At 38.0% G+C, this 51,560-nt stretch overlaps 1 protein-coding gene across 2 annotated transcripts; it reads right to left on the minus strand.

The window, feature by feature from the left end:
- Positions 1 to 15,129: 15,129 nt before the first annotated feature.
- On the minus strand, positions 15,130 to 44,260 carry CD274 (CD274 molecule). 2 transcript variants are annotated; one of them, XM_069090776.1, is made up of 7 exons: positions 43,866 to 44,249; positions 39,121 to 39,186; positions 37,050 to 37,385; positions 25,944 to 26,225; positions 22,724 to 22,831; positions 20,566 to 20,644; positions 15,130 to 18,918 (listed from the first exon to the last, which is right to left on the minus strand). In XM_069090776.1, coding segments are annotated over exons 1-7 (882 nt in total). In that variant the 5' UTR covers positions 43,876 to 44,249; the 3' UTR covers positions 15,130 to 18,917. The 2 variants fall into 2 exon arrangements, with proteins under 2 accessions (XP_068946877.1, XP_068946878.1); XM_069090777.1 differs by lacking the exons at positions 15,130 to 18,918; positions 20,566 to 20,644; positions 22,724 to 22,831 and adding an exon at positions 23,211 to 23,270 and having other exon boundaries at positions 43,866 to 44,260.
- Between the last annotated feature and the right edge of the window lie 7,300 nt (positions 44,261 to 51,560).

The following is a 51,560-nucleotide window of genomic DNA, read 5'->3' on the forward strand; positions in this document are numbered from 1 at the left end:
AGGAAGGAAGGAAGGAAGGAAGGAAGGAAGGAAGGAAGGAAGGAAAGAAGGAAGGTAGGTAGGTAGGTAGGTTACTGACCAACAAGGTAAAGAAAGACCAGTAAGGGCCCGGTAAACTAAAAAAAAAAAAAGTGGATAGATTGCAATCTGTGTGGTGGGAGAGAATGCCCACATTGATGACATCATAGATGTACCAAGTTAAAGAACTCATTAAAAAAAAAGTCACCCAGGTCTTTATTACCCTTTGTACTCCTAGAGAAATGTAAAAAGTACCAGACAAACACCTTCCATCTGAACTGTCATCTTTCTGTCCCCACAGCAGTTTTCTATGAAATCACTGACTTCCTGTAAATGCTCTCAAGACAAACACATTTCTTGAAAGGGTTGTTAACTCAGCTGATCTGAGAGAGCCCAAATAAAGTTTGCTAAATCTAGAAATTTCAAGGTAACCTGTAATGAATCGAAACAATCCGCTCCCATACTGTTTTATGTGACGACAGGAGAAATGAAAATCATCTTGCAAGCTTTGTGCAAGGTAAATTTGAGTTTAAATTGTTCTGAATGTAAAACACTCATTGAGAGAGAGCAAGTAATCCCTTCCTTCTCCCTTAAGTTTGTGATAGATGCAGGATCATAGAGAAGAGCTCTCTTGTCCAGCCCCCTCCTTTCACAGACATTTGTCCCAGGAGAACCATGTGTGCACTGCAAACGATAAGAGAAAGGGCCCTTGCCTCAGGGTATATCCCACAGAGTGATCAAGTCCGACCATGTCACTCTTTGTTCAAGAAACTCCTGTCTCACTGTTGTTTCTTGTATCAAATGCAAATCCCTTTCTTTGGCCTCGAAAGGCCCCCTCTATCGGACTCGGAACCGTCTTTCCAGTTTTATTACACATTAGTCTTTCTTGTGTACTTTACAGGTTGTATTTTAAAGAGACCATTCTCTACCTCATTTCTCAGTTGTCTTAATCACTAATTGGGTGTTGCCTCAGTCCAAGTAAAACCTGTTAAAGACCTTAGTTTGGAAAGGCCAAGATCTCACATTGCATCCTGGGCCATCTCTGGGCTTCCTGATTGATATCTGGCCTTTGGACCCAGATGGCTATGGAGGAGAAAGTGAGGCTGGTGACAAACAGCAGCAGCAGGAACAGTAGCAGTAGCAGTAGCAACTTTACAGGTTAGTTTAGCTGGCCAAATTGATTCCCCTCACATATGACATTCCTTCTCCTGTTCCCATTCCTGGAATCCTCTCTCCCCTCACTTCTTCCTTGTAGAATTCCTTGCCTCCTTCATAGCTCAGTTCAAGTCATCTACATGAAACCCTTCTTGGCCTTCCTCCCCTCCCCCCAAGTTCCTACTACCTTCTCCATCCAGAATATATTTACTTTGAATATATTTCATGTCTCTTGTTACACATACATGGCATTTCCCCTGACAGAATGTAAGCTTCTTGAGAGCAGGAACCAATTCATTTTTGTCTTCATATTCCTAGAAATTAGCATAGTGCCTGCCATGTGGTGGGTGCTTTATTAATGTTTGCTGGTTAATTTATAGATTGATATTACCAATAATAACTTGAACGTGAGCAGGGATAAAAGACTTTGCCAAGTATACAAAGCAGTTAGGTGGCACAGTGGATAGAGCACTGGGCCTGGAGACAAGAAGACCCGAGTTCAAACCCATCATCAGAAACTTACTAACCCCAGCTTTAAGTAACCTCAGTTTCCTCATTTGTAAAATAGGGACAAAAAAATGCATTGTTGCAAGAAGCAAATGTGGGCGGCTAGGTGGTGCAGTGAATAGAGCACCAGCCCAGGAGTCAGGAGGACCTAAATTCAAATCTGGCCTCAGACACTTCACACACTTACTAGCTGTGTGACTTTGGGCAACTTATAACCCCAACTGCTCTCCAAAAAAAAAAAAAAAGCAAAAAAAAAAAAGAGAGAGAGAGAGAGAAAGAAGCAAATGCAATAATATAAATAATATATCTAAATGCTTTGCAAACCTTAAATCACTTTATAAATGTTATCATTTATTATTAAGTATTTGACATGGACCTTAAGGGTCCTATACAGATTCAGGTATTTTTTAAAAATTCAGGCAGAAAAATACCATAATACCCACTGGGGTTTTCTAAACCTGAATAATCAGTATAGATAAATGTGAGTAATGCAGGAAATAGTAGATATTTGTTTGGTTTTGGTTTTGGGTTTTGTTTTGCTTTGTTTTGAAGCAACTAAAGCCCTCAAGTCAACAGGTCAAGGCAAGCAACTTCACCAAGGTACGGAAAGGACTAGCTGGGGTGCCTATGGTGCCCTGTCAATGGTCTTTGAAGTATCTAGGAGGAACAAAAAACGTGCTTCAGGACTCGGGAAGGTCAAATGATAGTCTTCAAAAGAGGAAAGAGTGTGATCTTTTCGGACTGTGGTTTAGTGTGTTTGATTTCAATTCCTGGAAGAAGTCTAGAAAATATTATTAAAGGGAAAGTTTGTGAGCATTGAGCAGGCAAGTCATTCTAGCTTGACCTAATATCATTAAAAAATATATATATATTGATCATGACAATGATGTCAGGTCAGGAACTGGACCTGTACTTTTATTGTTAAAGGGAACCACTGGGTGAGGAAACTCCCTTTACCAATGCTGGTTGACAACTTCTTGGCCACAATTTTAGAGAGTTGCCTAGCCCTAGAGCACTAAGAAGTTAAGTGACTTGTGCAGGGTCACAGAGTCAGAATGTGCAGTCCTTAAGCCCAGATCTTCCTGGCTTCATTGTCAGCTCTATATTAACTCTGCAATGCAGTCTTTCAGATTCATGAGCTCAATTTCAATTCCTGGTAAAATTTTAGAAATCAATATTACAGGAATAATTTATGAGCATTTGAAAGGACAAGTCATGCTTGAGTGACCTAATTTCCTTTTTCTTGATACTTATAGAGAGGGAAGATGACATGGATAGGTTATCTAGATTTAAATAAGACAAATGTCGTGGGATTTTTGAGCTGTGAGGGTCCTTAGAAGTCATCTAGTCTGACTGTATTATTTTATAGTCGAAGAAACTAAAGGACAGCAAGGTTGAATGGCTTGCTTGACTTTGCACAGGTTATTTATAGCAGAGCCAGGATTCACATTCACATCCTCTGCCTCCAAAACCATTGTTTCTCCCCACCAATTTCTGTAAGAATTTTTCCTGAAATCCTTGTGGAAAAGATGGCAGATGTGGCTTAGATGATAATGCAGTTTGATTGATTCAGACCTGGTTGAATGGACAAATAAAGTGTTGATTGATAGTATCTATCATGGAAGGAACGTCTCTTTTTCCTATTTGGTTCAACATTTGTATTGATGAATTGAATACAGAAACAGATAACATGTTTATAAAATGTGCAGATGCCAGGAAGCTTAGAGAAAGGCCTGGTCCAGAGGACATCTGAATTCTTGAAAAGTCATTAGATCACATATTTTGAGCCAGAAGAGACCTTAGAGGCCTAATCTTTTCACTTTACAAATGAGGAAAGTAAGGCACAGAGAGGTTAAGTTATCTTCTCAGGATCATACAGCTACAAAGTATGTGAGGAAGGATATGAACCTGAGTCTTTCTGACTACAAATTCATTATGAAATTCATTATGCCTTTTACTTTTTCAAATCTTAACAGATTAAAATAATGGGCCAGATTGGACATGATGAAGCTTAACACCATGACTGGCACAGTGTCTGACACTTAAAAGGCACTATAAAAATGCTTATTGAGGCAGATGGATGGCCCAGTAGTTAGAGTGCCCTGCCTGGAGTCATGAAGATTTAACTTCAAATCCAGTCTCAGATAGTTACTGTGTGACCCTGGACAAGTCACTTAACCTCTGTTTGCCTCAGTTTCCTTATCTATAAAACAGGGATGATAATAACACTTACCAGTAAGGATTGTTGTGAGGATTGAATTAGAGAATAATTGTAAAGTAATTAGCACAGTGCCTAGCATATAGCAAGTGCTATATAAATATTAGCTATTATAATTAATATTGATGAATGATGGGGATAAGTGTAAAATTCTAAACTTTATTTAAAAAAAAGTAAACTTCACATACATGGTAGGCTGTAATCAGCTCCTATCAGCTCAGAAGAGTCAACTATTAAATTTTCCATGTGAACATTTACAACTTGGATATTGGCAAATATAAGAAAACAGGAATTAATTTATTATTTTGTTGATTATCTAGACTTGAGAAAGTGATGGAGAAAATATTAATAAGACAGATTAACCTTAAAAGTGTTTTGTGTGTATATATATATATATATATGTATGTATTTGTTGGGAGAGGAAGATCTGGTTGTTAAATGTTTACCATCACACCTCTGTATCAATGTAATGGCAAGCACAGAAGTAGTTCACACCTTGTTTCAGCTATTGAATTAACACCTTGTTTCAGTCTGTTAAGAAACAGAATGTGTGAATTCCATAACTTGTGAATTCCTGGGGAGGAGCTAATGACTATATAAGGAGAGCCCCAGGGCTAGAGACAGCAGGAGCTAAAAAGAGGACTCTTGTGGTAGCAGAGTCAAGGGGAATACTTATGGTATCCTGGCACTCTGTTTGTCTGCTCTGTCTGTGTTGATGTTTGTTTGTGATACTTTGTACAGAAGCCCTGGGACCTTACTGGAAGCCCTGAAAGAGGATTTTCTGATTGTATGTTTACAGAAGTCCTGGAGGAGGGTTTTGGAGGTACTGGGACTTTACTGATGATTTGTGCTGACCTCATGGACCTTGTTTGTGGGTTGGTGTTGATTTCTATGTTGATGATTTGTGTTGAGTTCTCAGACCTTGTTGGTGTGTCTGAGTTGATTTCACAGGCAGATAGTGAATTGATGATGGTGCCAGCAATGTGCATGAATATTATTGTGGCTTGGTTAAGCTTTGTCTTCCCAGAAACAGGAACTGTGATGGACTTGAGGTGGATTGGACATTGTGAGCTTCAATATGGAATGGAAACTGGACAAGGAGCTGGAGAAGGAACTGGGAGCTGCCTGCCTTTGAATCCAGGTGACAGTTGGAGTTGGGACCATGGAAGAGGAACCATGGAAGCTGAGAGCCAGCCTTGAGTCAAGCTGAAAGATGACTTTACTTGGATATTGTGTACTGACTGAGAACATTGTGATTTACTTGTGACCAAGGGGTGGATGGCCTGTGTATTTTCCACTACCCCTTAAGAGGGTGTTGAGTAGTGACTAATGACTGAGTAATCACTGATGATTGAATAGTGATTGATGACTGAATAGTGACTGATTTGTAACAGTGTGCCCCATGAGTGGAGAACTTTGACTATTGTATTTTGTGACCCTTCAAGAGGCAAGCCTTCTTAAGGATGATTGAAATATTGAGTTACTATATGATTGTACTTAGTTGAAAACTATTGTGACCACTTTGGTGAAAACTATGTGGCCATTTTAGTGATAAATCTTTGTGAATGCTGTATTTTGATTTTCTGTGATAACTTGTAGCATTGTGAATGCTATACCTTGATTTACTATGGACGTTTTGCTCTGATTTGTTATATAATAAATAAAGTGTTCACTATACTGTGTAATCAGAACTTTAAAAGCTTCTCACAACAGCTATTCTTCTGGAAAGCTGCTTGTGCATGGCATTATGATCAAATGTATGGTATTGAGGGGAGTGACTAGACACTCATCCTTGATTATTTTTAAAGAAGGCAGTGGTGGTGCTAATGAAAGTATGTTAGATTTGGAGCCAGGGATCTGAAGTTCAACTCTCTCCTCTGCTACTTATTACCTATGTGACCTCAGGCAAGTTATTTAATCTCTTGAAAAATAAGGGATTGGACTCAGTGATGCTTGAGGTCACTTCCAAGCTTTAAAGTTATGATCGACAGTTAACCAATCACTTAATCGGTGGGCAATGATATATATTAAAAGAGGGATAGATAGATGTATAGATAGTCAATAAACATTTATTAAATGCCTGCTATAGAGGATAAAGCTTTTATTAAGCATGTAATATGTGCTAGGTGTATGTATGTACTAAGCTCTAAGGATGCAAATACAAGCAAGTTAGTTCTTGCCCTCAAGGTACTTACCTTCTAATAGAGTAAAAGGACATTGTAAAGCCTGGAGGACAGATGGGGAAGGGGTAAAGGTGAGGAGAAGACAGGTTATTGATATGGAAGCCTGGGTCCTGGCAATATTAGGCAAAACCTCCCCCATCAGAGCCAGGAGATCCAGAGAGCAGAGTATAAGTGTTAAAATGTGAGCTCCTGGGAGGGAGATGAGAAATGATAACCAGAGAGTAGATTGCATGGTGCATAGAGAACAGAAAAATATACCCAAATGATAGAGGCAATGGTGGTAGTTGAAAGGAGAGAGGAGATGGAATAAATTTTTGCAGAGGAAGAATTGACAGGACTTGGCAATGCATTGGATATGGGGGATGAGGGAGAAGGAAAACTCAAAGGTGAATCAAGGTTAAGTGACTCAGAGAAACAGAAATAGGGAAATTAAGATGAGGGGCAGTTTATGAGTTTAGTTCTTGTCATGTTGAATTTGAAGTGGCAGGAGAATATTGATAATCATTAAATACCATATTTTTGACCAAAGTCTGAATTAATCAAACTGACTGTTCCACCTTACTTTAAAAAGCCTTTTTCCTGCATTGGCAGCTTCAGAGACCAGAGAAGGCTGGAGGTGAGATTCCCCTTATTTTGGGACATACTCCTTATGGGAGGAAAACAGACATCCTGAGACCACTAATTGCAAATGAACCCTGTTCTATTTGTTGTCTTCTTAATTTGCATTTACAACCAAGAAATTTCCTTTCTCATAATATGGATAGTAACATATGGAGATCATAAATTTGTGTGACATGGTCATCCTGAATTGGGATGGTTTTAAAATATATATAAGTGTTCTCATTCCTCTGTTCAGACAGTTAGGACCTAGCTCTCCTAACTCCTTGTACAAGTTTGCTAGTTTTAAGGGAATAAATGCTGTAACTGTATATCACCTAGCATGTTGTTTCCTTTAAGCAAACTTTTATAAGGTTGACAATATACAGGTGGAAGTATCCAGCAAGCAATTAGAAATGTAAAAGTGGAACCCTGAGGAAGGATCAGGACTAGAGCTATAGCTTGGTAGCTACCTACATACATGTGATAATTGAGGCCATGTGAAGGGATGCATGTTACAGTGAAAAAAGTTCTAGATGTCATGAGTGAAATTTAACTAAAAGGTAAACTGAGTCACCTTTCTCTGAGCAGATAATAGTTTATTAGGAGGGGCATTACCTGCCAATAAAGCAAGTCCAATGACTGTCTCTTTTAGCCAAAAGTCAAAGAATTGGAGGCGTAACTCCTTTTTGTATGTATAGAACAAAGGATAGAACAAGGAAGATCAGGAAATCATACCATTAGTTATGGGATTGGCAAAATCATGTCAGTGAGGGATCAGGACTGGTTACATTAAAAAAAGTGGGCATACACACACACTGACATGAATTCAGGGCCACCCTTCTCTGTCTTGAAGGAATGCTTTGTGAATTTATGGGGTCCAGCTGCATCCCTAGGTCATTGATAGTGCACAGAAGTAGAAGACTCACAGGTACCTGGGAATGAGACAAGACTTATTGGTGAGGGATGAGGCTAAAATGGGGCAAGGTCAGCTTGTTCACTCTCAGGAATAGCACACAGATGTCATGGAGTTTCTCAAGCACAAAGTGATTTGCAATTGGTGCTAGCATAACAGTTTCCTTAGTGTTAAAATGGCTTTTGAGATTACTGATCTTCCAGACTTAGCCCAGAATTTTCTTTAACAGTGGTTGTAGGAAAGCTTAAACCTTTTCATCTGACTGGAGAGAGGCAGACCAAACTTTTGAACTCATAAGCTTCTGCTCAGAAACAGAGAAGAGACTTAGGTTTTTTACATAAAATACAGAAATATAGAATAGAATAAATTACAGAGTAAAATAGAATATAAAACATAGGACCAATAATTTTCACAGAGATTTGAAATCAGAGAGTCTATACTAACAAACCCTGATTCTTTTATATATCTGTAAAATAAAGGCTTTGGATCTGTTGATCTCCATGGGCCCTTCTAAGTCCAAATAAAATATCAGATATAGTCCTCAGATATATAGTATAGAATGAGAAGATGAAGTTGAAAACAGACCTTGTGGGATGCCCACATTTAGGGGATGGGAGGAGGAAAGAGAAGGAAGTAGAGGACAGTAAAAAAGGAAGTAAAAGTGGTTGAATTGTTAGTCATCTTATCAGGAAAATACTAAATGAATTACAAGGTAAAACTCCATCAATGAAGTGACCAGCTCCATTTTGAGTAAAAACTAAAATCTAATGGTGAATTTCCTTCAATTTCAGAAATATTTCAAGGCCAACCAATCTGTCCCATAATGTGGAGAAAAGGACACTGGCCTGGGAGTCATTGAGAGTCAGGGTCTGGTCCTGTTTTTGTCACTTACTAGCTTTGTGACCTTGGGCAAGTTCTTAGCCTCACTAGTTGCATTTCCTCTTTTTTTTTTTTTAATTGAGGGTGTTGGGCCTTTCTAGTTTAACATTCTATGACCATAATTTTTATATCTTTAGATTTTAGATTTGGTCTTTGTGGCCTAAGAAAGATGATGAGAACCATCATTTCCTCAAAAATCTATGAAAGTCCTGAGCAGACTAGTAATTTCTTTTGGAATTTTATTATTCGTTGTTTGCCCTTTATAGATAAATGAGAAATATTAATTGTACCCATCCTTCAAGGCCTAACATAAGTCTCACCTACTACATGAAACCTTCCAAACCACTTGAGATCTGGATCACAGGGATCACAGAGCATTTAATACATATTCACTTGCCAGTTAACCATGTACTTGTGATATCTTTCATATGTTCATGCTGTGTTGCTATTTGATTTTCATATTGCTTATCTGTTCACATAATAATAGCTAGCATCATTATTAGTTTTAAAGTTTGTAAAGCACTTTACAAATATTATCTTATTTTATCCTCACAACAACTCTGGGAACTAGGATGCTATTATTATGCCCATTTTACAGATGAGGAAACTGAGGTTAAGTAGCTTGCCCAGAGTCCAAGAGCTAGTGTCTGAGGCTGCATCTGAACTCAGGTCTTCCTGACTCCAGGTCTGACACTCTAGCTATTGAGCCATCTAGCTGCTTTTACATCTTTAAATCTTGTCTTTCTAATTGGATTATAAACTTTTAGAATACTAGTACTGTATCTTTATATTTCTTTTATCTCCCACTATACCTAAAATAGGCACACTTCCAATATTTGGATGGAACCATGTTTTCGCTGGTACATGTATCCCTTCTATCTTTGCAGACCACAACCCATGTATATTTTCCCATTCTGTCCATGTCCTCTGATAATCTTCCATATATGATGGATGATACTGGAGCATTCTTCTTCGTCTTTTAAACATTTTATTGGTATCAGTGCAGCACTTAGGCGGTCTATTTGTTATATCCTTCAATATCATATATTTGTATGTGTATGTGGGTGTGGGGTGTCTATGGGTGGTTGTAGGTTTGAATAATTGATCTTTGATCAATTGATTTTTGCCTCCCCTAGTTGATGTAGTTACAGAAATTTAAGGACATATAAGAGAGGTTATGAGGTAGTAAAATGTTAACAAATTATTAAATTGATTAGGAAAAAATATGTAAAAGCCTCAGGTTTCCTTCTGCAATATGAAAATGTTTTTCTGATTGAATTTGGAATTGGCTACTGAAGGTGGTGCAATGGATAGAGTGCCGGGTCTGGAGTCAGGAAGACTCATCTTCCTGAGTTTAGATCAGGACTCAGACACTTAGTAGCTGTGGACAAGTTACTTAATGCTGTTTGTCTGAGCTGAAGGAAATGGCAAGTCACTCCAATATCTTTGCCAAGAAAACCCCAAATGGGGTCATGAAGAGTTGGATACAACTGAAAAATGACTGAAAATTTACATATTGGGGTTGTATTTGGGAGGATGCAAAAGAGGGAGAGACCTCAGGAAAAGAAGAGAGGTAGATCTATCCTGACACATTTTGCCAAAGGAATATCTCTGTCTGGGAACTCGGAACAATAAGACAGAGAATTTTAGATTCCTTTTGTTATTTCCCAGAACAGAGAAGTTTATAATAAGAAACCTATCTAAGCAATGAGTCAGAAGTAGGGTGGGGTTGAACAAGAGTAGCTACTGCTAAAACCAAATGATCTACTTCTTTTTCCTCATCCTATATTTCTCTTATAAATTCTTGTAAGCAACTTCTTGTGTGCAAACCATCATACATGCCAGCATATATGACAATACTTACCACAGGGCTTGGCACAGAGTAGGTCCTTAATAAATATTTATGATTGAATAATTGATAAGGTGCTATAACCTACTACACATATAAAGTGCTCATTTTGTTTAATGATTAGTATTTTGTGATTATTGAATTGTAAGTAAAATGAATATTGTTTAAAAGGAAAAACCAAAACAAAACATGGTTTAGTGAAAAGAACACTGGATCTTAAGTCCTGAATACCTGGGTTCAAATCTCAGCTCTACTGCTTACAAAATGCAATTCTAGGCAAAACACTTATACTCTATAAGACTTATTTACTAATATATAAATAGGTTTCTCTCTGAATTGGTGGAGGAAGATCTTATACCAGGGGTGGAGAATCTGTGGCCTTGAGGCCACATGTGGCCCTCTTAAGTTCTCAAGTGGAACCCTTTGACTGAATCCAAACTTCACAGAACAAATCCTCTTAATAAAAGGATTCTTTGAAGACTTAGAGGGCCACATGTGGCCTTGAGGTCACAGGTTCCCTACCCCTGTCCTATACCAACAAGTAGTTGACATGTTGGTGTAACTTTTCTGAGCTTTACTTTCCTCATCTATAAAATTAAGATGAGAATTTTTGCGCTACCTAGCTCATAGGGCAGTTGCAAGGAAAGTGTTTTATGAACTTTGAAGCTCTCCTCTTTTTGTGGGGTTTCTCCCTCTTTTGCATCCTCCCAACTACAACCCCATTAAATAAATAAATAAACAAACATTTTAGCTATTATAATTATTAGAGGTGTGCTAGAATCCTGAGATATTCCAATAAGGAAAATACTTACTAGAGAGATGATACTGAATGAGATGAGGAGGCTAGGAAAGTGTCAAAAAAGTCACTCCATTTGAAGAGAAGCCTGAACATTTCCTTAAAAGTAATACTGGAAACTCCCCACCTGACACTGTAGTTTTAACATATATCAGTAAAATGATACGTATGAAGGCTATAAGAATTTGATAGCTGCCCAGCGAGTTAAGAAACTGTGAAGAGGAAATGTTTGTGCATTTCAGGGTTTATTACAAGACTGAGTCATATTTAAACATTTCCCACGCCATGAATTCCACTTTACCTCTCTGTCTCCACTGAACAATCTCTTCCCAAAATAGAACTCAAAAACGCCCAATTCACATAATCAAAACAAGATCCAATGTGAATACCTATCTTCTTGCCATACTCTTTGTAGTGGGATTAGGATTGGAGAGGCAGTAGGAACTAGTTTTCTCTTTCTTCCTTACTACTCACAAAAATTTTCCTCGTTTCTTCCTTTCTTCACATCCCGAACTCAATACCATGTCAGTCAATTTGAATTACTTCACACAAATGCTCACAGATTCCCTTCCCAGAAACTCTAAGTTCTCCATTCCTACTTCTTCTTTGACCATACCCAGTCTAGTGTCTGCCGACCAATGATGAACATCATTGGCGAAGCTATTTCTTGATGCCCTTCAATGAGACTGGTCAAAATGTGGCAAACTGTGTGTCTCACAGCCTCAGGTACATAGTTCTTTTTTCTTTTCCTCCAGTCCCAGAGTATCCTCAGCCTGTAACAACTCCAACTTTTAGGAGTCATTTTAGTAAATAATATGTTCTTAAATAAGATGTCATTCTATATTTTTTTGGCATTTAAGGAAAAGATGTCAAAATCAAGAATAAGCAAGATATACCAGAGATGTTAGAGGTTTATAGATGATGTCACATTTTAGTTGTTTTAGTCACTTCTCTTGCCTGTAATGATGTAATTCTTTCTCTCTCACTACTTTGGGAGCCCTTTAAGATGACCCATAGGACACCCATCAGAACTTTTTTGATACCTGAAATTCCATAATAAGAATTTTCCTGGGTTGATTATTGTTTTCTTTTAAAGTACAAATGCTTATCAATGCAATCGAATATTATTGTATCACAAAATAACAAATAGGAAGAATACAAAGAAACATAAATATATATGTATTTTCACAAATTATAAATAGTTTAGAATATATGGCTTTGTATAGAATTATATTCCTTATTTTTCTTGATTGTATCTACAATGCCTGGAACAAAGAAAGTGCTTAATAAATGATTGATTGTTGTTAAAGGCTATTAAATTTATAAGTAAAAATAATTTGTTTTAAATGCAAGAACTCCTAGGAATTTTCAAAAAGGGACAATGGCATTTTAATTTACCCTACTTTAAATTACTTGGCCAAACCTATTTCCTCCCTGTAAGAAAGGACCAGGATAGTATAAGCATACAGATTTTCTAGATAAGGAGGATGGGAAGAGTTCTCCAAGTCAAGGGGTCAGGCACAAAGGAATTCTTGGTGGAATGCTGACGCTGCCCATGTCATCAATGCAAATCTAGTTAGTTCTTGGAACAGTAGCTTTATCTGCGTACATAAAAACATCAATGACTCATGTGTATACTAGTTAAATTGTTTATGAGAAAGGAGAAAAGAAACTTGATAATATTAACAGAACATTATCTGTAAAACCTTTGAGTGGCTTGGTTATTCCTTAACCTTCAACTTCATCTTTATTGGTATGAGTCATAGTGACCAACAATGTGGCATAAAGAAACCTTAGAGTTAACAGAATCCTGTCTCTAACATGGACTAGTTATATTACCTTGTGAAATGCATTTAGCAGCTGTTATCATCATTTGGATCCATAAGATGGGTCCATAAAACAAGGAGATGCCACAAATGCTTTCTTGCAGAGATGGATAAACACAGGTACATTGCCTGATGTTACGCTGTATGTAATGTTGGACTCTTTTGATATGTTGGCTTGTTTTGCTGACCTTTTTTTTCTCTTTATTTTTTATTCCTTATTATATGGGCTAGTTCTCTGTGAAGGGTAGAGGAAGAGATATAGGCAATATTTTAAAAAGATTATTAACATTTATTTTTTTAAAGCATACAAATAAGTATCAATCCACTGATAAAGTCACTTTTGGACAATGTATCCTGTATACCCTGAGGAGGCTATGAACCCACCTACCTAGGCCTGTCCCCATGGGACAACTATGGCACACCTGAGGTTTAGATTTCACCTACTTCTAGTTAGAACTGACTGCTAAAACTCTCCAGCAAGCTTCTGATAAGCTAGTTAAAAGTCCACCTTCTTCATCACCTAGGTCTTTCTGGTTAATTTTTCGAGATCCTCTTTTTTACTACTGGTTCATGTTCCCTGATCCTATCACCAGCAACATGACAGTTTCTAGGACAGACTCTTTGTCCCCAAATCCTTCGAAAACTCAGGCCACCATTGGCCCTGGCCCTTTCACCACAAAGCATATTCCGCTGTTCCTCTGGGTGACCATCAAGCATTCTGCCCATCCCTAATTGAATTACTATCCATCTGTCCATACTCTCCTATGCTGTGCTTGGTTATATCAAAAAATCATTCTAACTAGTGTTGCTGCATGCCACTCAGGTGAATTCTGTCCTAAATTTGCATGCTAGTGCCCTTTGCTCCTAAAATCTGAAACTAATTTTTAGAATTTCCTGCAGATTCTGTGGTCTTCAATCCTCAATATGGTGTAATGTTTCACTCTTTGAAGGTAAACTTGATTCTGGGAAATAGTCAAAAGTCATTTGAAGTAACACCTGGTAAATAAAGTGGGTGATCCTTGCTGCATAACAGTGACTTGGATTAGAAACACCAACTAAAAGTGAAGTGTGACTACAAATTAATGAGGGTTAGTTGTGGCTGCACAAACAAGCTCTGAAGGCCATTCACAGGAGTTCCAAAATTATATTGAACAATAGCCAATGAGCTATTGATTTTCTACGTAGCCTTTCAAGGTAGCTACATTGAACAAAACTCCCTGAGATGTATAAGTTCTAGTGCATTTAGTTCTGGAGGTGTGGTTTTTTTTTTTGTTTCATTACATTATAGTCATGTAAGACATTTGACGTTCACCTTGAGAGACAGTGTGCTGTAGCAAAATGTGGTCTGGATTTTCAGTTAAAGAACCTGGTTTCAAATCCCAGGTGTGTTCTGCTTGTGTTAACAACTCACTTGCCCTCTCTCATCAGTAGGTACTTCCTCTGTAAAAAATGAAAGGGTTGGACCAAATGTTTTCAAAATTCTTTTTCAGTTCCCTTTGCTAGCATCTTAGTTCTAGGATTCTCCTTTATGAGGATGTGAAGATCAAATATGTACACAACCATATAGATATAGGATTGTATTTTCATATGTAAATTATGTGGGTATAGTACTCTGCACTGGAAAGTCCCTTATGGTCTTTATTGTGCACTCCTTTAAAAAGTCCCTTGCGGCTAGACATGGTGTAGCACATTTATAGTTCCTGCTAATGAGGAGGCTGAGACTGGTAGATTGCTTGAGTTCAGGAGTTCTAAGCTACAGAAGGACAAGAGTCAATCAGGTGTTCTCACTAAGTCTGGCACCAATGTGGATAGCCCCTAGGAGCAGAGGTCCACTAAACTGCCTAAGGCAAATTGGCTTAGGTTGGAAATGGAGCAGGTCAAAGCTTTGGTGTTGATCAGCCGTGGAGTCAGGCTCATGAGTGACTTCTGTTCTTTTAGCCTGTGTAAGACTTGGGAGAACCAGTTGCAAAAAAAAAAAAAAAAGGCCCCTTATGGTTATATATAAATCATTGTTGAGCTTATTGTTAGAAGTTTACTTCTGTAGCAATTCTAAAAAGATTGAATCTTGGCCAAAGAGGAGAACAAAAGCTTTGAATAAACTTTTCTAATATGGTTTATTATATCACTTATTGTGTACTGAAGTGCCAGTGGTATTCTGAGAGTTCTAGAAATCAGAAAATAAATATTTTGATACATGACGAAGAATAAAATAACTTTAATAAATATCACTTTTATAACATTGTCCAAAAAAACCCACAGAACATACCACACGGTTTGTTAGACATTCTATATGTAACATACATAATTATTAAAGTGCTTCTAAAACATTACTAATGTGTTTTAAAACCTTCCTGATCAACAAAAAGTGTTTCCAGTGCATGGGGGGAGGGGGGAGGAGCAGACGATGTAGATCCAGAGAAGGTCAGGTCAGCTGATGCTGGAATGAAACAGATACTTGAGAAGTGGTTCATGGACCCACTTTATTCAGAAAAAAAGCAATCCATGACACCTTTTATAAACTATGGCATAGAGATAGAAATACAAGGTGGGGCAGGGGGGCTGGGAAGGCAAAAATGACAGAATTCTTACAGTAAGGGCTGCTTCATTGGATAAGTTCTAAATTTGGGGGATCAGTAAGGTAAATTGGGGTGACAACTGCATTATAAAAAAAGATTACCTATTTGACCTTGAGTGAGTGAAAGGGATGTCTCCATCCTTACGTACACTTCCCATGCAAGTTGCCCCTATCTTGCAGGTGACAAAGATCTATAAAGCACTTACTATTTGCCAGGTACAGCACTCAGATTTAGGGATGCAAAGAAAAGCCAAAAGTGGTGCCGAGGAATTCTAACTCTAACTCTAATGGGGGAGACATCATGTAGGTAACTAAATCTATACATATTCACACATGCATATATGTACACATGCATGTATATGACATACACAGAAGAGATGGAAGCGAATTTCAGGAGGAAAGGCACTAGCAACTAGGGGCACGGGGAATAATGGGAAAGGCCTCCTGTAGAAGGTGGCATTTGAGCTGAGTTTGAAAGAAAGTCAAAGGAACAAAGAGGTGGAGGCAAAGTGGGAGATCATTCCAGGCATGAGGGTTGGCCAATGCAAAGGCATAGAGTGGGAAAAGAGAGTGTTGCAAATGAGGAATAGCAAGTAAACCAGGATATCTAAATTATAGAGTGCATGGAGGGGAGGAAAGTGTGAGAGGACTAAAATATTAGGAAGAGATCATGTCATGGAGAGCTTTAAATATCAAAGAGGGCTCTACATTTGATCCTGGAAGCAACAGGGAGCCATTGCAATTTACTGAGTAGGAGGGTAATGGGAGCAGACCTATACTTGTCACATTGACAAACAAGTGGAGGGTGAATTAGAGTAGGGAAAGACATGAAGCAGGAAGACCTATTAGGAAGCTATTGCAATATTCAAAGTGAGAGGTAATGAGGGCTTGAATGAGGTAATGGTTGTACAAATAAAGGGAAGGAGATATGTTTGAGAGACATTGTGAGTGCAGAAACAAGATTTGTTAAAAGATTGGATATAGGGGAGGAGAGTGAGTGAGAAGTCAAAGATCACAAGGTTGTGAACCTGGATAACCTCGGTAGTACCGCTTGATTGTCAAGAGAGTTTATACAGTAATAAGGAAGTTCCAAAGGGTGGAATGTGGATAAATGAGTTCTTTATTGGATATGTTGAGTTTGAGATGTGTAAGGTATATCTGGTTCGAAATGCCCAAAAGGCAGTTGGTAAAGTGGGATTGGAGCTCAACAGATTGCTTATCTCACTTTCCTTTGTTACAGTTATTTGGGGATTTCTCCTCCCAAGCAGGCAGCTAGATGGTGCAGTGGATAGAATGCCAGGATGGGAGTCAGGAAGACAGATCTTCCTGAATTTAAATTTGGCCTCCTACACTTCCTGGCTGGATGGCCTTGGGCAAGTCACGTAACCCTGTTTGTCTCAGTTTCCTCATCTGTAAAGTGAGCTGGAGAAGGAAATTGGAAAAGTTCTCCAGCGTCTTTGCCAAGAAAACTTCCAAATGGTTGATAAAGAGTTGGATACTACTGACAAACAACAGAACGACAACCTTCCAAACAAGTAAGCTCCTTTAAGAGGGGAGCCTCAGTCATATCCGACTCTATGTCCATAGTACATAATTCAGTGCCCTACACCTAGCTGGTGTTTGATAAACAATGTTCATAAAAAAAGACTAGAATTCAATAAATTAAATTCTCAGCAGGCTAGATTTTCTTTTTCTTCCCTTTTAAGCAAAGTATTTCCAGAAGTTGTCTATGGGAGTTCACTACAATATGAATGGACTATAGAAGGTCTAATTTCAACTGGTAGAGAATGGTCATTAGAAACAACAAGGTTATACAGAGGTTTAAAGAGGTATTCATTAGCTCAAAGCTAAGTCATTTCAAGGGGAAAGATCCCACAATAGGTTTGGTTTCAATTCCATTCATTTTGATTCAAAAAGCACCCCCTATGTGTAAGACATTGGGAACATAAATACAAGATAAAAAAATAGTCTCTGCCCTCAAGGGGCTTACATTCTATTGGGGGAGGTAACATATCATCATCATCATCATTCTTCAACACAAAAAATACCAGTAGCTAGCATGTATATAGTGCTTTCAGATTTGAAAAGTGCTTTACAAATACTGCATCATTTGAGCCTCATTACAACTTTGGGGGTATATGTTATGATTATCTCCATTTTACACTTGGGGAGACTAAGGCAGAAAAAGGTTAAGTACCTTGTCCATGGCCACATTGCTAGTATATATCTGAGGCTTCACTTCAACTCATGTCTTCCTGGTTCCAGGCCCAGTGCTCTATCCACTAGACCACCTAGCTGCCTTTATACATACATACATACATACATAAAAATATGTTCAAAATAAATATAAAGAGGTTGGCAGGAGGCAGAGGAGGAATCTAGCAGCTGAGGGGAACCAACGAAGGCTAGAAGAAGGTGGTTCTTGAGCTGAGCTTTAAAGAGAGTTTGAGATTCTATGGGGAAGAGTGAAGCTGATGAATCTAAAATGTTATAAAATCATATACTAAACCTACAAATTTCCCCACATCCTTCCCATTTTTACCAACATCCTAAAATACAGTACTTCCTTTTTGGACGCAAACCTTCCATTTAAATAGCAAGTTTAAACAAGGGAGGAAAAAAACCAACCACTCCACCTAATCATTCTTGAAATGAAAGTATTGAAGACCTCACTCATGTGACAAAAATTTAAATACACAATAATGCTTTCTGCTTAGATAGGACCACACAAGCAGATTTCCCAGAGTTAAAGGCAATGCACAAATTGTCTTCAACTTGACACAAAGACATTCCTCATCAAGTGTATGACCCAGGACCCAAGTTCATTTGCCTAAGACTATCCTTATAGATGGAGAATGACTACTTGATGGCCATTCTTCATCAACAAGAAGAATCTTATTTAAATAAGCTTGAGCTTTGACTTACAGGTGTTGGCTAAGTAGACCAGGTAATAGAAGGAGTAATACAGAGCAATGAACAACTTCAAAGTCAGAGATTCTCAATTCTTTCTCAGGAACAAACAACAGATTTGTATAAATGAATGACTATAAGTATTATCACTCAAAGATACCATTAGTATCAAAGATACCTTATATCAGCCTATGTTTCCTCAAAGTAGGCTGGAAATATTTCTTAAGTACTGCCTCAAAAACTATTCAACTATCCTCTGAACTAGATGAGGGTTCTTTCCCTTTCATTCTCTATGTCTTCTTTTTCTCTTTTTTTCCCCATCATCACATTATTCTCTCCCCTTGTTTCCTTCCCAGAAGCTAAGGTGTTGGAAGCACTTTTCAATGAACTGCTAAGCACTGAAGGAATTCCAAAGTAGCTGGGCTGAGAACCCCAGAAACTTAAACCAGAGGCTGAGATGTTGGGTTCGTGCCTTCTCAGTATTTGTATCTGTAAAGAAACAAACAAAAAGGATTGGAAACAAGAGTATATATTAACTTCTTTCTTAATCTTAAATTTTTTTAGCCTCTTTAAAAACCCCATTAGAATAATACTTCACATTTCCATAGCACTTTAAGATTTACAAAGTACATTTGCCCCCACAAGTCAGAACAAGCAATATCTTCATTTTTACAGATGAGGAAACTGAGACTCATAGAAGTACCCTGTCTTGTCCCATTTCACAAAGTTTTTAAAAGGCAGGATTGAAATGCAGGGCTCATGAATTCAGTTCCATCTAGTATTTTTTTTCCCCATCTTCCTACATCATCCAATATGGTGGCTTAATACAATAAGGTTTCTGTTCATATTCCTTGGAAGGTGTCAAAGGCATAATGAAATTTTTAGCACTTACTGTACATGCCCACAAAAAAAGAATGAATGTTAGATCCAAGACAACCAATTAATCTAGACTTGTTTGAACTGGAAGATTAGTTTTTGGAATAGCATTTCTAAATAAATCAAACTATCAGTCACTCAATCCCCGAGTATTTATTAAGGGCCCACTATGTTCCAGGCACAGTGCTAGACATGGGTGCTACAAAAACAAGAGATAACTCCTGCTCGTAAAGAGCTTGCATTTTACCTTAGGGCTAAGACATATTTGGAAATAAGTAAAGATATGCTATGCTATATACACAATAAATAGTGTTTCTTTTTGAAGGGATGCAGTAACAATTTAGGTGATCTTCACTTCTTGAAGAAAGTGGAAATTGAGATGAGCCTTGAAGAGCACACCCTTCTAGGTGTTCTAAGGGGAAGCAGAAATGAGGAAGAAAAGCTTTCTGACCTGTGTCAAGGCACAGAAGAGGGAGATAGCTATGGTAGTTCTTTACCTACAAGCACACTTTTTTATTGTTCAAATGAATAGTTAGTTTTCCCTCTCTTTACAAATAGATAAATTCCAGAGGGGAAAGAAATATCCTTCTACTCATAACTCAGACCTGGTTCCCTGAGACACTGAAATTGAGGCAAGATTTCAGCTGTATATTGTTAGAACAAAACAGCCTCTAGAACAGAGGTGGAGAACCTCCAGCCTTGCGGCCATATGTGCCCCTCTAGGTCCTCAAATGTGGCCCTTTGACTGAATCCAAACTTTACAGAACAAAAACTTTTAGAAGTTTGGATTCAGTCAAAGGGCCACACTTGAGGACCTAGAGGGCCATGTGTGGTCTTGAGGTCACAGGTTCCCCACCCCTGCTATAGGACAACTAAGATTTAAAGGTAAAAAACCCATCTCCTTCCTCTACTCCAATACCCCTCCCTTGATTCTCCCCCAACTAAAGAACCATACTGCGTGAGAGGTGGAAAGAGGTGGTTCCTTAAGGGTCACTAGGTTTGAATGATGTATGTATTCTCCTATGATTTACTAAAATTGAGATATTTTTTTGAAAATATTTCTTTGTATTCCCTAACTACTTCCAACCAAATGCAGAAGGGAAAATTCTTGGTTGACAAAAGTCTTCATTTTTATTGTTGCTACTGTTGTTGTTATCATCACCATTATAATTATCATAATTATAAATTATTATTAATCATCTAGATTTTGCATTTTGTGACCACTCTCCCCCAACCCACTGATAATTCAGTTATACTTGCCATATAGGAGTTAGCTGTCTGGAAAATTGTTGTTGTTGTTGTCTGGAAAGACAATTTTTCTCTATGTTTATCATTCTCACTTAAAAAAAAATGAACATTTTGATTATTTTCTCCTCAGATATGGTATAGCTATAAATCCTATGCAGTAGCTTGGGCTTAAATTGTGTGTCCCCAAGAGAAGTTTAGCAAGGAGCTAGGGGAGAGGGGAGGTTATGTTCCTGAGGACCCTTTCTTTCCAAATTTTCACAAGTTGCTTGGGTGCTATCCATATTTGTCATTTTGAGTAAATGTCATAGATTTTCTTAAGGGGCATCTTTAAGTATATAACCCTATTTCCTACCTAGTATCATGTTCTGGAATACTGGATGACTTACTTATATGCTTTCCAATAGGACTTTACAGATTAAAAATTTCACAAGTACTAGCTCACATTATGGATATTTCTCAGTAAAAATCTATATGTAATTATAGCCAGTTACAACATTTTCTAGGTCTTTGTCTACATTCTCCTTTGTGTAGTAATTTGATAGGAAACCTGATGAGACCCAGTTTGGAAATGTTTGATATTCCTCCTCCTTCTCTTCTGCCATATTGCCCAGGACCAAAGGGGAAGGTAGGGGAATTTCTCACAAAACCACCAAAAATTTCCTCTCTTTTTCTACTTCCCTATATTTGTGTACAGATAATTTTATACACACAATTCCAGGTAGAGATTCTCACAGAATCTCAATTTTCAGAGTATTGGAGAAAAATCTAGTCTATAGCTTATCCTTTGAGCAAGGAAAAAAAAAACCTCATTTACTGAGTTTAAGTTGTGGAAAGTAGGAAGAATAAAACTGAACACCGAGGTAGACAAAATTTAAAACTATCTATTGCCCTCTTTAGGAAAAACCATAATCACTTGAAATCAAAATATCATAGTTTTATTTGAATTGTGAAATTAGTAATATTACTCTACATTGCCAAAAAACTCAGCATGAGGATGCATCTTATAAGCAACATTTAGAAATCAAAATTAGAAATCAATCAGCTTTTACTTCTCCTATATGTATCTGTGCAATATATGATTTGGGTTAACCCTGGGTAAAACTTAGAAACTTCCAAAGTCTATCTTTCAAGGTTCTCTTCTCAGATTCTCTAGACACATACCACAAGTAGCCTGCCTTCCATTCATTATCAAACTTGAGTTTTACTTAGTTCTAGCATAGAACACTGGATTTGGAGACAGATGACATGAGTTTGAGTCCTCTCCTTGCTATTTACTTCTGAGGTGACCTTGGTCAAGTCACAATCTCTCTGGGCCTCAGTTGCCTTTTCTACAAATATGGAGGTTGGACTAGGTGATCTCAAGGGTCCCTTTCAGATTTAAGCCTGGTGGATACCACTGAACAGTTAAACACTTTTGTGCTATTCTACTCAAAGCTCATTTCCACTATACACTCCTGTACCATTGAAATTCACCTATTCTGTATCTGTTCAGGACCCATATTATCAACCAGCTAATCTTTATCTACTAATAAAAGCCAATACATTAATAATGGGCAAAGGACTTCAAGCAAGATATGTGCATTTAAAATATGATCTTCTGAAGACAAATGGTTCCTTCCTCCTTCCTCTATTAGTAAAGTTAATAGGAAGAATTCTGAGCAAGGAACAAAATAGGTCGGTATTAATAAAAGTGTTCCCGGAATGTTTTGTACTGAGAGGAATCTTGGTTTTGGAATCATTCTTCCTGGACTCACATCCCTTCTTTGTTACTTATTACATTACTCAATTTACCTTAATGTGAAATAAAAGGTTTGGACTAGATTTTCATTAAGAGCCTCTTCAAACCTCCATATGTTACAAAATACTAGATGCATTTTGTTCCTAAAAATCACACCTATTCTGCCCACACAAAGATCTGGCCTTGTGTGTAAAAAATGTGCCATACTACCTTGAATACATACTACCTTGAATACCTAGGTACAAAGCTGCCAGAAGGCAGGGACTACTTATATGTCATCTCCAATGGAGTGGCTCTTGAAAAATGAAATGAGCAAAACTTACTAAAATTAGAGTGAGAAGGAGGAACAAGGGTCCAAAGAAACTGAGCCCCACAAAGACACAGGCTGAAAAATGGGGGAGGATAAGGTAAATTAAATTTAAAGTGTAATACCATCTTTTTTTCTATAGCAGAGAAACATCAGAATCAATCCAAAGAAAATGACAGCTCCTAGGATTCCAAAGTAAGTTCTTGGTTCTATCTTAGATGACTCCGTTTTCTCTGAAAATCAATTTTAAAAAAGTAAGATCAGAGTTATCACAGCATCTCAGATTTGGAAAGGGTCTCAGAGGCCATTAGGTCCAGCCTGTACCAGAACAAGAATCTGCTCTACAACATACTTCACATATGGTCATCTAGTCTTTGCCTGAAGCCTCCAGTAAGTTTAGTGAACTACTACCTCTGGGAAGTGCTTTTGGACATCTCTAATTGTTAGGAAGTTTTCCTTCCATTATACATAAACGATCCTCTTTGCATATTTTACCTACTGCTTTTAATTCTGTCCTCCAGGACTAAGCAATAACCTTTTACCCCTTTCCCTCTTGACTAAGTCTCTTCTGAAAGCTAAATTATCTCCAGTTCTTTCAACAGATACTCATACAGTATGAGCTCAAAGTCCTTCACCATCCTCCTCTGTACATTCCAAGTATCGATGTCTTTCCTAAAAGGTAACAAATAGAAATGAACATAAGACTACAATTATTTGAGAAGAGATCATGAAAATAATTATCATTCAAAGGCCATCTTAATATTCTCTAGCCAGAGAAAGTGTCTTTGATTGTAAAATTCCATTAATATGTGCTTTTATTCAATTCCAGAAGCATTGATTAAATGCCTACTGTATGTAAGGCTCTGAGGATTACAAAAATAAATGAGACAGTCTCTGTCCTCATGGAATTTAACAATTTAATAAGTGAGATACATGTCTATTAATAAGTTTGATAGAAGTTACAGTGTAATAAGGGCAAAGGTACAAAGTGCCCTAGGAAATGGGAGGTAAAGTATGTGAAAGGAAGTAATATGAAATAAGGATTGGAAGTTAGGTTGTGATCATACATGGAGATTATTAAATGCCTGGCTAAGGTATTATATTTTATCCTACAGTACAAAGGAAGTTGCTAAGAGTTTTACAAAGAATGGTGTTAACATTTCCTTATTGTAGGCACCGGAAAACTATGATAGCACATGCTAAAGATGTTCCACAGGTACATGTGGAACCATTGCTAGATTGTAACCTCCTTGAGGGCAGGAACTCTTTTGCTTTTATCTATGTATCTCAGTTCCTAGTATAGTCTCTGGCATACAGTAGTTGCTTAATAAATGTTTGCTAATTGATTAACGAATTGATTTCCAGGACATATAGTGAGTTGTCTACTTTGCCCTTCCCATTACAACAAAAGGTCATATTCAATGTGTAGTTCTCTTTCAGTTCCCTAAACTACAGAAGGCTGAGGTCATCCCTCACATTATCAACACCTGTCAACTCCTCACTTCCTTCTGGAATGCTTATCGATTAAGAAGATGTTGAGGGGCGGCTAGGTGGCTCAGTGAGTAAAGCACCAGCCCTGGAGTCAGGAGGACTAAAGTTTGGCTCTGGCCTCAGACACTTAACACCCACACACACACACACAAACTAGCCATGTAACCTTGGGCAAGTTACTTAATCCCAATTGCCTTCCAAAAGGCAAAAAAAAAAAAAAAAGCTGTTGAGTAATAGTTGAATAATGTAATATGTTGCACAGATCATATTAATTGTTCACTGGGCAAGAGAAACAGATTGGAACATCAGCTATGTACACTTCTGTGATGTAGTTGCTCTTGAGGCTACCACCCTCACAACCATGATACTAGAAAAGTCAGTTGTCCCTGTCCAGCCAGGAAATAAATACATTTGCAACAAGAGCAGGTGAGGCAATGAACTGGTAGGAGTCACCCAGGAATGAATTGAAAATATGAAATTCTGTAAGCCTTTATCAGCAAAGGGATTAATAGGAAGTGTAGTTTTCCCATTTGGAAGGATGGACTGAAGGATGATGGGAGGCGGATGCTGAGTTGTGGGAAGAGGTTAGCCTTGGACAAGAATCAAAGGTTATCCAATGCAAGAAAGGGTGCTGCTACCACCTTCCCCCATCCTTTGGCCCCTTCTTCTGGCTTGGAAAAACTATATTTTCCACCAGCCTCCTTACTGATAAGTGATTGCACTTTTTGTAGGGAATGAGCTTAGTATCAATATAACTCAGTATCAACACATCAGTTCACTAGATAATGTTCCCCAGGGAAACTGAGCATTGCCACCCAGGAAATTGTCAAGGTTTCACCAATCTCAGCAAGGGAATGAAGTATCAGAACACTTGGGTTGTGTCTGAAATTTCACAAACATAGAATTTGCATAACTTGATCCTAAATCCTTAAACTATAGCACATGCCAAAGGGAAGGCATAAAAACTTTTCTTTTTTTTTTTTTTTTTTAAAGCAATCGGGGTTAAGTAACTTGCTCAAGGTTACAGGCCAGTTATTTCTGGGTGTGGTGCTGAGTATCTGAGCCTGGATTTGATCCAGGTCATCCTGACACTGGAGCCAGTGCTCTTACTCGCTGAGGCACCTGGCTGCCCCTAAGCAATTGGGGTTAAGTAACTTGCTCAAGGTTACACGGCCAGGTGTTTCTGGGTGGGTGCTAAGCGTCTGAGCCCGGGATTCTACCTCCAGGTCTTCTCAACACTGGAGCCGATGCTCCCACTCGCTGTGCTACCTGGCCACCCCATAAAATCTTTTCAAGATTGCCAGTTCTGGCCTTACCCTGACAGAAGAATGCAATCCTGAATCCCCTATATTGAACAACTCATGATTCCTAAGTCATAGCTAAAAGCAACATGGTACAATGCTAAAACTGCCAGCTTAAAGGCATCCAGTCCAAACCTCTCATTTTACAGATGAAGAAACTGAGGTCTAGGAAGACAAAATAAGTTGAATAAGGTTGCACAGGACCAGAGCTAGGATTCTCATATAGGTTCTGTGACTCTAAATTCAGTGCTTTTATACTATATCATACTTTTTAAACCCTTACCAGGGCATAAGATTTCCACCAAAGAGTAGAAACAGGTGAGGCTACCATATTATCCATTTCTAAAAATAAAATTGCCTGGTATGCATATAGTAGTCATGACTTTTCAAAACATTTCTGCACACATTAACTCACTATAGATTTACTTATCACTCTATGGGGAAAAGAAAAGGGAAGTAACCCATAAAATAAGCAGGACAGGGCAATGAAAAGGACATTGGACATGGATGTTCTCTCATCTTGGGAGATGGTGGGACACATTCTGAAGCATACCTGAGATGACAATCTGAGCTGTAGTATTTTCCCCAGTATCCTTTTCCTGAAACAAGCATTGGAAAACTTCATTTGCTGTTGTGTTGATCCTGAGAGTACTTATCATATTGAACAACTTTTCTTGTCCAACTGAATGCTTTGTAGTAGCTTTGCTGCTTAGATCTTGATTCCCACTTTTCCAGATGACCTCTGCCTTAGGATAACCTTCTGACTGACATGTGATTTCGTGTTCAGAGGTGACTGGATCCACTTTGATACTGTGTTTTATTTCACTGTATGGGGCTGAGGAATGAACAAGGCAAAAAAAAAATCAGCATTTTTATTCAATAGAATATAAACTCTTTGAAGGCAGCCACTCTTTTATTTTTGTCTTTGTATTTGTAGTGCCTATCATAGTGCCTGGTGGGTGCTCCATTATCATGTTTATGATTGATTAATTTACCCAAAACTAGACATGGCTCCATGAAGTCATAAAATGAGAATGAGGGATAAACTAATTGGTCAGTCTCTTTGGTCCACTGGGCTCACAGTATAGGATACTGTACCTCCCTCCCCCCCAATTTTCCCCCAGGTGACTTTTTGGAAGGACATAGCCTAGAGTCACATGAGATGTATGAATATTTATGGGCTATATTCTGTGTCACTGAAGAGAACTGATGAGATTACAAATCCATCAGACTATTGACTGGTGTATAATTTTATTTTAAAAATCATTAAATTGACTATAATCCTAAAGGAAGTTTAGTTTCATAATTTTTAGACCTTGAGACCTCAGGTTGGATAAGCAGATTCCAAATTTAGATTTGAAAAACTTCCCAGTGATAAGAGCTAGTCATAACAATTAGCATTTTTGTAACACTTTAGAGTTTGCAAAACACTATACATATATATCTTATCTGGTAACCCTGTGTAGTAAGTGCTATTATTATCTTCATTTTACAGAAGAGGAAACTGAAGCTGAAAAAAGTCAAATGATTTGCCCAAGGTTACATAGCTGGTAAATATCGGAGATAGAATTTGAACTCAGGTCTTCCTGACTCCAAGTCCAGTGCTCTACCCATGGCATCGCTTAGCTGCCGCCTTTGCCTAACTCTCCTTCAAGAGACAGGGCGTTCCCTCTCACTGGAAGCCTTCAAGGGAAGGCTGGACGACCACACATCTAATATGTTGTAGGGACAGAATTAGAGAATTTGAGAGTTTGAGGAAACTTAAAAGTCTTCCTAGTTCAACTAAAAAGAATTCACATAATAACATCCATGAGGTCATCTAGCCTCTGCTTGAAGACACAAAATAAGAAACTCATCGAGTGTGAGTTGGGATAGATGGCCACTGAGTCCCTTCCAATTCTGAGATGCTATGCCAGATGAATGACTGCATTCCCTTAAGTATTTTGATATTTTTTTATTTTGCTTATATTCTTAGACCTCTAGCATCACTGACTTCATGTGTGAGTTTTCTTTCTACCAGAACAGATGGAAGCCTAAGAAGAAAACCAAATTAAAAGAAAAAAATGGGGGGGGGGTGCGGCTCGGTGGAGCAGTGAATAGAGCACCATCCCTGGAGTTAGGAGGACCTGAGGTCAAATCCGGCCTCAGACACTTAACACAAAAACTAGCCGTGTGACCTTGGGCAAGTCACTTAACCTCAGTTGGCCCTCCAAAAAGCAAAAAAAAAGAAAAGAAAAAAAATCACCGAGTAGCAAAGCCTTCTGCTGATGAGCTTTTCCATATTTAATGAGGCCTGTTCTCAGATGGTAGACATTCCATCTAACATTCTGTCACTGGGTCTTTAGTTAAAGTCTTCCCAAGTTGGTAGGACCCAACAGAATTTACATTCCACTGGCATAGCCCACAAGAGGGTCACTTCCATGCCAAAGTGGGGCATTGGAGTGGGACTTTAGTTCAGGTTTCTCTATCTCTAATATTTATTTCCTTCCTCCTAAAAGTAGTTTAACCACAAAAGTCTGACCAACAGGGAATCTTAGGTCCTCATTCCATTCAGATATCATAAACTAAAATCCCAAAGGAGACAGTATAGAGTAGAGATCTCTGGGAAATAGGGTAAAGGCCTGGATCCAACCAAGATCCAACTCATCAGAGCCTGAAATGTTTCTGGACATGGAAGCCAAGGTTCCAGTGGGAGAAGATGAAGATGAAGACCCAACTTGTGATCTCATCAAAAAGAAGACATAGCATAGTCCAAGAAGATATATAAGCAAATAATAGAAATATGCAAGAACAAAGGTCAGAGCATATGAATAAAAATTATCAAAAGAATGATAAATTATTAACAACCATATGAAAGAACATTTGAAATTACTTCCAATAAGAGAAATGTGATTTAAAACAATTCTGAGCTTTTATTTCATACTTAGAAAATGGGCAAAAGATAAGAGTAAGCAATTTTTTTTTTCTTTTTGGAGGGCAATTGGGGTTAAGTAACTTGCCCAAGGTCACATGGCTAGTTTTTTTTGTGTTGAGTGTCTGGGGTCGGATCTGAACTCAGGTCCTCCTGACTCCAGGGCTGGCACTACTCACTATGCCACCTAGCCACCCCAAAAGCAAGCAATTTAAAGGGGTTATGGAAACACAGGCACACCAATGCCCTGTTGATTGAGCTATGAATTGGTCCAACAATGCTGGAAAGCAAAATATCCATATCTGTTGACCCATAGATTACATTGTTAGGCATATACCCCAAGAAGGTTAGTGACAAAAAAGAAAGACCCTATCTATATATAACAAAAGTACTTCTGGTAGTTCCAAAGAATTGGAATCAAAGTAGATAACCACAGACTGGTGGAATGACTAAACAAGTACATGAATGTAATAGAATATTACTATATTGTAGGAAACTATGAATATGATGAAAACAGGAAAGCATGAGAAGCTTGTATGAACTGATACAAGATATAAAAAGCAGAACCAGAAAAATAATATACATAATGTATACAAATATGAAAGAATAGACACAAAAATGTAAATGGAAACAACAACAAAATTGAATGCTTACTTTACACATATATGAATTGGACTTGATGGACATTAAGGTGTCACATTCTTGTGATTCTGTGATTCACAGATAGGTAAATATTATTATGTAAATGCATACTGTGTGCATAGTACTGTATTAATAATACTGATTTATAAATGCAAAGAAAAACTATCCCAAGGTCTCTGTCTAATAAGCAACTTTGGATACATTCCAGTGGCATCCAAATCTTAAGTAAAATCTCAGAGAATCATGGGATTTAGAGTTTGAAAAGGGTCTTAGAACTCCTTAGGTCTATCCCACTTCAAAGAAGGGGAGTGATTTGTTCAAGTTCATACTGATAGTAAGTAGCAGTCAGGATTCCAATTCATATCTTCTGACTTCAAATCCAGTGATCTTACCACGGTATCATCCTATGGGTATATATCACATGGAGCTGGCCTTTAAATTCGTATGAACCTACACTGAAAAACATCTTCATGGTATTACATCACCACCCAAGTTGACTAATCTCAACTGTGGCATTTATAAGTAACTTGGGTGACCTCAGGCCAGTTACTTCCTGTCTCTAGACTTCAGTTTTCTCTGCTGTTACACAGGAGCATTGAACAGTGATCTATAGGGCCACATCTAGCTCTAAATACAATGAAAATAAGCTTCATTGTTTTACTAAGCCCAATTCCTTGGGAAGGAATACTTTTTTGAAAACCAAGAGATAATCTACTTTATTACATTATTCAGGATAATTTACCTTATTCAGAATAATAAAGCAATAATTAATTCTTTGAAGGCACATACATCTCATATGGCATCCTAAAATATTTCTCTGTTGGGGCACTATTTTATTTTCTTTGACAACTTGCAAGGAGTCCAGTTATTAGGAAAAATTATGCCCACAATTTCCTATAAACAACTAGATTTTCTATGTCACTTCTGGGTTTGTAAGATACTTGCGTCATCATAACCCTGTGATGTAGGTAGTTCACATATTACTATCTTTATTTTACAAATGAGGAAACTCAAACAGAATGGTTGAGTCACCTATGGTCAAACGACTAGTGAGTATTGGCTAATATTGGAACTCAGCTCTCCTAACTCCATCACTTTCTACTACCCTCAGTGTCGAGTATTTGAGGTAGGAAGAGGGCAAAGGGAACTTGTACTCAGCAACCAAAGAAATTACCACAACCGAGTTATTACAGACCTAGATTGTGGTCAGTTTCATTATCACTTTCAAGATATCTACTCTTAAAATCCCGTGGTAAGAAAAACTTCCCTTTATGAGTAAAGGCATGTCACTAGGTATTTGCAGTGATGGGAAGAGAATATTGGATTATATTACTGTAAAATCATTTGCATAAGTAAAGGTAGTTATAACTCCACTTCTTTGAGTAGTAAAACTGAATCATAAATCATCCCAAGCATGTGGAGTCTTCCAGGTTAGCACATTAGATGCATCCTCATCTAATCCTTCCTCTCCTCTGCTCAAAACCTTTTGATGCCTCCCATCTGTAAAATGGTAATGATAATAGTATCTCCCTCCCAGGGCTGTTCTGAGGATCAAATGAAATAAAAATTGTAAAGCACTTAGCACAATGCCTGGAACATAGTAAGTGCTATATAATTGTCAGTTATTATTAGCTATTATTGTTTCATATTGAGTAAAGTTCTAATTCCTTAACCTGGCAGAATCCCATGACAATATGGCACTACTATGCCTTTTTAGATTTATCTTGCCCTGCTCTTGGCTTAAAAACAAAAACATCTCTACACAAATAGACATAAGGTGGAGATGATGGGACTAGACAGTGCTTCGTGTAAAAAAAAAATCTTCAGGAACTAGTAGACTGTAAGCTCAGTTCAAGTCTGCAGTGTAACCTAGCCATATTAATTATTTAAAATCATGAATGTGATTTTATTCATTTGTTTATTTAGTAAGTTTTTATGAAGTACCTACTAAGTTGTGCCAGGAACTGTATTAGACACTAGATTTGAAAGACAAAAATGAAAAATAAAAGCCCCAGCTCTCAAGGAGTTTATATTCTCCTGAAGGAAACCAACATATGTATAGATATATGCTGGAATGCACAGATCATGGACCACACATGCCAGTATGCCTAATGTATATACACACATTTGCAGGCTGGTAGTAATTACTCCAAAGGGATATTAGCAAACTAGAAGCTGAGATGTGATCTCCTCTATGTGTTCTTCAAGTCAAGCTAAATCAATGAGCATTAAGCACCTACTATGTGCCACTTCCCTCCAACAGCACAGATCACAACCTAGCCATGCCTGTCCTTGTGAAGTTCCTGACCATATCTTCCCATAAAGTGAAATTTATAGATAGATGTTGTTGTCCTTTAAACTCTCAGCTCCCCAGGCAATTCTCTAACACAACAAGTTGCAGAATAGATACTCATCTGCTTTGGTAGAGGGAGTTTCCTCACCAGAATTTCCCTATACCAATGAAAATTCCCACCAAGAAAAAATCGACAAGTTGGTGCATGGTCTAAGAAGGATGACAAGGACAGTGAGAGGATCTGCAACCACACCAGAGAAAGATTGGTGGAAGGAACCAAGGATATTTAGACTGGAGAAGAAAAGAATGAGGAGGGATATGATAATCATCTTCAAATCTGTGAAGTATTATCAAGTGGAAAAGATTAGATTTCCCTAGATTGGCTCCAGAGGCAGAGAGAACACCAATAGGTGGAATTTGCAAAGAGGCAGATTTTTCTTCAGCATAAGGAAAACCTTCTTAATAATTAGAAATGGCTTCCAATACAGAAATGGGGGAGAAAACTTCCAGAGAACTGGGAGTCGTCACGTAGAAACTGATGATTATTTGCTATAGTTGTAGTGGGCAGGGTTCATCAATCAATAAACAACTGTTGTTGTTTATGATTTGGAAAAGGGTTGGATGAGACCATCGACAAGGGACTTTGCAATAAAGTCTATGGTTGTATGAAATCCTCACTTTGAAAATTTTCCATCTTTCACACTTGTATTCCTCATTTTTTCTTGTCTCCATGATACCATTTTCATCACTGCCAAAATGAACTTAATTGTCAGTCCATGGTAAAGTAACAGTCCCACTATGCTATCTCAAGTTTTACTTGGGCCGCACTTGCTTCCAAACTTTTCAAGGAGAAAGGCCTTTTCTGAATTTCAAAAACTTGTGTAGGCAATCAGATGAAGGTATCTGATTTTATTAGAGGTAAAGAAGGATAAAAATGATAGTTCTTGATGGACATTTGGATTCCTAGACCCCTTGCAATAACTCTGAGGCATCCCAGCCATCCTTGAATCATAGACTGGCCATAGACCTCAGAAAGCATCTAGTCCAACCCCTACCTGAATGAGAATCCTTTCTATGATCTAGCCAACAGGTGGTCATCCAGCTTTTTCTTGAAGACGTGCACTGAAGGAAGCCCTTTTGCTTCTCCTAAGGCTTTGTTGTTGTTGTTCATTTGTTTCAGTCATATCTACTCTTCATAATCCCATTTGAAGTTTTCTTGGCAAAGATACTGGGGTGGTTTGCCATTTCCTTCTCCAGCTCATTTTACAGATGAGGAAACAGAAGCAAACAGAGTTAAGTGACTTGCTCAGGGTCACACAGCTAATAAGTGACAGACAAGATTTGAACTTGGGTCTTCCTGATTTAGGGCCTGGGACTCTATTCACTGTATCACCTACCTGCCCTCTCCTGAGGCAGCCTCTTTTATATTTGCAAAGCAACTGAGAGGCATTGAATGCCATAGTGGATAGAGTGCGGGCCTCAGAGCCAGAAAGATGTGAATTTAAGAAGTCCAATCCCTGACACTGCTGTGTTATTCTGAGCAAGTCCCTTAACCTCTTCTTAGTGCTCTGGGCAGCTCTCTAAGACCATAAGTTGCTGAGTAGAAAGAGTTTCCTTCTCTGGAAGTTTCCTGTATCAAAGAAATCACAGGTCCTGTCTCTCCTCCTATTTTTTCTTTATAATGAGCCAAAACCTGCCTTTCTGAAACTTCTACCCATTATTCCTAGTCCTATCCTCTGGAGCCAAACTAAACAAGTCTAACATTTCTGCAGTCAGTTAATAAGCATTTATTAAGCCAGGTAATGTACTAAGTGCTGGGAATACAAAGAAAGGCCAAAATGAAACAAAACGAAATAACAATCCTTTGAATATTTGAAGAAAACTATGCTCCATTCTAAGTTTTCTCTAGTCCAAACATCCTTCAACCCCTCAAATGACATGATTTGGACACCTTTTGCCATCCCAATTTTGATTCTATGGATGCTCTCCAATTTATCAGTCTCCTTAATAAAAAGTGATTTAATGGTTCAGACCATGATATTTTAAATGTGTTCTGACAAGGGGAGAGAATAACAGTAATATTACCACCCCAGTCCTAGAAAATATTAAGCCCAGGAGCAGCTAGGTGGCGCAATGAATACAGCACCGGCCCTGGACTCAGAAGGACCTGAGTTGAAATCCTGCCTCAGACACTTAACACAAAAACTAGCCATGTGACCTCGGGCAAGTTGCTTAACCCCAATTGCCCTCCAAAAAGCAAAAAAAAAAAAAAAATTAAGCCTTTCTTAAAGCAGTCTAATATTGCACTAACTTTCTTAGCTATCATTTTAGGCTTTTCTCTCATGTTGACCTAGCAGACCACTAAAACTCCTATATCTTTTTGAGAGATATTATGGTGGACCATACTTCTCCCACCTTGTTCTTGTGAAGTTGATTTTTTTGAACCCAAATGTAAGATTGTACATATATCCTGATTAAACTTCATATGATTAGATTCAGCCCAACTTTTAACATGTTGAGATATTCTTGGATCCCTATTAAGTCATCTGATTGTTAGTTGTTCCTCCTAACTTTATGCCATCTGTCAACTTGATGATCAGGTCATTGTTGCCTTCATCCAATCATTGGAGCAAATTTTCAGCATCACTAGAGACTTCTCTTCGAGATAATATCAAGACATTAAGGACTACTCTGGTCTGATTATTCATTCAGTTTCCAATCCATTAGTACCATTGCCTAGACTATATCTCTGCATCTTGTCTGCAGAAACAGCAGAGACTTTATCAAATGCTTTGCTAAAAGCTAGGTAAATTGCATCTATAGTGCTCCCTTAGTCTATTAGTTTAATAGTCAAGCACAAAAAAGAACTGAGGTTAATAAGATCCATAGTGCATAGATTAGGAACACCTTTTATAGACCAATCTAGAAGTAGGCCCATAATGAAGAAATGCTTTCCTCTGCCCATGAAAAGTGAATGATAACGGCAGGTCATGAAGTCACTATGGAAGTGTTAACCTTATTTTTTCTTCCTCCCAAAGGGTTAAGATCAAAGGATCATAAATTTAGAACTGGAAGGATTGTAGGGGTCCTATAGTTCAAGATTCTCCCTTTTAGAAGTGGGACCTGAGACCTAAAGAGTTTAAGCGACCATCCCAAAGTAACACAGGTAATAAGTGGCAATGCTAGGAACTGAACCCATGTCCAGTGGTCTCAGCATTATGCCACACTATAACTGCTGATCAAAGGTGACAGGATGACATATCAAGAGGAAAGAGGAGTAGGGCTATCTAATTAATTGGGAATTGACTTAAAAGTAGCTATAAATGCAGAACAAGTAATTGTCAATATATTGGATAAATACCATTTCTTTTTATCCTGTCAGGCAATTAGGACCTTTCCTAAACTGGCCCCGGGACTCTCCCTACGTTATCTCCCCTTCTTCCCATCTTTTAATCATATTGTCTCCAAATATTCACACATACATAGTAAATACCTTAAGGGGACTTAACTATTCTCACAACTGACGTTCTGGGGCATCTAGTACAGTACACATGTAAGAGTGAGGCTGATGCTACCCAGATGAATTTTACTTGGCTAAATATAAAACCCTACACTCGCTCCATGAAAACTTTTTAAACAGAATAAAACACAATTTTAGCACATCTGTTATCCACCACCTCCAAAATTTCTTCAGGGAATAGCATGACCATAAAGAAACCTCTTATAAGCAGTGTTAAAACTGCTGCTTCACAGGTCAAGTGACACCAGTCAGCTGTGTCAATTCATGAACATAAGGTCAATGACCTGACTCAATGACATGCAGAGAATTCACTTCCACTAACCCTAGGATCGTTTTGTCTTAGGAACTGGGCCTTTGGAGAATCCAACCCTCTGAGGCAATTATATTTTGTATTTCAAAATTTCCCTATTCTTGATTTGTTGTTTGTTGTTTTCCTGTCATTTTTCAGTTGTGTATGATTCTTTATGAACCCATTTGAGATTTTCTTGGCAAAGATACTGGAGTGGTTTGCCATTTCCTTCTCCAGCTCGTTTTATAGATGAGGAAATTGAGGCAAACAAGGTTAAGTGACTTGCCCAGGGTCTTGAACTCAGGAAGGCAAGTCTACCTGATTCCATGCCTGGCACTCTATCTGCTGCATTACCTTTTGAATTACATATTTTCAAATCAGTGATAGAAGGAAGTTGGTGTATATAGCTTGATGAATGGGAAAAAAGAGAAGAGAGCTGTGTTCACATGTTTGAAAGGCTATCAAATATAAGAAAGTAATTGTTTCTCAAAAGAAGGATTAGGAATAGGAAGTATATTTTAGCTTAACTAATTATCTTTCTAGTATTTGGAGCTGTCCAATAATGGAAAAAGCTACTTCGGAAGTAGTTAGATCTCTATTACTGACATTGGAGGCATTAAGTTGTAGAAAAAGCAGTGGATTTCAAGTCAATCAATCAATGAGAGTTTGTACTATTATGTACAAAGCACTATGCTTTGTGCTGAAGATACAAGAGTAAAATGAAATAGTCCCTGCCCATGAGGAGCAAATCAGGAAACCCGAATTTAAAACCTAGCTTCACTAGACCCAGTGAGGTCCACAGCACAAAAAAATGTAAACAATCCCTGCTCTAAAGCCTTGACTTTCCTAGAAACCTACTCTCTCATTCTCTTCATTCCACAAATCAAAAAGGAGGGATTGCATACTTCTTGTACTCTAATCTCACTTTCTGGTGAAAGAAAGAAGGGGGAAGGAAGGAAGCAAGCATTTGTTAAGCTTTATTATTATTTATCATTGTCATCATTATGTGCTAGGCACCATGCTAAACGCTTTAGAAAACCTCAACTACATGACCTTTCAATGTTCCCATTCTACTCATCCCTGGTTCTAGGTAATCCCTCTACCACCCACTTTTTCACGCTCTTATTTTCAAGTCACTGAGGGCTGTTGGAGAGTCACCAAGTTATGCTGATTGGTTTCACTATAAAGTCATAAGATCAAAGAATCTAGAGCTAGAAAGGACTTTAAAGGTCATTTCATTTGACAGATGAAACAAATGAAATCTGATTTGCCCAGAGTCACACAGTTAGTAACCAGCAGAGCTAATATTTGAACTTGGGTTTCTTGACTCTAGGTACAATTTTTCCTGCTATACTTCAGGTTTGTTCTTGATCCTATACCCTTCTGCTCCCTTATGGGTCTTATTTCATTAGTTATCCCTCTTCTCTGATGTACCTTCTCCATTTCCTCTAGCTACTTTCCCTCTGCTTATAAGCATTATCAAGTCTCCATCCAGGGTTTTCTGGAGCCAGCTCAGACTGTGAAATGCTATAAATCAGGGCTTGATTTATTAGTTTCTTGATTGTCTAGACAAGAAAGTGATGGAGAAAAATATTAATAATGAAGATTAAACTTTGAATGTATCTCGCATTTCCAGAGAGCTAGTTGTTAAAGATACCAGAATACCTCCATGCTCCATCCCAAAAAACCTTTGCTTGTACCAGCTTCCACCCAGAGATAGTCTTAATTCCCCCCTCCTCTTTACTGCTAAACTTCTAGAAAGACTAACTAACCTATACGCATTCCCTCTACTTCATCAATAACTCACTTCTCAGTTCTTTGCAATCTAGTTTCCTTTCCCACCATCACTCTACTGAAACTGCTGTCTTCAAAGTTACCAGCTGCATTTCCCAAATGCATTTTAATTTAGAAGTTAACTTTATTATTGTGGGGTTTTTAATCTTTGTTTTTTGGTGAAAAAGCAAATTCCCTCTTTTTTTTTCTTTAGCTATGGAGCATTCTCACCATTGACGATCAAAGTAATCCACTTGTAATCAGCTCCCCCATAGCCAATAAGGCAGCGGTAAACCCCAGCATCTTCTACTTTCACGTTGGTGATGTGAAGCACAGATTTTCCCTTGAATAGTTGGTCATTCAAATGCCTTAATCTTGGGTTTCTGTTCTGGATTTTGAGGTCTTCTTCACCATGAACAAATTTCACAAGAAACTCTCTTTCCTTGTACCAATAAACAGTCAGGGCACTCAGGTCTAATTTTTCTCCCACTGGAAAACTGCATTCCATAGTCACATTGCTGCCATAATATGCTTTATATTTCTCTTTGGGAACAGAGACAGAAAAGGCTGGAGGGAGGAGAGGCAGAGAGGAAAATCCAAACCACAGACTTTAGAAGATAAACATTCTTTTCAAAGTATACAGCAAATGTTTTATTGTATTTACAATATGCTATCGAGCAATTAATCATAACTAACATTTCACAACTCATACTTCTATATGCTTTAATTCAATTCAATAAACATTTAAGTGCCTATTATGTGCAAAGACAAAAATAAAATCACCCATATCTTCAAGGAGCTCATATTCTCTGGTAAGGGACAGGGAGACAGTAAAAACATAATATATACAAAATATAAGTAAGTGCAAAGTAATTTTAAGAAGGAGAGAGTACTAATACTGGAAAGGTCTTATATAGGAGGTGACTCCTGAGCTTTGAGGAAAACCAGAGGTTCCACAAGGCAGAAGCAAAGAAGGAGAGCATTCCATACACTGAGGACCACACATGTGAGTGAAAGCAGAAAGGAAGGCAATGGGATGTCACATATGCAGTACAGCTACAAGGCCATTCTGACTGGAACAGAGAGTGTATCTTCATACACTGAAGTGAGGTCATGTAAAATTCTAATTACCCTTCAAACTACATGAACAAAATTGAAATAGGGGATATATTTAAAATTCTGTAAAAGTATTATCCCTGATTTACAGATGAGACAGTGACTTATATAGTATCAAACCATCAGTAAGTATAAAAAATGGAAATGATTCTTTCCAAATGATTTCTGAAAGTCTAATTTTTTAAAGTGTATATTGCAGTCAGCCTGTTTTATTATAAGGTCCTCTACTGTACAATAGTGTTAAAATCATAAAACACCCCTCAAAAAGATTATCAGGCACTGTGCAAACATGAAATACCATCATTTATTAAATGATCTGGTGCTTATAAGCTTTAGAGAGCTAGAAGAGATGATAAGATCCTCTCATCTGAGCCCCTCTTTTTTCATAGATAAGGAAACTACGGTCTAGATTAGATAAATTACTTGCCCAAGACCACACAGGTAGAAGGTGGTAGAACTGAGTTTGAAACTCCTTGTCCTTTGAATCCAAATCCAGCATTATTTCTACCATGCCAAGTAGCAAAGTCAGGAGGAGAGTGCATGTTGCAATGGCATTGGGGCAAGTCTCACTGGGTGTAGTTTCCTCCTCTGAATAGTAAGAGAATTAGACTAGATGACATCTGGGATCCATTATAGCTCAATGATGTATAATTAAGTCCTTGGATGCCAAATCCAAGGCACTCTCCATTGCATTACACACTGCCTAACTGCTAGGTTACTTCATAGAAGTTACTTCTATCCTGTTCTTGGGTTGAATGAGGAGGGTGTTCTCTGATTCTATGCATATCACCAATCTGCATCTTAGATTCCAATAGCTCTCATCTCAAACTCTCATTCACTCTGCCATTAAGCTAACCCAGTTATAGGATATTTTTAAAAGGAAGAAATGACCTTTGAAATAATCAAATCCCTTTATTTTTGCTGAGAATAATAACTATCTATTTTTCTTTGTCAAAGTCCTTGAATCTGAACAGTGTGACTAAAGGATCTCCAGGTTCCCTTCCTATTTGAAATTCTGTGATCCTTGAAGGTCAATCTATAATTTTTCACCAACACCGAAATTCTTTTTTTAGAATGTACTTTTCAGGAAAAAAAAATCTTCAGAATTTTAATAATGATTCTTATATATAATTACCAAGTATGATTTCTTAAGGACAGGGTTTAATGCAAAGATTTAGGCACTTACCATTCAGCAGATTCCAGAAGAGCATAAACACAAATGCAAGCAATATTCCCATCTTCCTGCAACAATCTAATTATGGGACACACAAAAAGAACATGGCTTCATCCGACTAGAATTCCATAACTAAGCAGAGGATTACTGTGTATTTGTATTTCCAGTCCCTAGATGTTTAAGAAATGCTTGTTGGTTGGTTTGTTTTTCTAACTGAAACAGATATATCAATGGGATAATGCTTTCATCAGAAATTTGGAAAGGTACAAAGGATCAGGAAGATATGTTGTTGATTATTCATTCTCTTCATTGATATATTTGTTGTTCTGAGTCATTTCAGTCATGTTCGACTCTTCGTGACCCCATTTGGGATTTTTGTTGGCAAAGACACTTCCTTCTCTAGCTCATTGTATAGATGAGGTACTGAGGCAAATAGGGCTAAGCGACTTGTCCAAGGTCACATGGCTAGCAAGTGTCTGAGGCTGTATTTGAACTCATGAAGATATCTTCCTGATTCCAAGCCCAGTGCTCTATCTATCCATTGTGCCACCTAGCATGCAGATACATTATACTACGGAAAAATTTGGCCATCCTAAGGAAGTCAAGGAAAAAAAGCAATGAGTTCATTAGTACAGGAATAATTTATAAGTCTGTATATTTTGAAAGTACAAAAGGCCAGGCATAATTTATCTTCTTTTCCCCTTCCTTCATTTGTTTGTGTGCATTTGTTCATGCATCCATCTATCCATCTCTCTCTTTCTCTTTCTCTCTCTCTCTCCATTATTTAGAGGCAGCTAGGTGGACTAGTATGTAGCATACTGGCCTTGGAATTGAGAAGACTGAATTCAAATCCTGTCCCCAAATACTTATTTACCTGTATGGTCCTGTGTAAATCACTGTAGCAGCAAGCACCCCAGCCTCCCTATGGTGACTGCCAACACAGGTTCTTAGATCTGCTTTGCTAAAGTAAAGCAACTCAAAATGGGTTAGCAAGCTTACTTTAATCAATCAAACATATATCGTTTACCTAGTTCAGGGGGAAAAGGTCAGCACCCCGAACTTCAGAGTATACAGACAGAAGTTACAAGACAGAAACAGATCAAGCAGACAGGGTTCCAAACTCTCTGACCATTACCTAATCACATACCATAATCCATACCTAATCACAGTTACCAGAGAGGGAAGCATCAACATCTGGGTTTTTAAAGCCATCTCATCTGGTCAAATCACACAACACTTCTCAAAGTGAGCCCCAAAACAAAGTCTCACATCAGGGCTTATATAGCCTTCTCCTGGGTCAGAGAATGTAACAACCCTCTGGACCCACTGCCCAATCACAAAGCACCAAGGCGTGGGTGTTGCTGAAAAACAAGCTTCCCACCACAGGCTCCAGGTGCACTTAACCTAGGGGCAGGGAAGGCCTTAAAAATTTACATTCCTATAACATTCACTTAATCTCTCTCAGTCTTGGTGTCCTCATGTGCCAAATGGGGATGATAACAGTGTCTACCTCACAAGATTGTTGTGAGGATCAAATGAGATAACATATGTAAACCACTTTTCAAAGTTTAAACAATTATATAAGTTCTAGCTATTATTTTCTCAATTAACAAAAATCTATTTTCACTCCTTCCCAGCCCTCCCATTGAAAAAAAATGAATAAGAAGAAAAAACACTTGTCATAAACATTTGTCATTCTCCTTTTTTGTCAGTTTTGTCAAACTGATAGATTTGAGATGGAACCTCAGATTTGCTTTCATTCGCATTTCTATAATTGTTAGTTGTTAGAATTTTTCATATAGTTGTTAATAACTTTGATTTCTTCCTTTGAAAAGTATATGTTCTTATCCTTTGACTATCAATTGTGGAATGTTTCCAATTCTCATAAACTTAAGTAAGTTTCTTATATATCTTGGAAATGAGACCTTTATCAAACCCACCCCCTAGTCTCTTTCCCAACATCAGCCATTTATTAGTGCAAATCAATCTCTAGTGTGTAAAATCAGGTTTAACTGAGGCATGATTACTGCTGATTACTAACTGAATTTCAAGCAGCAGAAAAAAAAATGAAATGAATAATTTCATTCATTGTGGAAAAGTCTTTTGGGGTCAAGGACAGGCACCTTTCCCAGTCCCTTAAATCACATTGTGGATGACCACCTATGTATAAAGATGTGTTTTTTTTTTTCCCAAAGAATCCAGTGTGTTTCAGACATCATTATTTGCTATCCTAATGAGTTCTTCCTTGCTAAGAATTTAAGAAGCACAAAAGTGAAGAATTTATACTTTAATATTTTAAGGATTCACCTGAGAGGATACCCTTTACTAATGATTTTTTTTAAGTCTCCTTTATTCTGTAGTAACTTGTCTTCATTACTTCATTAGTCATTGTGGAGTAAAAAAAAATCATCACTTGGTGGTCAACCTCCTTGTGATTGTCTCTGCATTTAGTTATGTTGGCACTCTAAACATCAGCTCCCATTGGGATGCTTTCTCCTCTTACCTTCCCTATCCTTTGAGATGTGGCTTTGATACCTTAGAGGTCTTAAGCCTAGGTCACTGACTGCCATCTCTGTGGTTTTTATCCATAGCTATAGTTAAACTAGGACACTGCTCATGGCCGGGCACTTTCAATTCAAAAAAAGTCTATTAAGTCCCTGCTAGGCCCTGCAAGGCACAGTTCTAGGTGGTGAGGTTACAAAGATGAAAAAAAGGATTTCCTCTAATATGGAGGTCCTTAACTTGGGGTCCAAATTTAAAAAAAATAGTTTGATAATGGTATTTCAATAGAATTGGTTTCCTTTTTAATCCTTTCTTTTGTATTTTATTTTACGCATTTTAAAATATTATTCTGAGTCCCTAAGCTTCACAAACACTAAAAATAGGGGGCATGACCACAAAAAATGAAGACGTTCTCTTCTACAGCATGGACAAATAGCCACTTAGTCTCTGCTTGAGATCTCCATAAATGGGAAAACCCATTACCATTCTAGACAGATCACTGGACAATTCAAATGTTAGGAAATTCATTCTTCCACTGAGCTGAAATCTGCTTCTCTCTTTACACACCTCACTCATAGTATCATGAAATCTAAGAAATTATGTCAAAATCTCTTTGATGCTGTTTATCATATCATTTAATGTTTATCATGTCATATTATATTTCTTACATAACCTTAATTTTCAAATATATCCCTTCCTTATCCTCTACTCAGCAAGCCAGAAGGAAAAAAAAATTTTTTTAAACCAACCAATACATTTACCATATCTGATACTATATGCAATCTAATATACAATATTAGAGGCAGCTAGTTAGCACAGTAGATAGAGCACTTGATTCAGGAAGACCTCTGTTTCTATATGGCCTTGGACACCTACTAGCTGTATAACCCTGGGCAAGTCACTTAACCACTTAAAACTGCCATTTTCTCATCTGTAAAATGAATAATAGCACCTACTTCCTAGGGTTGTTGTAAGGATAATGAAATGGCCAGTTAGAGAAAAAATGACCCCAAGCCCAATCAATTATTCTGAGCATCAGTTTATTGAGGTGGCCAGCGACAGTCTCCCAAGGAAACCTTAGGAGAGCTGCCCCGACCGACCATCGGGAGGGGAGGAATATTTAAAGCCAAAAACCACAAAACGGGTGTGCGGAGTAAAGTTAGTTTGACAATGGTAGATAAACATGTCTGTTATAGCCAGGCCTTCATCTGGACAGTTGTATAGCCCTATCCTGACTTATCAGGGGACCCAGACGTCCATGTCCTGCCCTGGGTCATTCTGGCATCTTATCAGGAAGTATAGCAAGGTCCGTCTTTCTATTGTATCGCAACAGAGGGGCCCCTGGCTAGGCACGTTCGAGTTCAGGAAGAATTCAGTAATTTTCCAAACTTGTTACATACAGGGGCTTAGTATATGAGGCCATGGGCATTTCACTAAAATATGTAAATCAAATTGCAAACCTTAACATGTTATATCAATTTTAGCTATTATTATACCATACTCATCATACCCCATCTCTGCAAAGAACTAGGTGCAACTTTTCTCAAATGCAATTTTGATTGTTATAATTATGCAATAAATTCAAACTCACAAACTCATGTAGCCCTTGAGAGAGAGACTATTAGACTATAACCTTTTTGAGGGCAGGAACCATATCTTATCTAAATTTTGTTATCTCCTACCAGGGCATAGTGCTCCACACATAGTACGGATAATAAATTCACTTGGGTGGTTAGGTGGTGCAATGAATAGTGCACTGGTCCTGGAGTCAGGAGGACCTGAGTTCAAATCCGACCTCAGACACTTAACACAAAAACCATCCATGTGACGCTGGGCAAGTCACTTAACCCCAACTGCCCTCCGAAAAGCAAAAGAAAAAAAAATTTAAGATAATAAATTCACTTATTCAATTTAATAAGTATTTAATAAATTTCTACTCTGGGTCAGTGTCTGGGATATGGGAAAAAACAATATAATATTCATCTTCAAGTAGCTTATGTTTTCCTGGGGAAACACAGAATTTACACCAATAAATATAAGGTAATTTGAAGAGGGAGAGGGTTCTAACAACTAAGGCATCAACGTTCCATTGGATCTTGTTCCCAATTCATCATATTCCAAACTACCTCTACTAAGGACCATTCTCCACAAGAGTCGTAGAGTTAGGGCTGAAAGGGATTCTTAAGGGTTAGATATTACAAAGTTTTCATTTTATTAATGCGAGAAATGAGACCCAGAGAAGCTTATTTACTTACCCAGGTTCATTCAAATAGTGGCAGAGATGGAATTCGAACACAGATCTTCTGAAGCCAATTCTGGTCCTCCTATTTGGGAGAAGCTTTGCAGGCAGACCTATTGAAGTTGGCGGTGGCACGGATGGAACTGGAGCTTTCAGCCAAGTTCCTCCCTTTTCCTTCCTTCGTAGGCAGATCCTTCCCAGCAAATGTCTTTTTCAACCCTAGTCTCCTCCCACTCCTCTTCACCATCGCAATAAAGTGATCTAGTTCTGTGTAATCTTTCGGATTCCCGTAATTTCCCGAAAGAACGACCTAGTAGTCCCATTTTTCACTTTCGTTTCTCTGGATTAGAAATACGTTTGGCCATTCTTTGTTAAGGACAGTGCTGAAGGTCGAAGGGAACCGAGAGGCTAGTATTCTATGAAGTAGACCACCCAGGTTCGGAAAGTTAAGTGACTCCGCCCAGAAAAGCTGTTTTATAGGAAGTTAATTTGCATGTCAGCTTGGCTCTTTAGATTTACAACTGAAAGAGTCCTTGGAAACGACCAAATCTAACCCCCTCATTTTACCGAGGAGAAAACTGAGGCTTAGAAAATTAACTGACCTGCCTAACATCAAATGAGGAAGGGGGGTAGGGGGGCCAAGCAACAAACTTAGCCTTCAAATCCAGGTCCTCTTACTCCAAAAAAGAGTTATTGGCATTATACTAATAAGTAAACTAGTTTTATATATGTTTTATGTACATCTATACTTATTTGTATATGTATATATGCTAATATATACATATAGAATATATGTGTATGTATATATGTATTATGTATATACATATATACACACATACATACATACATACACCCACATTTGTTGTTCAATCATTTCAGTTGTATCTGAACCTTGATTACTCCATTTGGGGTTTTCTTGGCAAAGATACTGGAATTCTCCAGATCATTTTACAGATGAGGAACTGAGGTAAACATGATTAAGTGAGTTTATCCAGGGTCACACAGCTAGTTAAGTGTCTGAGGCCAGATCTGAATTTAGGAAGATGAGTCTTACTGATTCCACATCCCACACTCTATCCACTGTGACACCTAGCTGATATATATATATATATATATATATATATATATGTATGTATGTACACACATATGTTATATATGCACAATACCTGTCTTGCATTAGATGGATGGTGTGGTTGTGATTTAATACATGAATACACCTGTTTAAACATGAGAATTGGATCTAGGGTCAGAGGCTAGCTAGAGGCAGTGGCTGTATTAAATCTTGGGGGCCTGTGATGTGGTTAAAGCCAGATTGTGTGGTCAAATAAGGGCATTCCGCTTGTTCAATGAGGCTTATAAGGAAGTTATAATACTGGCAGTGGGAGGCAGTTTTCCTAGGATTCCTCATATGCACACTATATATAGTGTATATATTAATGTGATTATACACATAGAAATATACATGTATGTATATACATACACAAATATATTTGTTGCTGTTGTTGTTGTTATTATTGACTCATTTTAGTTGTGACCAGCTCTTTGTGACCTCATTTGGAGTTTTCTTGGCAAAGGTACTGGAATGGTTTGCAGAAAACCCATGTTTTCTGGCTTTTATTTAGAATGTCATGTGCTAGCAATGGGAAATGTATTTTTAAATCACTGCTTTTGTAAGTTCCCCAAATAATTCTGCTACTCTGTTGAAACCAAAATTGCTTTGTCACTAAAGGAGTTTCTTCTTTCAAGTTTCACCTTTTAAGAATACACTGGAGACCTTGGAGTGAACAGATTCAATGAAATGGTAAAGATGATGGTCAGACAGTAGGGAGTAAAGTTGGAGGAATAAACTACTTTCTTGCTGATACTCACATGACATTCTACCTCCCACCTCTGCATCTTTGTATAGGCTATCCCCCATACCTAGAATGCACTCCTTCCTCATTTCTGCCTCTTAGAATCCCTTGTTTCTTTCAAAACTCAGTGCTATTGTCACCCTTTCTATTCTGCCAGCTACTAGCCCTCTCACTAAAAATCACCTTGTACTTATTTATTTATCTATCTATTTATTTATTTCAAGTAGCAATGTGAGAGAGAGAGAGAGGAGGAGGAGCAGGAGGAAGAGGAGGAGAAGAAAAAGGAAAAAGAGGAGGAGGAGGAGGGAGGGGCAGGAGGAGGAAGGAGGCAGGAAGGGGATGGGGAGAGAGAGAGAACAAGAGGGAGGAAGACAGAAGGGAAAGGGAGGGGAGTGATGGGAAGGGGGAGAAGAAGGAAGGAGGGAAAGATAAAGGAAGAGGGAAAGAGAGAGGGGGAGAAAGAGGGAGGGAGAGAAAGGAAAAGAGGAAGAGAGAGGAAGAAAGGAAGAAAGAATTCACAAGTTTAATCTCTATTCCTATTCATTTGCTATATATGTACATTTTGCCTCTGAAAGAATATCCTCAAGGATAGAGACTTTCACTTTTGTTTTTGTATCTATAATACAAATCACAGTGCCTGATACACAATAGATGTGCAATAAATGCTTGTTGATTGATTACCAGATAAATAAATGCATGAATGAATGAATGAATGACCCACTTCTTATTTTTGCTCCTTTTCTTTTTTTTTCTTTTCTTATTTTTCTCTTCTGAGACCAGTGATCTTTGGACCAGGAAGAAGAGAATAAAAATGGCTAGCAGAGAACGGAAACCCAATATAAATGAAGAGATGATCACCGTCATATAACTGTCCTCAGAGAGTTCATATCACTAGGCCACCACAGACTTCATTCTATCTAGAATATTGAAAAAAAAAATAGACAAATAGGTTGAGCTGTTTTGGGTCTCTAGTGCAGTTCTCATAGATGAGATGAAGTATGGACTAAATGACAGGACATTTAGAGGAGTTGGGAATTGGATAAATGAGTTTGCATCTGGTGAGAGGCAGCTTTATTGAGGGTGTCAAACTCAACTAGAACTGAAGGTCATAAAACAAATGTAAGGCTCCTGTCAACTGCATATTGACTTAAATATATAAAGCATAATCATTATCTTTATTCTATGGTATTTTTATTGATTTTGTTAAATATTTCCCAGTTATATTTTAATCTAGTTTGGGCTGGTTTTAGGAGTGCTGTGGGCTACCATGAGACCCATCACATCGTGTTTGATACCTCTGGTGTAGGAGATAAAGAGTTGAGAAGATCTAGGTTGAAGTTTTTTCTCTAATGATACTGGCAGAGACCCTAAGAAACTCATTTAACCCAGGAAACTCATATTGATCTTTATTGCTAGAGTTCCTCGGCTTCCGTACTGGAATTATCCTATCCTGATGAACTGACACGTCTCAACATATTCAACTCTCAGTTTCATCTGGGAAAGAATTCATAGCTAAATGGATAAAGGAAATTTTTAAGACAATAGGCAATTTTGACTGCAAAACTTTAAGAGCTTTTGCACAAATTAAGTAAGATAAATGTAGAGTAAAAAGAAGCTGCATCAATATCCCATGAAAAAAAATGTCAAACAAAAAAAAGATATATAGGTCCAGCAACATCTAAATGGTGGCATAGAATTAGTGGAGGGCTATTTTCTCTTTCTGGCCCTCAACTTTATGTGTATTGGGTCATTATTTCTCAACCATTTACTTTGTCTTTCCTCTCAGACAGGACTTTCTAGTTACTCCTTCATCTCTATCCTTCAGACAATTGTTAAAATTTCAGTGTATTTACACCTTAGAAATTAGCAAACACTAAAAATCAAGGTTTGATTTATTGTTTGGATTGTCTAGACTTAAGAAGGTAATGGATAGAACATTAATAATACAGATTAAACTTTAAAAAATGTGCCGTGTACATTTTCTTCAGAGAATCAGTTTAGTCTACCTTTTTAAAATTCAATTTTATTTTATTTTCAGTTCTAATTCTCTTCTCTCCTCCCATACTTGTTGTGAAATGGACACGTAGAAAAAGAGCCCAAGCCTAGTCAATTTTATGAGCATCAGTTTATTAAGCTGGCCAGCAACATCTCCCAAGGAACCTTAGGAGAACTGCCCCGACCACAGGGAAAGGGGGAATATTTAAAGTCAAAAACCGACAAAAATAGGTGTGGGAAACAAAGTTAGTCTTGTGGGAAGTAAAGTTAGTCTGACAATGGTAGATAAGCACATCCGTTGTAGCCAGGACTTGGTTTGGACAGTTGTATGTATAGTCCTTGCCCTGATTTATTGTGAGACCCAGATGTCCAGGATCATTCTGCCGTCAGGAAGTATGGCCAGGTCTGTTTCTCACAAGAGAGGGGCTCCTGGCTAAGCACGTACAAGTTCAGGAAGAATTCAGTAATTTCCAAACTTGTTACATACAGGGGCTTAGTATATGAGGCCATGGGCATTTCAGTTGAGAAGGCAAGAAAAACAAAACCCCAAACCCAAATCATATAAAGTAAATTCTCACATTAGCCACATTAAAAAGAAAGAAATAAAAAGAAGAAAAAGTGCTTCAGTTGGCATTCAGAGTCCATCAGTTCTCTATCATGTTTTATCATGAATCCTTTGGAGTTGTGGTTGGTCATTGTGTTGATTGAGTTTTCAAAGTTGCTTATCTTGACAATGTTGCTGTTACTGTGCAAATTGTTCTCCTATTCACCTCACTTTGTATTAGGTCATATTTTTCTGAAACCATTCCCTTCATCATTTTTTACAGCACAGTAGTATTCCATCACTTTCACATATCATAACTTATTCAGTCATTCTCAATTGATGGGTATCCCTTCAGTTTCCAATTCGTTTTTAACCCAAAAAGAGTTTCTCTTTTTAATGGATCCTTTTTATAAATGGATCCTTTTTCTCTTTTTTTTTTTATCTCTTTGCTTTGTAGACCTCTAATAGAAATATTACCGAGTCAAAGGGTATACACATTTAATAGCTTTTTATAAAGCTAGTTGTTAAACATTTACCAGCACACCCTTTGATCCAGAGCTCTTGATGATTTGACATGTCCTCACCTCTAGCTCTCATCTCTAGCAGCTTTTCCTTACTCTCTTTCCCTTAGGAATGGGAGGAGCTACTTTGTTATGAAGTCAGAACAGCTTCCCAGGGATAAAGTAGAACAATGGGAGATTCCTATCTCCCCATGGATTTTGGTCTCCAAGGTCCTGTTGAATGGGAAACTTGACATTCCCCAATAGATAACTAGTGAAGGAATGTTAATGATTTTCAAGAGATACTCTAATAAATTAATTGTGAAAGAATGAAACTTGAAACAACTCTGAGGATTTTTTTCCCTCTCATTTCCTGCAGGTTGGAAAAGAGGACCAAAAATGAGAATAGTCATTGTTGGAGGGACTGTGACAAGAAAGACTCCAACCGCAGTCTAGGTAGAACTTGAGAAGTGACTCAAACATTCTGGATTATCAATTGGAAAAATGCAGGAAAAGAGACTGAATTATTCATATCCTTTGATTCAGCAACCCCATTACTGAGTATATATCCCAAGGAAATCAAAGACATAGGTAAAAGCCTTAATAACGTAACAAATGATTCATAGTAGCATCCTTTGTTGTGGCAAAGAACTGAGAGAAAAATGAGTGCTTAATGACTTATAAAAATGGTTTCTGTGACAGTATTTCTCAGTAAGAAATTATGAGTATGAGGAACTCAGACAATCATGAAATAATTTGTATAAATTGATACAGAGTCAAATGAGCTAAATGAAAGGCATAAGATATTCAATGGTTAAAACAATTAAAATGAAAAGATCATAGGACACTGAATTCTACACGGAAAACCAATGAGCCTCAAGAACAGATGGACATGATGAGTTACCTGGGGTCTAAATCAATTTGTAAAACCAATTTGTAAAACCAGTTTGTACAATTGTAACTGCAATTTGTATTGTAAAATTGTAATCTGTAAATCCCTTCCCCCTATCTGCACTCTGCTTAGGCAACAACTTGTGACTCCTTTGTTCTTACTTAATCTCTTCATGTCTCCTCTGGTCTGGCCCATATCTCATCTAAACTATCTATGCACTAAAGTCACAAGTTCCTCTTGGTCAGCTCTAACCCTTATCTATGCACTGAGGTCCTTTCCCTCCATCTGGTCAGCCCTACCCTTTAAAGGTAAAAGCATGTACCCCTCTCACTTGCAGGTCCCCTAAAGGACTCTTGCCCGCTTCTCATGGAAGCGTAACAATAAACTTCTACAACTCTCACTCCAATTAAGCCTGAGACCTTGAATTCTTTCCAGACACTATTGCAGGTTTTCTGGTCTTAGATAAGATCAGAGTTCCTGCTGAACCTAGAGGGAGCCATCCCTCATGAGACATACCTCCATCCTCACAACAAAGGCACCGAGGAATATAAGGCAGAATGTTGTTTGTATTATTAGATACAGGGACTGTTTTAAATGATTTCATTTGGTGTAGTATATTTCAGGTGATATATTCATAAATCTTACCTTTCTCACTCAATCAAGCCCAGACTTTAAAAGATTTTTAAAATATGACAAATCTTTCCTTTCAATTTAGCAGCCATCAACAAAAAAAATTTCAATAAACACCTTTGCAAAATAATTGGACAGAAACCCATAAATTCCAAGTTTTGTCCAATTTTATTTTTAAAATGTGCGATTATGAATCTCACTGAGGAATGTGGACAAGTGTTCAGGGGCTTGGTACAATCAGCCAGTCCTTTGTGAACAGGTGCCTCTGGAGTGCTCCATCCTTTATAGGGAGTCAAAATCACTCTTTGATTTGTACTTTGCATCGATCTTCTTCCATGGTGGTGACAAATATCTTTGGAAAGAATGTCTCATTTTTTTATGTGTAAGGGTGGAAGTCAGGCTAGACAGTTACCCCATCATCCTTAAACTGACAAGATGGACTCCTTTACAGTTGCTACAATGCTACCTTAACCTGTTGAGAACGCTTTTTAATTCAACCCTGTTGAATCAATCATAGGTCTTGCTCTAAATGTAAAAATCAAACAAAAAAAGCTTCAATCAATTTAGGTGTTTTTAAAAGCCATTGGATGCACTGAAGCAATGTTGCACAGAAAGTCTGTTTTGACTGGTTAAGGGGCTTGATCTAATTGGAACTGGGAGCTTAGGTGTCTACCAACTTACTGGTAGAAGCCTCCTTTCGTTCTGCCTGGTTTTCCCCTAAGAGGTGAGCAGACTGCTAGGTCCTTCCCCACTGGGTCTCCACCCTTTCACTCAGTCAACTCACCTGCATAAAAGTGGGCGGGCTTCTGGGTCAGGGGAGGGAGTTTCTGCTTATGTAAGGTTATAAGCTGAGGTTCTGCCCCAGATCGGGGCTGCTACTGCTATTGCTGTACCTGAGACATGGGTGGTGCCAACTCATCCCGACAGATGGCCTGATTAGCCATGTGGCCTTTTAATAAAGGGTCCATTCTAAAATTATAACTTGGGTCTTGCTCGCATTAATCAAGGGACAGTACTACACTTTTAAGTACTATTTGCACCCATGTGCCTCTCTGACCTATTTTTCTTTCATGTATTTTTTTCATACTGCTGGTGTTATTAATAAAATTAAGCATAGCTATAATTGGTGTGTCAAGGTAGCAAGTGGAACAGTGGATAGAGTGCCAATCCTGTAGTCAGGAAGACTCATTTTCCTGAGTTCAAATCTAACTTCAGACACTGACTAGCTGTGTGGCTTTGGGCAAGTCACTTAACACTGTTCACCTCAGTTTCCTCATCTGTAAAATGAGCTGGAGAA

This window comes from Petaurus breviceps, unplaced genomic scaffold, assembly GCF_028583685.1.
Source record: "Petaurus breviceps papuanus isolate PSGF00001 unplaced genomic scaffold, PetGlider_PUasm1.0 187, whole genome shotgun sequence".
NCBI lineage: Eukaryota > Metazoa > Chordata > Mammalia > Diprotodontia > Petauridae > Petaurus > Petaurus breviceps.

Bases quoted from the DNA above. Each gene is read 5' to 3' on its own strand.
- CD274 (XM_069090776.1), bottom strand. The intron at 22,832-25,943 runs GTATGCTTCAGA...ATTGATTTTCAG, and splicing joins AGCTCAGATTGTCATCTCAG to AGAAAACGGAGTCATCTAAG. The intron at 20,645-22,723 runs GTATTACACTTT...TTTTTTTTTAAG, and splicing joins CTGCTATAGAAAAAAAGATG to TGAGAATGATAAACATAGAG.